Source organism: Quercus lobata, chromosome 3, assembly GCF_001633185.2.
Source record: "Quercus lobata isolate SW786 chromosome 3, ValleyOak3.0 Primary Assembly, whole genome shotgun sequence".
Lineage (NCBI taxonomy): Eukaryota > Viridiplantae > Streptophyta > Magnoliopsida > Fagales > Fagaceae > Quercus > Quercus lobata.
Genome location: NC_044906.1, coordinates 58,492,427 through 58,562,625, shown reverse-complemented (window position 1 = coordinate 58,562,625; position 70,199 = coordinate 58,492,427). Strand labels below are relative to the sequence as shown.

General features: G+C 34.1%; 7 protein-coding genes across 12 annotated transcripts; 3 read left to right on the top strand and 4 right to left on the bottom strand.

Moving 5' to 3' along the window:
• The first annotated feature begins 3,704 nt into the window (after positions 1-3,704).
• On the top strand, positions 3,705-4,901 carry LOC115981157 (peroxidase 5-like). The gene is made up of 3 exons (XM_031103332.1): positions 3,705-3,932; positions 4,080-4,599; positions 4,639-4,901. The coding sequence occupies exons 1-3, from the start codon at positions 3,705-3,707 to the stop codon at positions 4,899-4,901; spliced, it is 1,011 nt and encodes a 336-aa protein (XP_030959192.1).
• A 327-nt stretch (positions 4,902-5,228) lies between these two features.
• Positions 5,229-8,371, bottom strand: LOC115982619 (protein POOR HOMOLOGOUS SYNAPSIS 1). The gene is made up of 8 exons (XM_031105264.1): positions 7,984-8,371; positions 7,046-7,162; positions 6,655-6,720; positions 6,422-6,525; positions 6,108-6,310; positions 5,970-6,028; positions 5,739-5,766; positions 5,229-5,424 (listed from the first exon to the last, which is right to left on the bottom strand). The coding sequence occupies exons 1-8, from the start codon at positions 8,275-8,277 to the stop codon at positions 5,366-5,368; spliced, it is 930 nt and encodes a 309-aa protein (XP_030961124.1). The 5' UTR covers positions 8,278-8,371; the 3' UTR covers positions 5,229-5,365.
• A 4,621-nt stretch (positions 8,372-12,992) lies between these two features.
• LOC115982494 (uncharacterized protein ycf45-like) lies at positions 12,993-19,664 on the top strand. The gene is made up of 9 exons (XM_031105105.1): positions 12,993-13,890; positions 16,235-16,449; positions 16,933-17,083; positions 17,189-17,380; positions 17,626-17,788; positions 17,915-18,156; positions 18,485-18,661; positions 18,744-18,905; positions 19,192-19,664. Exons 1-9 carry the CDS (start codon positions 13,414-13,416, stop codon positions 19,447-19,449), a joined length of 2,037 nt encoding a protein of 678 aa, XP_030960965.1. The 5' UTR covers positions 12,993-13,413; the 3' UTR covers positions 19,450-19,664.
• Positions 19,665-20,852: 1,188 nt separating this feature from the next.
• LOC115982967 (4-hydroxybenzoate polyprenyltransferase, mitochondrial-like) lies at positions 20,853-27,612 on the bottom strand. Of its 5 annotated transcripts, none has more exons than XR_004089796.1 (10): positions 27,131-27,612; positions 26,899-27,034; positions 25,591-25,712; positions 24,156-24,225; positions 23,879-24,028; positions 22,601-22,736; positions 22,342-22,438; positions 22,118-22,189; positions 21,818-21,901; positions 20,853-21,198 (listed from the first exon to the last, which is right to left on the bottom strand). XR_004089796.1 is itself a non-coding variant. In XM_031105735.1 (9 exons), the coding sequence occupies exons 1-8, from the start codon at positions 27,550-27,552 to the stop codon at positions 22,120-22,122; spliced, it is 1,203 nt and encodes a 400-aa protein (XP_030961595.1). In that variant the 5' UTR covers positions 27,553-27,612; the 3' UTR covers positions 20,853-21,198; positions 22,118-22,119. The 5 variants fall into 5 exon arrangements, 1 of the variants encoding a protein (XP_030961595.1); XR_004089798.1 differs by having other exon boundaries at positions 20,853-21,179; XR_004089795.1 differs by having other exon boundaries at positions 21,818-21,877.
• Positions 27,613-38,156: 10,544 nt separating this feature from the next.
• LOC115982493 (anthranilate phosphoribosyltransferase) lies at positions 38,157-44,174 on the bottom strand. The gene is made up of 10 exons (XM_031105104.1): positions 43,651-44,174; positions 42,429-42,911; positions 42,159-42,316; positions 41,770-41,853; positions 41,634-41,686; positions 40,584-40,665; positions 40,121-40,228; positions 39,774-39,897; positions 39,517-39,602; positions 38,157-38,721 (listed from the first exon to the last, which is right to left on the bottom strand). Exons 1-10 carry the CDS (start codon positions 44,015-44,017, stop codon positions 38,500-38,502), a joined length of 1,767 nt encoding a protein of 588 aa, XP_030960964.1. The 5' UTR covers positions 44,018-44,174; the 3' UTR covers positions 38,157-38,499.
• Positions 44,175-46,225: 2,051 nt separating this feature from the next.
• LOC115982491 (ribose-phosphate pyrophosphokinase 4) lies at positions 46,226-52,395 on the bottom strand. Of its 2 annotated transcripts, XM_031105102.1 has the most exons (7): positions 51,701-52,395; positions 50,479-50,794; positions 49,860-49,955; positions 49,077-49,145; positions 47,922-48,050; positions 46,909-47,008; positions 46,226-46,711 (listed from the first exon to the last, which is right to left on the bottom strand). In XM_031105102.1, the coding sequence occupies exons 1-7, from the start codon at positions 52,084-52,086 to the stop codon at positions 46,578-46,580; spliced, it is 1,230 nt and encodes a 409-aa protein (XP_030960962.1). In that variant the 5' UTR covers positions 52,087-52,395; the 3' UTR covers positions 46,226-46,577. The 2 variants fall into 2 exon arrangements, with proteins under 2 accessions (XP_030960962.1, XP_030960963.1); XM_031105103.1 differs by lacking the exon at positions 49,860-49,955.
• An 8,847-nt stretch (positions 52,396-61,242) lies between these two features.
• On the top strand, positions 61,243-68,835 carry LOC115982489 (glutamate--glyoxylate aminotransferase 2). The gene is made up of 14 exons (XM_031105100.1): positions 61,243-61,636; positions 62,535-62,684; positions 64,738-64,803; positions 64,941-65,058; positions 65,363-65,444; positions 65,566-65,653; positions 65,852-66,010; positions 66,362-66,535; positions 66,632-66,763; positions 67,178-67,243; positions 67,359-67,423; positions 67,766-67,857; positions 67,955-68,111; positions 68,475-68,835. Exons 2-14 carry the CDS (start codon positions 62,568-62,570, stop codon positions 68,602-68,604), a joined length of 1,446 nt encoding a protein of 481 aa, XP_030960960.1. The 5' UTR covers positions 61,243-61,636; positions 62,535-62,567; the 3' UTR covers positions 68,605-68,835.
• Positions 68,836-70,199: the final 1,364 nt, after the last annotated feature.

Here is a 70,199-nt window from a genome sequence, read left to right as displayed (position 1 = left end):
TTCCTGGCCATCTAAAATAGGGCTCGTTCCTTACTTTCTCCAGCACCTGTTGTACTGGCTCCTTAAAGACGGCATTTACTGTCTGCGGGTTGCTCTGTCCAGCCTATCGCGAAAAATCTCTCCTCGGCTGGCTAGGGTTATATCGTTCCGATCTAAAATCATTTACTTTGGGGGGAACGACCTTCTCCTTTCCCCTTCCTTGCAGCTGATCTTCCTCCACCCTTTTGTACTTGTCGATCCTATCCCTCAACTGATGAACGTCGGCAACTGGTTTACCAGTGAGGGATTTCCTTAAGCCATGTTCGGTGGGGAGACCGCTTTTGAACATGCTGATAGCAACAGCATCATGGTTGTCATCTAGGTCGTTATACACCTCCCAATATCTGTCCGAGTATGCTTTCAAGGTCTCTCCTTCGTGCATGGATAAGGACAATAGCAAACTGAGGGGTCTGGGGACTCTGGTGTTGGTGATAAATCGGGAGCAGAAAGCCTGAGTGAGCTGCTTGTAAGAGCCTATGGAATTTGTCTTCAGGCTGTTGAATCACCTCATCGCCATTGATCCCAAGCTAGATGGGAATATTTTGCACATTAGGGCTTCATTTTGCAAGTAGATTGCCATTTTCTGGTTAAACTGACTCACATGCTCTACCGGGTCTGCTCGGCCGTTATAGATGGCGAACACCGGTTGATTGAAGCGTCTGGGCAGCTTAGCCCCTTCGATTCTATACGTGAAGGGTGACCTTGAAACCTGGTCCAGCGCCTTCTTCATAGCATCGTTCCCCGAACCCTTGCTGGATGGGCTCTCATACTTCCGTACAAGGCGTGGTTCCCTTTCGTAGGAAAAGGTCTCACTTGGGGGGGTCCTTGACCTCCGTCGGTAACTCGCATCCTCCGCATTAGAAGACTCGCCTGAGTCAGAGGGAGATCGTTTTCGCTGCACACGTCGTAACTTCCTTTTCAGGTCATCTATCTCTCGCTGCATGGCCTGGTGACTATTTCGCCTCTGGGACACGTGACTACCTATCTGAGTGTGACTCTGGCTCGTCCGGATAGTATGCACACTTCCCTCACGATTTCCCCTGCCGCCTGGGTTGGCGGGGTTATTTTGCCTCTGGGACTCGGCGGGTTGTGTCTGTTGGGAGTTAGCCTGGTGAGGATTCTCCTGGTGTGGACCTAGTTCTGCCATGCTCGACCGTTGGGCTAGCTGATGCCCTAATTCTCCCCACAGACGGCGCTAATTGTAGTTGCATGATTTTCCTGGCCCAAACCCTATTGATCAGGCCTTGGCCCAAGGCGCAACCCACAATAAATATTTGTAGAGGATGGGTCAAAGAACTTAGCCTCAGTGAGCTTATTCGGTCTGATGCATGGACAATATTGTTGTAGGAACAAGAACACTAGGATGAATATCTAACTGAATATTCTATTTCTTCAGTTCCAAAATACATTTTCACCCCCTCTTTTTGAGGGATTCTCTTACATTATATAGCTCTCTCCTTCTTATCTGAACCTTACACTTGTTGATCATCTAAGCCTCCACTTGAGCACCTGTCCCATCAGACACCTCTATCACTCCCCTGTGAGTTGTAGTGGCCAAGGTAGTACTGTTCAGGGGTCTTTTCCTCATTAATGCGGCCAAGAGGGTGGTTGTGGCACATTTAATGTGGTGGTGGCAGCTTTCCGTGAGATATTTTGGGTTTTATTCTTTTTATATGCTGGGAGGATGAACTGCAATGGTTGGGGCGGGATCTTTGATCGGACTTCGTAATGTCCGAGGAGGAGTTAGTCCTCGGACAGCTTTCTTTTACCGCAATTGGGCTTGAATAATGCTTTATCTGTGACTTCTCCTCAGATAGGATGCTTCTCGGACGGGCCTGTAGTTTAGTTTAGCCCATTATTTTGGGCCGGGCCCCACAGTTACTTTTTATTAAAAACATGTGGTCTTTGTGCATATCAAATGAAAAGCACAGGTATTAAGTATTAACACAGAGTCGCAGTAGGATCCAATAATTGCATATGAATATATACTATTTTCAAATCTCTTTCCTGCAAATTACTGGTATTTATCAAACAAACAGGTAGGTCATCTAACGAACTAATCCAATTTGATTTTTTTTTTTTTGGAGACATTACAATTGATGGAAAAGAAGAGATCAAGACATTGCTAATATGAAGACAAATGATTAGTCAACATAACAGGACCATTTAGAAGTTAGAACACAACTCAATTTTGCTGCCTTCTTATCCGAATTTGGAACTTTTTAAAAGCCACTAAATGTTGTAACTTGTAACACTTGCTTGAGGTCGTCAACATACTTGCTTAGATTAGGTTTTTTATTTTTTATTTTAAGATTGTTGCTTGGATTAGATTTTTTATATTATTTTTTAGATAGGCTGATGAACACTCAGAAGTATCCAAAACCCCTTGTCCATCAAATCATGCTAGTGTGTCGGTTTGGTAAGCATTTTCTCTATTTTTTTTCTTAATTATAACAAAACTAGGTTTTTTTGAAAATTATCTAATTTTTATATTTTTTTTCATATACTCCTATTTAATATGATAGCTAAAATTGGATTTTTTTGTCTTATCATATTTGTCTAATAAGCTTCCAAAAACTAGGGGCCTGTTTGGTAACTCTATTTTAGTAACATAGTTTATATATTTTTGGAAATATGTGTGGGTGAAAAAAATGTGTGGAAATACATGTAATATTGTTTAAAGACTGAAAACTATTTCTTAAAATACCATTCCAAACTGCCCATAGAGTACTACAAAATGGGTGAATTGGGCCCAATTGCCACACTTGGCCCGAAACTATTTGGGCCTACATATTTGAACTCAAGCCATGGGTTGAGCTCAATGAAAAGCTCCAGCGTCCTTGTCAATTGCCAATTGCCAGAGTCTCTTCATGTCTCTAGTAACAACCAACCAGCACAAAACAAAAACATAAAAGTAACCAAAAGCTCTAACACCTTTTTGCTTTTGAAGTGTTTCTAAAGGAGACAAGTAGCTTTAAAAAAAAAGAAAAAAAAAAAGAGAGACAAGTATGATTCAAATCCCCAAATTCATTCTAATTATTGAGGGAGAAAAAAACGTAATTTTGGTTAGACTTCCAAATTTATTTATTTTTGAGAAAATTCCAAATTTAATTTAAACTTTGTACAACTTTAAACAATACCTGCGTCCTTTTGTATTTCTAATTTTCTGTTATAGGAATGATTCAAACCTCAAGCTTGCTATGGAGGACCTCACCTTTCTTATCTGGCATAACCCTTCATAGTTCTTTCAAACAACAGCCTAACAAAATCCAGTTACCGGCTACTGTTGGCCATTGCCTCTTTGTGTTTCGTTTGGCAATGACCAAAAATGAAGAGGCCCTACGGTTTTTTCAAAGACTATTAAAATCTGATTATTTCTAGGAATATATTTATAGATTAAATTCTAGTTTTAAAGGGACATTTCAAAATTATTTTAGAAATTAAAAAAAATAATAATTTCAAAGACAAAAAATATAAGGGAACCAATTGTTTATTCACACCTTAATTCTATATAAAGACATGCAACAACTATAACCATCTTCCAGCATTAAAGCCAGTGAAAATGCTCAGGGTAACGCGGGTTTGGTTATAATATTTAAAAAAGAGCTTCAACTTGAAAATTTCTGGGGCATTTTCTAAACAACAACCACAATCTAACAATTAACATGGCATTGGGCTGTGTTACTATCGTGACAATCTTCATCTTTTGCTCCATGCTCCATGCCTCGGAGGTAACTATTGTTGGCGGAAACAGCTTACATGTTGGATTCTATGATAACACATGCCCCCAAGTGGAGAAAATTGTGGCTGATGTTGTTGACAATGCCATCAGTGAAGATAGAGGTCTCGCTGCTGGACTCATCCGCCTCTTTTTCCATGACTGCTTTGTGAATGTAAGAATTCCCCGCATTCTTTATCAATTATCAATTTATTATGAACTGTTTTTTGTGTATTAACGAAGAATGGTAGCCTCCCTGACATGCATTCATGTTTATTGGTTTGAGTTTTAACATGATTTTGGTTACATATGTATGGAACAGGGCTGCGATGCCTCAATTCTGTTGGACTCAACACCATCTGGTGAACCTGTTGAGAAAGAATCACCAGCCAATGGTAAAACTATCCGGGGCCTAGAAATAATTGATGAGATCAAGGACCAGATTGAGGAGCAATGCCCTGCAACTGTATCTTGTGCCGATATATTAGCATTTGCAACCCGGGATGCTGTAGTGCATTCTGGTCTATCCAACTATCCTGTCCCTGCAGGCCGCCGTGATGGTCTCTCTTCCCGTTCTGCTGATGTTTTGGGTAACATCTTTGGTCCAAAATCATCTGTTGATGAAATAGCAGAAGGCTTCATCAGGAAAGGGTTGACAGTAGAAGAAATGGTTGTCCTAACCGGTGCACACTCAATTGGAAAGTCCCACTGCAAATTCATTAAAGAAAGGCTCTATAATCACAGCTCAACTAACACCAAAGACCCTAACTTGGACGACGCACATGCTAATTATCTATCACGCAAATGCCCAGCCCGAGACTCATTACTTGCAGAATTCTTAGGTAAAATAGGCCTAGGTGGCTTTTTTGTTGATGAGTTAGGTAACTTGGTGGACCTTGATGAGGTAACACCAGTCATTCTGGACAATGCATTCTATATCAACCTGTTACATCGGAGGTCACTGCTTCAATCAGATCAGGCAATGGCTTTTCATCCTAGGACCAGTGAGATTGTGCAGAGAATGGCTGCTGATCAAAGAGGATGGTCTAAAAAGTTCACAATGGCTATGAATCAGCTTGGGAGGTTGGATGTACTCACTGGGGAACAAGGGGAGATAAGGAAGAACTGCCGAGCTGTTAACTAATATTAATATAGTTTTTCGTATGGGTTCTGGCCTGGACAGGTTCTGTAGTTGATTTTACAGTGGTTTTTTCTTTTCCTTTTCTGGTTGGATTTTATTACTACATTGAAATGACAATAGGCTGATCGTTGTGAGTGTAGAACAAAGAGAAATGATATGGAAGATATTTGCAGTCAAAGAAAAAATATGCAAACAAACTTTCAGAAAGCAAAAATACCCTAGTTACCAAGATTTTCAATTATTTGTGAAACCCACTTTCAGGCAACTTCATTATCTACAAATATCTTTGAGAAATTATAACCCCGGGGGGGGGGGGGGTGTGGTGGGTGTGGGTGGGTGGTGTGGTGTGGGGGAGAATATGAACATGGTTTAGCCTGTATGTATCAAATGCCATATACAACTTCCATTGCAGGGGAATGAATGAAAATGCATTCTGCTCCAGACTTCATTTGCAAAGCCATGTACAACTACAGTGTCAAATCACCGCCAATTTCGCTGATAACTTTCTCCACTTTAATCAACATGTCTGGCAAAAACAGGAAAAATAAAAACCCTTAACAAATGATCATCTTGAATAACAAAGTTGATGAAACAAAATTTCCCATTGACAGCAGAGCTTAATAGTCATATTTTAGCAGCTTGTGTGTTTCCTTTTGAATTGCATGTATATAAAGACTAAAAACTAAGTTCAAGACAGGGTTTATATAAAGCAATGAGCGGTATCCTCTATGAATGACTCCACATAGCTTCAAATCCAGTTATGCTCAGATCAAGCTCCCTTCAGTAGATCAGGCTAAAAAGTTTGTGATTAATTAAGGATTAAGTTTAAAATAGACTTACCTTGGAAGGAAGAATCTTCCATGTATCTCTGCAACAAACATCAAAATACGTCAATAAATCACAAGTACAATTAATCATAAATCTTGCATAGTAGGAAAAGTGCAATCTCGAAAGTGGTCTTTAATTTCCAAGCCACCCATGTAATAATAGGCAACATGTTACTGCTTATTTTGCTGGTTATCAAACAAACACATCTGTCCATAATATCAAACCAAAAATTCAGAAGGATACCACAATTTGGGATTTGAGATCAACTTCCTCACAGAGATTTGATTGGGCTGAACCTGAACCTACAGATTTCAATCAAGGAAATTGAGTCATCATGCAGAATCAGAAGTTTCTCCTGTTTCACTGGAGCAACATATCTACCTTGGTAGACCTCAGCGCAACAGTTGGTCAGTAATGCTGTGAAGCTGGGCGGCAATGATGCTTGAATTCCTTCAAACTCGTGAGTGAATGTAGTTTCCTTTTCCTGGTTAGATGAGTGTTGCTCAACTTCATTTTTCAAGCTTGGTGACATTTGAGGAGTATAAGTTTCAGGAGAAGTCATAAGATTCAAGTTCTCAAAAGCTCTGCATACACAGCAAACCTTGCTCAGTATTCTCTCACATTTATATATTGACATACACTCATATATATATATAGCAATGACCTAATAAATCGACAGCAGTCTTCTATTTTACCTATCCGGGTGTGTATTTGAAGACATAAACTCAGATTGCGATACAATTTCAGAGCCATAGTCACTATTCAGAGGTGGAATATCCCTCATATCCTTCAAGATCTCCTGACAGAGGAAAAAAAGCATGACACCATCAGTGCATGAGAAAGAGGAAAAGTATTGTAAACCTAGTGTGGCCATTGGCTTCAAGAAGTTATAATGATTATCTATATTATAAAGACCCATTGGTTTCACCTTCAAAGCATTTATGAATCCATCTGCTTCATAAATTGTTGAAAATCGCAAAGCAAACTTCTGGATCTGCAAAGACGCGGAAAATAATTAAACGGGCTTTGGAGAAATGAAGAACTATTCTAAATTACAATATTTTCTAATAAACTAGTTACGTCTGAAAAACCACTTGATTATAAGTAGTAATGCCAGAGGAAAGAAAAGTATACATATTACCAGTAACAGCTATGAAGCTATGTCAGTCAAAAACATTTCTTATTGAAGTCATAAAGAATCAATCATAAATCCATCATACAGTCAGTCTATCATGCCTTTACAACTTAGCACCCACAAAATCTAACATATTCAAAATTGAGTGACTATGGTACACAAATAGAGTAATTAAGCAACTTGCCTCGCCTACTTGATCTCTGTAGCTCACAAAAACTGCCCTTATACCCCTGGCAGGAAATCCAGCAACGCACGAGACCTGAGGCCATGAGAAGTGCAGCTTGGACACATAGTGCTGTTCCTGCAACATGTTTTAACCACAAAACTCAAGTTCTGTTCAAACATATCATTTGTGCTTTCTACAAATATGAACAAAATGGAATTTACAATTACAAAAAAATAAAAATCTGTTTGGCTGTTGCGATATAATCCATATCATTACTTTGCGGTAATCAACTAATCAGTACATGCCCTAAAGAATCTTGAAAAAGTTGCAATGTAAATAAAGAAATAATGCTTAAAACACAGAATGCTACTATTCTTAGACACCTGAATTTGAAAGATATTAGATTAGAATTGAAGAGAAGGCATCTCGAATTCTCATGAATTATATGGGAATGGAATTCATAAACCAAGAATTGAATATCCATATATTATATTAAAAAAACGGAAGCCTAAACAAAAACCGCAATCGTATAAGTTCTTATAGGCAGTGCTTCAAATAACGCAGGAAATTCGTGAAATGTTAAATCGTATAAACAAACACAGCATAATCCCCTAGATTTAAACGAAGTTTGGATGATCTAATTAAATAATTATTTGAATTTCGTAATTAATTGAAAAAAAAAAAATGGAGCAGAAGTTAGAGGTAGATCATCCAAAAAAGCGCGGGAAATTCCTGAAAAAATCAAATCAGAATTAATTGAAAAAAATGGAGCAGAAGTTATAGGAGCTAATTAAAAAATTAATTGAATTCACAATCCGCTGATTGAGTGTGATTATTAGCGTGCAAATGCAAATCAATAGAGATTAAACTAAAACGTGAGGTTTCAAAATAAGATAAGTTTAATTTTGAAAGTTGGAGCAGAAGAAAGTTGTAGAAGAAGAGAAGGGAGGAGTTACAAGGATCTTGGCTCTGAAAGAGACGGTGAGGATAAAGTCGGAGTTGGAAGGATCGTTGAGGAGGCGGAGGAAGGCGGAGGAGGCGGAGGAAGAGGAAGAGGAAGAGGAAGAGATCCAAGTGCCTTGAGGACGACGGTTACGGAGTTTGGGAGGGAGAGGAATGAGATCGGGAGAGGTGGAGGAGAGAGGAGGGTAGTTGAAGAAGCGAGAGAACTGAATCTCCCATTGCCACTGCTCAGACCTTTCTCTAATGGGGATCTCTACTTGTTCGCTCGGTATAGGGATCATTGCCATTGTTAGAGGGAGATCCTAATCCTCTCTCTCTCTCTCTCTATCTCTCTTTCTCTTTGCTTTGGTTGTTCTACTTGTGGAAACTGTTAGGACTTCGAAATTTTGAATTTTGGGAATGGTTTACAGTTACAGGTGCGAGAGATATTTATAGAATATGTTAATTTACTGATTTAACCTCCCTCAAGTCATAGACTAGTTACTGGCTAATGGAGAGTGGCCTGGTCCAGCCCGTTTTCAGCATTACATTTGCGCGCCCATTTTTGTTTCCATTTTTAGTCTACATTTTTTTACGAAAAAAAAAAAAAAAGCGTAAGTACACTTTTACATTTTATATCTTTTTTTTCATTTTGGTCTTTATATTTTTATTTCATCATTTTTAGTCCCTAAATTAATTAACACGTTCCATTTTGGTCCTTATCGTTACTCACTTAACAGAAATTACTGATGTGGCAAACGAAGTCCACTATTAGCACATTAAATGCTGACATAGCCAATAAAATAATATTAAAAAATTATTTAGTATTTAAAATATGTCACTTCAGCATTTTAATTTAAAATTTTAAAAACAAATAAAATTTAATTTTGCAATTCTAATTTAATTTTTTTATAAAAATGAACCTTTTTTCTTTTCAATTTTAAAGATTAAGAAAAAAAACTTGCAGTAACTATCTCAATTTTTCTTAAATTTTCTTGTCAACCAAACACAACATCATCAATAAACACAAAACTCAAACTCATTTTCATTTTCATTTTCCTATCACTTTCTCGGGTCAAACACTCAAACTCCGCTCTCTCCCTCTTTGCTTTCTCTCATTTCTTTTTCTCTTTAAGTTCAGGTTGTAGTTTTTGGGATATGGTTTTAATCTGGGTTTAGAGAAAGAGAAGCTGAGATGTGTTGGTTTGGATTTGGGTAGAGAGAGAGGGCCTAAGGTCGGCAGTGGTTTGGATTTGGGTTTAAAGAGAGAGGGGCTAAGATCAGCGGTGATTTGAAGCAGATTGGCAGGGAACCCGGCCCTTTCGCTCTTCCTAGCGATGTCTTCGGACATTGTGGTGGAAGATCAACCATGGTGAGCAACCCCTCGTTCATTTAGGCTATGCTTGCTCTTCTGTTGTTACAGGATTTGTAGAGAAATTTTTGGGAATATTCTGTTGAGGTTTTAGGTTTGTTTTTTTGGTTATTTGATGAGTTTACAGAGATATTTTTGGAGATTCGTCTAGGATTTTTTTCTGGTTTTTTCAATGGGTTTTTTTGTGGCTTTTCTATAGATTTTTCATGAGTATTTTTGGTTGGAAATTTAAGTGTTTTTCTATGGAGAGGTAGAGACGTGAGAGGGGAAATCTTAAGGACCAAGAAAATTTTTTTTTTTTCCTTTTTTCAGTGGAGTTATTGGGGATGTTTTTGCTGGTTTTGGTGGTGTTTGGTTGGATGTTTTTGCTAGTAATTTGTGTTTGGTTCTAAGTATAAGAAAATGCAAGAAAAGTTTATGTTAGTATCATGTTCTTGTCAGTAACTTTTTTTTTTTTTCTGGGTTTGTGTTATTGTGATTGAATTTTCTGGGTTTGAGTTTTTTATTGTTCATGTTTAAGATGAAACTAGATCTAAATTCATATGTATTTTGGGTTCTATTTTTTTTTTCATTTTTCATTTTGTTAAAATTGATAAATTAATTTTAAAAATCAAAGGTTGATGTGGATGCTAATGTCTTTTTTTAATTATTATTTTATGATGACATGGTATTTTTTAATATTATTTTATTGGCCATGTCAGCATTTAATGTGCCAATAGTGGACTTTGTTTGCCACATCAGCAATTTCTGTTAAGTGAGTAACGGTAAGGACCAAAATGGAACGCGTTAATTGATTTAGGGACTAAAAGTGGTGAAATGAAAATGTATGGACTAAAATGGAAAAGATGCAAAATATAGGGACTAAAAGTGCATTTACGCTAAAAAAAGACAAGTTCAATTTTCATAACATTTTCACAACAAATTATATGTGGTAAGTTGTTATTAGTTCTAATTTAAATTCACAGCTTAAATTTTACTTTTTTTGCCCATCTATGACAGGCAATAACAACTTATCACTTGAGATTTATTGTAAAAATATTATTGACATAGCATATATATATATATATATATATAGGTTTTTAGCGTGGATTCATTGACCCGATGGCAATGGGTGATTAGGGGTGTCAATTCGAGTTAGCGTGTCGGGTTCGTGTCGTATCGAGGTAAGGGTATTTAACTAAATGGCTCAACCTTAACCCAACTCATTTAATAATCATGTTATGATCCTTCAACCTTAACCCGACCTGTTAATGAGGCAAGTTAACCTAAACTAACCCACTTGACACGCTTAATAAACAGGTCTTGTTGGGTTGACAAGAATGTGACACAACCCATTTCAACTTGCTTAGTATTAAATATAATATCCATCTAGAAATAAATATTTTTTGCATTCCAAAAGTAGTGCATACACTTCAAGTCTTTAATTCACATTCAAAATAATATAGTTCAATTTCCAATTATATATATTAGGGTATGTAAAATTTGTAAAGTTTCAATTTCCAATTATACTTGTAAGTTTTTTGTTATTAATCACTTTTCATTTTAAGTTTAAAATATAAGTTGGATATAAAAGGTATTTTACAAATCTAAAATAAAATGAATATTTGTTTATTATACAAGTTAAACAAGTTGTGTTAAATAGATCATTTTAGGTTGATACAAATAAATTGGCATGTCAAATGTATTTATTGTGAGTCATGCGAGTTAACCCGTTTCTTATTGTGTTGCTTTCGGGTCAACCTGTTTATGACCCAAACCCACTAAGACCCAACCTTAACTTGCAAAAACCCGTATTGGGTTCGTGTCGTGTTCACGGGTTGGGTCCAACATTGACACCCCTATGGGTGATACCATGTTTATTAGTCTATATAAATGGAGAAAAAAAAAGGCTACTCTCTAATAAAACATACTTTTAAAAACAATTATTGAGGCATATTTTTATTTTTATTTTTATTTATCAAAATGATGTTTGTATTTTTTTCTAGCAGGCATAAAACTTGCTTACCAATATCAATCACAATATCATGCAATTTTCAAATTTGTAAACACATATAGTATGATCAAATAGCTCATGTCCTATAAATATGAGTAGTGGCCACTACCCACACACAAAAGCAAAATCCATAGCCAAACAACTCAAAAAAATGGTGCCTAAGAGTGTGGGAATGTTGAAAAGGAACATTCATTGGATTCTTAATGAAATCAATAAGTTGATCACTGATGCACCCCATGCAGTTGAAGAAGAAGATGAAGCAGTATCTGTAGTGCTTCGAGCTTGTGTTGGTAAGTTTTATAGTTTTCTTGTTTTCTCATTTTTTTATATACTGGGTTTTTTTTCTTTTTAAATTTTTAGTTCAGTGTCCACTGGGAGACAATACTGAGCAGATGGAGCAATATCTCCAGGAAATTCGTGAAACAATTGGTAAGTTTCTTTAACATTTTTTGATTTAATTTCTTTTTTTTATCAGTTGTTACAAGTAGTTCATTTAATTTCTAAATGAACTACTTGTAACAACTGATAAAAAAAGAAATTAAATCAAAAAATGTTAAAGAAACTTACCAATTGTTTCACGAATTTCCTGGAGATATTGCTCCATCTGCTCAGTATTGTCTCCCAGTGGACACTGAGCTAAAAATTTAAAAAGAAAAACAATCCAGTATATAAAAAACGAGAAAAGAAGAAAACTATAAAACTTACCAACACGAGCTCGAAGCGCTACAGATACTGCTTCATCTTCTTCTTCAACTGCATAGGGTGCATCAACGATCAACTTATTGATTTCATTAAAAGTCCAAGGTTAGATATGTGTCCTTGGTGCCTTCGCCAATTGTGGCTGTTCAACCTCTACGTGAGTTAGGTGAGCATTTTCCGAGAACATCTTGCCAATATTTTCCGAGGTTTACCTCCTTGGAAATGCCCTTACCCCTTTTATCAGCTGTCTTGGATCCTCGTCCCCCTACAAGAACTATTTGATAGTGAAATTTTAAATCGATTATGGTGTTATGTTATTTAATTATTTATTTATTTATGGAATGAGACTTTAAATGCGAGTATTATACACTATTTATGAAAAAGTAGATTTTTGCCATAAAATTTTTATTTCAAAATAAATGAAGAGATCCTTTCCATTTCAACACATAGCCATTAGTGTTGATCATAGCTTACATGTAAAATCCAATCTTTTCCAAACCATTTCTAAACCCAGCTTAAAAATTCCAAACCTTTATATTACTGTCATAGTTCGAGTGGGTTGGAAAGCCATTGAGCCCAGTCAATAGTCAACCTGACGTGTACTTGTTTATTATGTAATTAATTAGTATCAATTAATAAAGCTTCTTGTTTCATTACCAAAATATATATATATATATATATATATATATATTCAAACATATATAGAAAAAAGGAATTGGGGGAGCCAATAAAATTTGTTTTTCAGAGTTTATTTATTTTATTGAATTATTAAAAGAGAAAAAAATTGGAGAAAAAAAAAAGGAAAATTATTTGAGTAATGTTCGAACACATAAAAATGTATAATTTTGTGTCACAATTCGACACGTAATAAATTGTGAGTAGTGAGGTGTTAGGTGTGTTCCCACATAGCTCACGGACACACCCTCACTACTTACAACTCGTTACGTTACAAAATTGTATATTTGTGTGTTCCTACTTCCTAGCATTATTTAGAGAAACTGCGATTCTCTTTCTGAAAAAATTAAAGAAAATTATACGCCACGCCTAAACAGGGAAGTAGCTAACACGGCTCTTTCTCTTCAAACATGTGTGGTTCGAAGCCCCTGCCCCACGTGGTTCAACCTCCTTTGCTTCAACACTTCAACTTCAACGCTCAACCATTTATTGCCCAAACTAAACTGTTGGCTAACTTGTCTTCCCTCTCTCTATTGGCCCCCCCACCTTCCCTCCAATACCAGAGGAGACCCTTTCGAATCTTCTCTTCATCCAAATTCTCTGTACTGTTCCTTCTTCTCTTTATTATATTATATTGCCCAACAGTTCAATCCAAACTAACCAGGAAAAAAAAAAAAAAACAATTACACAAATTTTTTTAAAGGAATGAGAGCTTTGAATTCACATTTGGTGCTGATTGATCTGCACACATCATGGCACTCAGCGAACCAAATCCCAACTTCAACTTCGACTCTCACGTACCTCAAGAACTCCTCAAACTTCATCTCCGCTCTCTCTTCGTCATTTCGTCGAACACGTCGCGCGCGTCCCGGAATCGTTTCGTCGTCGAGATCGGCGGCCCCGGAGATCCGTAGACCGTCCGATCGTTTCTTTCCCGGAAATGGGTCACCGTCGATTTCACCGAATTCGGCCTCGACGTCGCGATCGTCGGAGCTCGAGCTGTTTCTCGAGTTGCTGCCACCGAGGATGAGGAGGGAGCTGTTTCAGCACGAGGAGATTGGGGAGCTTATTGAGGTTGTTATGGATTTGGGAAGGCAGCCTCTTGCGAGGTTTCCTTCGGGTGACTGGGTCATCTCGGAGCAACCTGTCAAGCATGAAGATTTAAAGCACGCGATATCTAAGGTGATCAATGTCATATGGTCATTTCCATTGTTAAATTGTTTCATTGCTATTGGAGATTTGAGTTCACTGGAATTCTTGCATGGCAATAAAACTGCTTCATTTGTAACGTGTTTCATTAAGTGCTTCTGCGTTTTAGACTTTTAGAGAGATGGTGACTTAGCTACTAATATTAGACTAGGGAGAAAGTATAGCGATAAAATTAGATCTGGTTCTAAGTTACGATCTTACTTAGTATCTTTTGAATGGTGGTGAATTTTGATAAATCCACAATTAGATTATATCTTTTTTTTTATATTTTTCTTCTCCTTGCAAAATTTCAAGAATTTTAAAGATTAATAACTATATCGTGAATAATTTTTTTCAATTGCAAGTTTTTATAATTTAAAATTATGTATAAAATATAAGTTTATAGATCATATAGTAAATAATATCCGATTGACATAAAATTTGACATGTATTAAGAGCGTAAAAAATATGTAATTCAACGGTTATATTTTTAAAATATGTAGTAATCATTTTATTGAGTGAGTTTGTAGTCTTAAATTACAACTAATTTTGTAGCCAAACTTTGTCCATAATGCTACATACACAAATTATTTTACAATATTTTTACAAATTGTTGCTGATGTGATTTTAGTAATTTTTAGATAATTATTGGTAAACATAAATGTGATGTTAGTAGCGACTCATATTATAACTAATAAGAATTTGTCACATCAATAGTTTGTAAAAATATTGTAAAATAGTTTGTGACGGTAGCATTACTCCTAATATTATACTTGGAGCACTTTTTATGTTATATTTATTATTTTTTGGGGGGAGAAACTTATGTTATATATGGTATAAGGACACAATTCTCTAGCGGCCCAATAAAGATGTAGGGCTCGCGCATGAAAGATCCCTCACAATATGATTTGTAGAGAGTGGGCTTGAAAAGCTAGCCGTTAGTCGCGGGGCGGTGCCCGGTCCTGGTTTTAGAGGAATTCGTGTAGAAAAATGATTTGGGCTTGAACGTTTAAGCCCTACGGCATCGCATCCTATGGGATGGGCCTCCTCGGACTTCATCCGAGGACCGTTGGGGTCTTACCCCGGTTACCCGACGATGGGTTTCTTCTGTAATCTCAGGAGTTGTTGAGATGTTCTCCCCCAGATCGTCTCCCTTTTTTGGAGGTGGGATCGAGCCTCCCTTTGGCGTTACTTACTTTCTTCTTTTATACTCGTCTACGTTAACTGTCCTTCGTCCACGTGTAGGGTCAATCTTTACAAGACTGATATTTGTCCCATCAGTCTAATCCCAGAATTGTTAGGGATGGTTGATAAGGCTGCAGAGTACGGCCCTGTCATGTGTTGGGTCTTATCTGGAAGGGTAGTAAGGATAACTTTCCCAAGATATTTTGGATCCCCTTACAAATTCGTCCCTATACCAGTTTTACCCCTTTATTTCGGTGGGATTCAGGATCTGCCGAGGACTGAACTGTCCTCGGCTGCCTTCCAAAATTGTTTTGTGCTCTGTATTGTAGAGTTTGGGCCACAGTTCTCCTCGGCTCGGGCCTTTGGACTCTCTAAGGGCAAATGGGCCTGGTCCATGAATTATTGGGCCCCACATATGGATTTAGATCTTCTAGATTTCCTTAAATCTTAACAATTTTTTAATGATTTAATGGTCTAAATTTTGTTATGTCAATATTTTACTAACAATAATCTTAATTGTTTTGTTTGCAACATTATTTTAAGAATATTGTTAATAGAATGCTAACATAGTAGAATTTAGGCCCTTAAATCATAAAAAAAGTTGTTAGGATTTAAGAAAATCTATTGGTAGAATACTTTAGGAAATCTAGAAGGTCTGAATTCCTACAACTTTTATTACATTACATTAATGTGATGTGTCAACTTTTAAAAACAAATCTAGAAAAGTGGTAATTAAAAGATTTTTTATTTATTTTATGGGTCCTGTTAACAGGTGCTATTAAGACATTTGTTAATTGATCAAGAAGGTTTTAATACCACTTTCATGAAAAATATAATAAAAAAAAATTATTAAATTTCTAAAAATATTTCTTAAACTAATACCTTTAGAGCATCCGTCAACTTTTTTCTTATTTTATTGATGTGACATTAATTATGTCCTTTGACATGTCAGATTATAGGTTTTTTTATATAATAAAATTGATAGCAATTTTGGCATTTTCCTTATGTGATTGGCTGTGCTGATTATTGATGAATAACTTCTTATAATAAAATATTATTTGGATTACATGAGTATGGTGTATTAGTTAGTTAGGATATTTGTAGAGAGGTGGATGTTTAGAGAGTTTAATGTAAAGTTACTTGATTCTATTAGGTTGGTGATTTTTCGGATGACAACCGTTCGGGTATTAATAATTCTTTACATCGTATAAGTGCTATTCGGAATCGGAAAATGCAAATTATTGGCCTCACTTGCCGGGTTGGTCGAGCTGTATCCGGAAGTGCCGGGATAATACATGACTTGGTTGAGGGCGGAGGTTCCATCTTACTCATAGGGCCTCCTGGGGTCGGCAAGACAACCTTGATCAGGTACTTACATTTCTGATGTGTAAAATGAAGCTATTGAGTTGATGATGATTTTGGTAACCGTTTAAAGAATTGATTTTTAATGTCAAACTTTTTGCGTGCAATTTCGGTTGATCCATTTTTCATCCTCACCAACAATGCACTCTATATCCTGTCCATGTTTATACTTGTTGTCAACTACAGTGCTTTTTTTAAACACATTTTGTTCTTTCTAATACTTTTGAAGAATAATTTCCCGCCATTGGCTTGCCATCATTGTGTTTCTTCATATCCTATTATAATTAGTTGGTGCATACTTTTTCATGATAATGATCTCTACTATATAGTGTTCAAGTTCTTCCATTGTAAGAAGAACACAAAAAGGATGAATTCAAACTTTAATGAGCATTTGAAATTTGACGCTTTATTCTATCGCGTTTCTTTTATTGTGGCTACAAGCATCAAGAATACCCTTGTTTAATATCTGAAGACACTTTGCTTGTGCAGAGAAACTGCTAGAATGTTGGCAGATGAACACAGGAAGCGTGTTGTTATTGTGGACACATCTAATGAGATTGGAGGTGACGGAGATGTTCCTCATGCAGGAATAGGTCGTGCAAGAAGGATGCAAGTTCCTAATGTTCATATGCAGCATAATGTAAGCTTTGAACTAAATCGTATGGTTTGTGTGTTTTCCAAATGGTATAGCTTTGACAAGTTCTCCTTTTCAGTGATGTTATTTTCCTGGTTGACTTCTATGCAGGTTATGATTGAAGCAGTTGAAAATCATATGCCTCAAACCATTATAATTGATGAAATTGGAACTGAGCTTGAAGCACTGGCAGCCAGTACTATTGCTCAAAGAGGAGTCCAACTTGTTGGAACTGCACATGGAATGGCTATAGACAGCATAATAAAAAACCCCTCTCTGCAGATCCTTGTTGGTGGCATAGAGGTGCAAAGTGATTCCTTTTGTTTTAATCTACATTCATTCATATGGATTTATAATTAGTAAGGTCAACCCGTCTGTTAATCTCATAAAGTGCAAGTTGATCCAGACTGTGGTATCATATCTGAATGGGAATCCATAAAATTAGAAATTTCCGCCACAATTTACTTTGTGTGGGAATCTTACCAACTTTAAGCCTTGCTGAGTAAGGAATTTTGATTGATCAAAACTAGTTCTTCATCTAAACACAGAGTGTAACTCTTGGAGATGAGGAAGCGAGGAAGAGGAAAGTGCAGAAGACAATTCTTGAAAGGAAGGGGCCTCCAACATTTACATGTGCTGTTGAGATGATATCTAAAACCGAGTGTCGTGTTCATCACAGATTGGATGCCACAGTAGATGCCATCTTAGCAGGTATTGTGCTTTTTCTATGGAATATTTGAATTGATTCTTGTGTAATATAATGTTCACATACTTGTATGAGGGTTGAAGTTTTTAGGCCAACAGTTAATCTGAAGTTGAATTTTTATTGGGTGATAGGAAAATCTCCTCTCTTTGAAATCCGTCACATGGATGCTGATGATAATGATTCTCTGAAGTTGACTCTGTTACCTGAAAAAAGCCATATAGAAGAATCGAATATGAATGATGGTAAAGATGTAAGTTCTGACATAGAGTCTGATGAGGAAGAAGTAGGTCATCCACCCAGTTGGTCTAAAAAACAGAGCACTAGTATATATGTGAAGAAGCGGAGCTCACCAGTGTGTGTCTATACTTCCAAGGTAAATTCCTCAAGTTTACATCTGCGTTCATTTTTCTCCTGGTTCTCCCACTATAAATTTCAGTCAATAATACATGGAGGAATATTGAATCTACATTCATTGAAGATGAGATTGTTGTAAAAATAATTCCCAATTTAGAAGTTATTGGTTTATTCCCTGTTTCAGAAGCTGCTTATGCTTAGTAAAAATGTTTGATATCATTTGGGACTTAAGATGTCATAAAGTCATTTTGAAGCTGCATAATTTTTTATACTTGAAAAACTATCTGAGGCAGAAGACTTGTTATGAAACTTCTCATTTTATTTTTGGTTGGTATGGATGTCTTCAGATCCTTGATGCTGATCTTCTACAAGTAGCGACAGTAATGGGGATTGAGGATGAAATAGATGTAACTGATGACATTGGAACTGCAGATGCAATTTTGGCGTCCAGTTCTGAAATGAAGCAGAACCCATGGATCCGTGGTATGGCAAAATTCCATCAGTTGCCTGTATTTGTTATCAAGGTAACTCTTTTGCTTTATCTATTTTGCAAATAAATTAGATTAAAGTTCCACCTAGCAGATAATTTAACATTTGTTGTTGCAGTCAAATACCATGGCACAAATGGTCAAGGCGGTTCGCATGATCTTCGAAATGGAATCATTTTCCTCAGTATCAAAGCAACCATTCAATAATTTGTTTGACATTGAAATTGAAGATGATGCCCCAAAAAGAAAACCATCCCTAGAAGAGATTGATGCATTGGAGGTGCAAATCCTTTCTCATTGCATATTTTCCATTTCGGTTTTCATCTGTTCAGAAACGTTTCAATTTAGCTGATCCTTTTAAAGTCTTAATGGAGTAACTGTTTGTTGGTCAAAATACATAATCTTAGAGTGAAGATGTATATATCCAATACATGAGACACACTCTTCACTTACACGGTCACTAAAAACAACAATTCCACTTTTAACTTTTAAAGTAATCTTACCATGTGTAAATTGTAATAGCTTGCAAATGTTTAATTGTTAGTACTCTCATTCTTTTCTGACAGGAGGTTCGACTTGCAATTGAGTATATTGTGATTCCTGGAGGAGAACCAGTGGAGCTTCTTCCTAGACGCTCTGAAATTATTGCCCGGCAGCTTGAGCTTGTGGAAAGCTATCAGTTGGCTGCTGAGAACTCAGGTACCGAGCTTAATCCAAGGCTGCAGATTCTCCCTCAAAGGTTAAGCAAGAAAAATTTACCCAAATCCCCTAAATCTCATTCAAGTTTTCGAAAAGAAGCAGATTCTACACGGCTACACCATTAACTCGCAGTGGCAGAGGTACAAGTGTTACTAGGCTGCCCCTTTTGCCCGAATAATATGACCATGTCTCCAATTGTAACACATTCAATCATTGGTTGACTAGTGTGTCATTTCACGTACACATGTAAATTATGTATCTCATACCATGTAATTATTTAACTGTCAAATATGTAATGCAATTTGTATTCATTTCCCAAATATGAAATGCGCTTTTTACCCTGCTTTGTGTCTTTCTTTCTTTCTTTTTTGACCCAGTGAAATGGGTGATTCATAAGCATATCTTTCCTTTACCCTTCTTTCCAAGGAAGAGGAATAAATACTGCTCCACTTTATTTAGATATGTTAAAAAATAAGATGTAAAAGAGAAAAAATGACAAAACAACATATAATTATCAAAATAAGACAGATCATTAAAACATATTAGACTCATCACACGCGCTTCGTATGTGACCTTTTTTTTAGATTTTTTTTTATTTAGGAACATGAGGAAGTTTTGGTTGTGTAGATGGGGTAGTGAGAAGTTTTATAAAACATGGGGTAGTTTATAGACATGGATAGATTTTTTGTTTTTAATTTTTGTCAATTTATAGTTTTAACCTCATTTTTGTTTTTAAGAATAAGGATAAGTTAATTAAATTAGGGGTATTTTTGGAAGTAAAAAAAACAATAACTAACTTTCTGAATCATTTTAATATGTAGAGGTAAAATTTTTCATAAAAATACATTTATAATGAATGGGACTATTTAAGCTGCATTAAAACAATATTAAATTTGGGTCACTTCCCCTATCAAAAAGAGGGGGAGTGATTTTCCAGACTTTGGAACTGGATGATAAAAATTTTCGGCTCAAACATGTTAAACAGAGACTAGAATCTAGAATATGCAAAGCTAGGAAAATGTTATTTGATTATATAACCTCCAGAAGGAACCTTTAATCTAATCACCATCCAATGAACCGTATTTATACCCATAACCAACAAATAGATGGACACATTTATTATGGAAATCTAAAATCGAATTCCGGTTAATTGAGCATTTCCACATTAATTTCTTGCACCAGAGAAATAGAGCCGGCTCTAGCATTGCAAGTCCACAATCTTCAATCTGGTGATAAAACTTCCGCAATTTATTGGAATGTGACCTTTGAAGAAAAGAAATGACTACCAAATGTGCCTCACATAATTGTGTGCCCTTAACAACTTCTACCGCATTCGTGATAGTCTTTTTATTTTTTTATAATCATAGTGATACAATCTAAACATATGCACTTTTTAAATTCCGGCTTGTTGTATTGGGATAACCCTCCTAAAGGCAAGTCACATTACTTTTAACCATATATTAGAAAAAATAATGTTGAAGTATACCATTTTCATCCCATCTACATATCTCCATAAGAATGAATCTTACATCAGTATCCATACAGCTCTCTAAAAAACAGAAAACAAATACAGTATCCATAAAAATGAATCTTACAGCAGTACACATACAGCTCTCTAAAAAATATGAATCTTACAACAGTATCCATAGATTCCATGCAACTCTCTAAAATATAATTTTACAATGACCACAAAATTTCCAAAGCTGGACTTTTTAGTCCACTTTAGAATCTCCCCCAATTTCTAATTAAAAGCAATTGGGCTTTACATACATACCACTCCTCTTCTCTTTCTCAATTTTCTGCCAAACTTTCCCAAAGATCCATCCCCCAACCATTTATCATCAACACCAAATGTCTGAAAAAGCAGCCCACAGCTGATTCAAATAAAAATAATAATCAATAATAAATCTGAAATATAATGGACTCAGAGCCAATCACTTGGACTAACAGAAGGCTTGTTGCAGCTCTGTCTTCCATCTTTGATATAGCTAAATGGTCCAAAGATTCGACAATGTTTAAAATTTTCAAATTTCTTGTAAACTGACTACTTTGAAATCTCATCCCAAAAACAAAACAAACAAAAAAACCATGGTTTTAAATACAAGAATGGTCAAAGAACCTGAAAAGGGATCGGTTCCTGGTTTTTACTAGACCGGTTTAGGGCTTAGTTCCCAGTTGAACCATCTGGTCTGGTTTAAACCTCAAGTAATTTTGTACTAAAAAGTCCACCTAAACCATGCATTTCAATGGAAGATAATTCTGAACACCATCCAAACAAGAATCAAGATTGGTTTTTTCTAACATGCAACCCAACCCAGTGATCCCATTGGGTGGGTGGTTTCACCATACCCATCGGTCAGTAGCGGGTCAATATGTGACCAACCTGAACTGACCCACGAACACCTATTCAAGTCTATCAATTCAGTGTATATTCATGTATGTGTGTGTGCACACGTGTGTCTTGGAGAGAGAGAGAGAGAGAGAGCAGCTTACTATTGTTTTAAATGAACTTAAACTGCTCAACCATTTATTCAATTTGGAAGCCTTCATTCCCTGCAAATCCAATATACAGTGTCCCTGTGAATCATTTGAAATTTAACATATTCAAACATCCGTGCTTTTTTATGCAGGATGAGGCTAAAAAAAAAAAAAAACCAGAGATGCATACACAAGTAATGCCCAAATGGGATATTTATCAATGGGATCATCATGTAATCAAGGTGACATGAGCAGGGAATACTTAGATTTGAAGTTTATATCAGGTATCATCTTTTATAGAAAAGGAAACCATACCACTATGATGAAATTCTTCCAAATAAGATCCCACTGAAAATAATAGCACCAAACCACTTGTTGGAAACAAATCTGAAAACAAGCAAAGACAATTCAATACAAAAGATGAGCTGGTAGTGGTCAAAGATCAACAAAGAAGAAAGAGAACTTCTTAAAACAAACTAAATTGAGACTCATTATTAATTATTTTTATAAGTAAATTGTCTTAAAATAAAATTACGCACTTCCTATTGCAATCAGCACGTGATGATAGGTCAACCGTCCATATCTGCCAAGCTAATTGTCCAGATGCAGCTGTCAGAAATGCATAATATGGCCACCCTGCTCCACAATTTTTTCCCCAAAATAAAAAAGACTTTAAGCCCAGTACATTTAAGAGGAAATTGCAAATACAGAAAAATAGAAATACCAATCCCAAAATTAAATCTATTATAAGCCCAATTGTTAACACAGAGTTGCAGGTACAGAAAATAGAGCACATACCAATACCAGCATTATATCCACAGAGGGCAAGACTACTGATGGATGCTATTCCAAACCCATTAATCCACTCCTTAGTCGAATCCCCAAATCTCAAAGCTGTAGATTTAACACCCACTTTCAAATCATCTTCTTTATCCTGAATGCATGTTAACAGCATTATTTATTAGCAAGTAAGGAGAAGTGCTATTACTCAACCCAGCAGATCTTGGAAACCACAAACCCTTAAATTATAATTATTTCTGATCAAGAAAGACACAACAGATTAAGTTTCTTCTTACCAATAAATTACACCATAAGATAAAAAACAATGAATAAAAAATTTAGATTTAATAATTAATTTGGTCCTCCAACTATTGGGTAAAGAGAAATTTGGTCCCTCAACTATTAATTCTTTGAATTTAGTCCCTCAACTTTCAAAATCAAGTCAATTTCATCCTTGGATCTCCTATCTGTTTAAATTTTAATGAAATAATAGTTGAAATTGATTGGAGTTCAAAATTTTTACACTTTCTATAATAACCTTTTAACTTGTGCTCCATTTTTCACATTAACTATATTCATTAAAATTTTGAAGGATAGTAAAATCAAGGATGAAATTGACTTAATTTTGAAAGTTTGAGGATTAAATTGGCACAATTAATAGCTGAGAGACTAATTTGAAACAATCAATGGTTGAGGGATCAAATTGAACCTTACCCTATAGTTGGGAGGACCACATTCGTTATTTAACCAAAAATTTAAAATTCAAACAAGTTTTTTCAAAACTAAAAAAACGAAATCTAGTTTTTTCAATGCCTTTCTCTTTTTAATGTTTAAAGGTTATATAACTAAAAGTATTATTAGCTGAGGATGTATAGTAGATACAACCAGAGCAACAAAAAAGGTGCATATGCATTAACCAAAAACAAACAATGGAACCCCCTTAAAACAATACATAAAAACTTTCTACTTCATAATAATAAAAAATATGGAAGTGCTGAATGCTAGATGAAGTCAAAATAATAATGGCTCTTATGCAAATATGCAAACTAAAATAGTCCACTTTCTTCAGCCTAGATGAGATTAAGGGAACACCAAGATACCAATTTATCTGTCAAAGAAAAGAGCAAAACATAAAGTAAAATAAACTACAACTGACAAAAACCATGAGAAAAGACTTTGTCCTAAGAAATCTTGTTCTAAATGGATCCTACAAGTCAATACAGTTACATGGAGCAATTGGAGTGAATGAGGCAAAAGGAAATGAGATTACAACCTCGAAAAGATATATAATAGTACCTGATGTGCATATATCGTATCATACACAAGAGTCCAAAATACTCCAGAAATGTACAATGGGAGCACTATAGCTGGATCCAGACTTCCTTTAACCGCAGCCCAGCCTAACAGAGCACCCCAGTTAAAGGTCAAACCTAGATAGGCTTGAGGCTGCAGTGACAAAGTTGTACTTAATCAGAATATTAGTTAAACTTCATGGAATTGATCATCAAATGAAAGAAAGAAACAAAGTTATACTTGCATATGTTAGCAGAAACAGACATGTAAACATCATTACCCAAAATGTAAACCTCTTCATAAGAGGATAGGAGAATACTAGCAACAAGGATGAAGCCCCCAAAATGCGGCTGGTAGAAATAGATGAGCCACATTAATTTGATTAGATTTACAAAGAAAATTTGCAAAAGAAAAATGAGAACAAGAAGAAGATTCACAAATTACACAACAAAACTGTTGTCCCTTTGCAGCATTGTTTAACTAGGTTTCACAAAGAGAGTAAAATAGTAGAACCAAGACCTTGAAAACAAACTTGAAATCATTCAGTTTATAAAGCTGATAAACTCATTGCTAGCTTCCACCCAGATCAATGGTCAGAGTAAATTATCATTGCAATGATTTTGATTTATTTCACAAAGTGCTTAAGCTTTAAAATTGCATCAATGCTCTCTTCCTTCACAAAATGCAACGAGAACACCCTTTTTCTGGAATTTGATGGTTCACCATTGAACACACTGTGGAGTGTGCATTCAACTATGTTCTGTTTTAGAATTCTTAGATTTATTGAATCTGAGATTGTAAATTTTTGGGAGTGGTTTGGTACACGATATATTTGAACAATCTCCTCTTTTGAACAAATTTACAACTTACCAAAACAAAGTATAATTCTAGTAGTGCAAACCTATCTCCCATATGGTGCTGAACACTAATGGCTCACATGGTCAGAAAACTACATTAGATTGTTGAAATAGAAATTTAATGTCTTAGATCAAATTGTATTTACGTGCATTATCAAAACAAAAAAGAAAGTCATTACATGCAAGCAAGCTAAAAGTTCACATGGCGGGTTGTTCACCATTGAACACACTGTGGAGTGTGCATTCAACTATGTTCTGTTTTAGAATTCTTAGATTTATTGAATATGAGATTGTAAATTTTTGGGAGTGGTTTGGTACACACAATATATTTGAACAATCTCCTCTTTTGAACAAATTTACAACTTACCAAAACAAAGTATAATTCTAGTAGTGCAAACCTATCTCCCATATGGTGCTGAACACTAATGGCTCACATGGTCAGAAAACTACATTAGATTGTTGAAATAGAAATTTAATGTCTTAGATCAAATTGTATTTACGTGCATTATCAAAACAAAAAAGAAAGTCATTACATGCAAGCAAGCTAAAAGTTCGCATGGCAGGCTGTACATGCTTAGTAAACCAAGTTAAATCTTGTTCTAACTTTTGAATTTGACTTGCCTAACCATGCTATCAATTGTCGCTCTACAGAAATAAGTCTAAAAGGTTAAAATAACAATTCATTTTTAGGAACATTTGTTGAAATGAAGCAACAAATCCCACTGATTGTTTTTGTGGGATCCTGCTCAAATGATGACTTGATAGCTCTCAATTCAGAAAACAAGATGGTCACAAATGTTGCAAAAGTTGGTGATTCATCAGAGTAACTCAAGTAAGGCAGATTAAAACAACACTAACCTATAATCATTCAATTGAAGGAGAATCCCAAGACCCAAAAGCAACTGAAACCCAAGAAAACAAAGCCCTTGAAATGGTGACAAAAGACCACTTGCAACTGGTCGCAACTTTGTACGTTCCACCTGCATTACAGAGAGTTCTTTTATAAAAATGCTCTAGCTGAAGGAAGAATGATCTATCAAGATTCAGATCAAAATATCCTTAGGTTTCATTTTGTTATCAATCATATAAAGATAAAGAACAGTTGTATGGATGGGAGAGTCTGATGCTGCAATTTAACTTTAAAACTAAATGAAATTAACAAGGACTAGAGAACTATAAAATAAAGGGAAAATTTAACAAATGCTCTAGGTGCATTGATTTAGGAAATAAATTTAGAAACTTTTAATGGGAAAAAGAAAAAAGTAATTGATTTTTTTTTTTTTTTAATACCTTTTTATGTTTCCCATAAAAGTTTCAAAATTTTCCTAAAATGGTCTATTAGCAAATGTCCTTAGGACACCCGTTAATTGGACCCTAAAATAAAATGTCAAAACCCAATATTTTTCTAAAATCCAATCATGTGGTTTGAATTTTCGAGGCACTGAATCACGTGCACAAAAAAATAAATAAGTAATGAAAGAGCACAAGTTCTACAAGTCCTCCAATGTTAAATAGATCTCAAGTACTTCGACTAGGTAAGTATTAAAAATTTTTAAGGTAGGTCATTGATGTTAAAACCATTGATAACATAGTCAAAGGCATCATAAAGATCTAGTCATCCTAGAGAAAATATTTGTTGATTCATGAAATTGAGTGCTATGGTATACCATATACATCAAGTAGCAACAATGGTACATGAACATAGGCCAACTACTGACTATAGAATGCATACAAATTAAAATTATAAATTAATTAGGAAAACGAAGATCGAGTTCAAAAGATCATTTAACCCTCCGTTAAACTCACTCTCTTGCCAAGAACCCATTGATACCATCTGGAAGCCATCCAATGGTGAAAGAATTCACTCTATCTCATGCCAAGAAACCCTCTTCCAGTTGTGTTGTTTTGGATGACTGGAATTTTTATTCCCCAAAAGGATTAGTGCTTTCACATAATAAAAGTGTGCCTATGTATTTCAGTCATTTCGCTAGGTATCTAGCCCTGATGATTTTTTTGATCTCTATTGCTCTCTGTTTGGTCTATATGTTATGTGGGTTTTCTCTACACTACTTGTACATGTGCTTACAAAATGACAATACTTAAAGCTCAAGCTCAGAACCAACCACCACAAACATAAAATGAAAAAATTGCATCATATGATACTACCTTTGTATCAATGTCGCGATCGATGAGGTCATTTACGGTACATCCAGCACCCCTGAGAAGCAAAGATCCACAACCAAACAGCAACATCATCTTAAAATCAGGCAAATGTCCTGGAATTGCCGCCAAGCTAATCGACCTGAACCGAACCAATTACACATGAAACGAATGCATATTTATCCAATTCATTGAATTGAAAGCAATCAAGCATTTTTTTTTTTTTTTGGTTAATTACCACATACAAGGCCAAGCAAGGAGCCAAGTCCCAATGGGCTTATCAAGGCGAGCGAGACGAGCATAAGGTTGAACATGTTTCGGCAAATACAAGTCAATCCAAGAAGTAGACACCACCGCCTTGGATCGATCACCATCATCATCATCATCATTGTTCTTTTCCTCGACGCTGCTTGTTGAAATGTGGGCAAAGGATCGAAAATCGCAACCGAATTTGAAAATTTCAGAGGTGGGAGTGAAGGTGTTGGAATAATTAGGGTTAGGGATTGGGATTTGGTAAAAGGTAGTAGTAGTAGGAGGAGGAGGAGGAGGAGAAGATAGGGGATTGAAGATGGAGCGAGCGAGATAGAAGGAAGAAGAAGAAAGAGAGGATTTCTGAAGCCTACGCATACGAAATGCTCCGCCCGCCAAATACCGCGCCATTTTTGCTCCTCTGCATCACTCCCGGACTTATATCAGTGGATTTCAACAGGTGGAGCTTGTTTGGCAAACATAGAGGGTGTTTGGTAAATTACTTTAAACCTTTGTAACGGTAATTATACACGAATACGAATAGGAGCTCAGTAAAAAGCACTGCTCTAAATTATAATTTGAGATTACTAAATGTTCAATCACACAAAAAAAAAACTTAAGAGGGTGATTAAATTAATTTTTTACAATAATTTTTTACATAATTATGTGAGGTTTGAATCATACAATAATTCTTGTAAAGTCTCTCACTCGAACATATCTAATATTTCATTCCAATATGCCCTATTATGCATACATCAACCTGAGAGAGAGATGAGTAATAGTTAAATATAAGTTTATTATTACTTTGAATAAACCAATATTTTAATTTTAAATTTTTTTTTTTAAAAAGAGCAAACTTTATAAATGTAAACATGTTGGTGCAAGGTGTATGTTTCCAATTCATTCTCTAACTCATATATAAATAAATAAGGGCCATTTTTTTTTTTTAGAGAAAAGATAGAATATATTGAATATCAAACAAAGAAAAATGTATAGAAAGTATGACCCCTGGCATAGCAAACACCTAGCTTGAGAGAAATAGAAAAAGAAATAACTTCTGAAATACAGTCAGAAGAACTAATAACTAGAAAACTACATCCCCGAAGCAGCAGCTTATGAATGTTTTTGGGAAGCAAGCCAAGAATGACTTTTTTTTTAATAATTTGATTATATAAAAAAATGCAAAGCAAAAACACAAAGCAAATATGAAATATCCCAAAATCAATTGAAACTATGAATTGAAACTTAAAACCAATAATAATCGAACAAATATGAAAATTGAAAGTTAGAACCAATAATAATCAAACCTGAACTAAAAGAGAACTCTCTAGGAATAAGTCTTTACCTCTTCGTGTGGCTTTTTCTCTGCTTTATAGGTTTTGGTTTTTTCGTGTGGCTTGAATTCTCCAAAGCCCAAGTAAAAGCACATAGTACACCCAAAATTTATGTGAAAACTTCACACCTTTATGGCCTGTTTGGAAGTTAAAAAAAAGGAGGGGAGTAGAGTAGAGGGAGAGAGAGTAATTCAATTACCTTGTTTAGAAGTTTTTTAAGGAATGAGGGGGAGGAGTTTGGAGGGGTTTCAACCACCTCTAACCCCTCATTTTTAATTCCTCCAAATTGGAGAGATTTGGAGGGAGAGTAGAGTAGATAAATTATTGACTAGATAAATTTCCCAATTTACCCTTTCTAAATTAATAATAGACCAATGTTGCAAGTTCATTTTCAAATAGGGGTAAATTTGTCTATTTTAATCATTTCCTCTCCTCTCCATCCTAATTTTTAAAAACATCCAAACAAGGTGGAGCGGAACCATTCCCCTCTACTCTCCTCCCCTCTACTCCCCTCTACTCTCCTCCCTCTCTAATGGCCTATTTAGAAGTTTTTAAATGTGTGAATAATGTCGTGGAATCCATTTTCAATAAAAAGTTGCTGAAAAAAAAAAGGTTTGTGAATCCTATGAACAGTGCACGGGACCCATTGGTGTGACATAAAGTCACAGAAACACACTTCAAAATAAGAAAGAAAAAAAGAAAAAAGTTGGAAGCATAGACGTAAGACGCAAGATTCAAGACGCAAGATGCAAATACAAGACGCAGACGCAATCCAAATGCGTACTCAAAATAATATAGTTCAATTTCCAATTATATATATTAGGATATGTAAAATTTGTAAAGTTTTAATTTCCAATTATACTTGTAAGTTTTTTGTTACTACTCACTTTTCATTTTAAGTTTAAAATATAGGTTGGATATAAAAGATATTTAATAAATCTAAAATAAAATGAATATTTGTTTATTATACAAGTTAAACTTTTTTTGGGGGGGGGGGGGAACAGTAATATTTATTATACAAGTTAAACTGATTGTGTTAAATGGGTCATTTTAGGTTGACACAAATAAATTGGCATGTCAAATGTGTCTATTGCGAGTCATACGGGTTGACCTGCTTATAATCCGTTTCTTATCGTGTTGTTTTCAAGTTAACCCGTTTATGGCCCAAACCCATTAAGACCCAACCTTAACCCTCAAAAACTCGTGTCGGCTTCATGTCGTGTTCACGGGTTGGGTCCAACAATGACACCCCTATGGGTAATACCATGTTTATTAGTCTATATAAATGAAAAAAAAAAAAAAAAGAAAAAAGAAGACTACTCTCTAATAAAACATACTTTTAAAAACAATTATTGAAGGCTATTTTTATTTTTATTTTTATTTATCAAAATGATGTTTGTATTTTTTTTAGCAGGCATAAAACTTGCTTACCTATATCAATCACAATATTATGCAATTTTCAAATTTGTAAACACATATAGTATGATCAAATTATTACACCACTCTTATTGCAATAGTATGACCTATCGCAACGAAATTTTTTATTGCAACAAACCTCAATTGCAACGAATTTTGTTGTTGCCCACTGATGCAATAAAGTCTATGGCAATAGACTATTGCAACAAATTTTTTCTTGTTTTTTATTAACTGAATTGATTTTCTTTTTAACTTTTTAGCACAATGTCCACTGGGAGACAATATAGAACAGATGGAGCAATATCTTGGGGAAATTCGTGAAACAATTGCTAAGTTTCTTTAACATTTTTTTATTTAATTTCTTTTTTTATCAGTTGTTACTAGTAGTTCATTTAATTATAGTAGTTAATTTATTTTATAATCTTTTTTATTCCATTCTCCATTTGTTACTATTTGCTGGAGTGATGAAATTTTTGAAGATGGAAGACAACTTTTTAATCAAGTGATTAATAACTACGATGCAAAGACGGCTCTTCTCATTCGAAGATGAAGCAGCCATTGGAGTTGAAGCACCACTTGAAGCTCGTTTTGGTAATAGGAACAAGTTTCACAGGTATTTTACTGAACTATCCGAACAAATTTTTTATTGCAATAAGTTTCATTTTGTTGCAATAAACTTCTATTGCAACGAAATTTTTTCGTTGCCCACTGATGCGATAAAATCTGTGACAATAGACTATTGCAATAAAAATTTTGTTGCAATAGTTTGTTGCAATAAAAGATTTTTATTATCATTAAAAATACTTTATTGCAACAAAAAATATTGTGACTATAAATATTTCATTGCAATAATTTTTGCAACTTTGACATCTTCCATCTCCAAAATTATGTTGCTTGCATCTCTGAGATAAGCAGCAATCGTTGCGCTCCATTTTACAAAGTGAGAGACTGCAACCAGAAAATCTTCCTTGGCTACTTCATGCAATTTCACATTCAATTTTCGAGTGTGTGATTCGTGACGTTCGCTCATCCTAACCAGAACAACCCTCTTTGCATTATAGTTATCAATCATTTGATTAAAAGATGGCCTTCTATCTTCAAAAATTCGATCATTCCAGAGAGTTGTGATAACTAGAGAATGGAGATAAACTACTATAATTAAAATGAACTAGTAACAACAGATAAAAAAAGAAATTAAATCAAAAAATGTTAAAGAAACTTACCAACTATTTCATGAATTTCTTGAAGATATTGCTCCATCTGCTCAATATTGTCTCCCAGTGGACATTGAGCTAAAAATTTAAAAAGAAAAACAATTTAGTAAATAAAAAATGAGGAAAAAAAAAAAACTATAAAACTTACCAATGCGGGCTCGAAGCGCTACAGGTACTGCTTCATCTTCTTCTTCAACTGCATGGGGTGCATCAGCGCTCAACTTATTGATTTCATTGAAAATCCAATGAATGTTCCTTTTCAACATTCCCACACTCTTAGGTACCATTTTTTTGAGTTGTTTGGCTATGGGTTTTGCTTTTGTGTGTGGGTAGTGGCCACTGCTCATATTTATAGGACATGAGCTATAGGTTTTAAGTGGGAAAAAGGGGTGAGATGTGGTGCCAAATACAGTTAAAGAATTAATTTGAAAATCAAGCATTTGTGTTTGGTAATTTGTCAAATAAAAACCATTTTAATCTAAAATATAAATTATAAATTGCTCATTTACATGATAGTTATTTTTTACTTTATTTTTTACATTGTGCTAAAAAGTTAAAAAGAAAATCAATTCAGCTAATAAAAAACAAGAAAAGAAGAAAACTATAAAACTTGTTCCTATTACGTACCAACATGAGTTTCAAGTGCTACAACTACTGCTTCATCTTCAACTCTAGGGGGTGCATCATCAATCAACTTATTGATTTCATTAAAAATATAATGAATGTTTCTTTTCAACATTCCCACACTCTTAAGCACCATCTTTTTGAGTTGTTTGGCTATGGATTTTGCTTTTGTGTGTGTGGATAGTGGGCATTAGGTACTGCTCATATTTATAGGCCATGGGCTATAGGTTTTAAGCGGGGAAAAGAGAGATGAGGTGTGCCAGATACGGTTAAAGCATTTGAAAATCAAGTATTTGAAAATAAAGTATAAACAAGCATAAAAATAAAAAAAAAACTATTGCAATAGCCTATTGCAACAAAAATTTTGTTGCAATAAGTTTCCAGAGGTACTTTATTACAACCAAAATTACTATTGCAGTAATCTATCATAACAAAAAATTTGTTGCAATAAATTATAGCAACAATTTTTTTTTTTTTGCAATAAAGTATTTTTAATAATAATAAAAATCTTATATTGCAACAAACTAATTGCAACAATATCAAAGCAAAAGGCACTCAAGCATAGCATCTGAGATAATTATTATTAGTGATGCTAAAAAGTCATATTGCCTTATGGACGTTGATTATAATCTCCACATCTTTGACATCCTCCATCTCCAAAATAATATTGTTTGCATCTCTGAGATAAGACGCAATTGATGCGCTCCATTTCACAAAATGAGAGACCGCAACCATAAAATCTTCCTTCACTACTTCTTGCAACTTCACATTCAACTTTCGAGTGGATGAATCGTGACGTTGGCTCATCCTAACGAGTATAGCTCTCTTCGCATTGTAATTATCAATTACTTCATTGAAAATTACTATTGCAATAAGTTTTTTTTTGCAATAAGTTTCCAGAGATACTTTATTATAACAAAAATTACTATTGCAGTAACCTATCATAACAAAAAAATTGTTGCAATAAATTATAGCAACAAATTTTTTTTTTTTTTTTTGCAATAAAGTATTTTTAATAACAATAAAAATCTTTTATTGCAACAAACTAATTGCAACAATATCAAAGCAAAAGGCAATCAAGCATAGCATTTAAGAGAATTATTATTAGTGATGCTAAAAAGCCATATTGCCTTATGGACATTGATTATAATCTCCGCATTTTTGACATCCTCCATCTCCAAAATAATATTGTTTGCATCTCTGAGATAAGACGCAATCGATGCGCTCCATTTCACAAAATGAGAGACCGCAACCATAAAATCTTCCTTCGCTGCTTCTTGCAACTTCACATTCAACTTTCGAGTGGATGAATTGTGACGTTGGCTCATCCTAATGAGAATAGCTCTCTTCGCATTGTAGTTATCAATTACTTCATTGAAAAATTTCTATCCATCTTCAAAGTTTTGATCCCTCTAGGGAGTAGGAAGAACTAGAAAATGGAGATAAACAACTACAATTAAAATGAACTAACTGATAAAAAAAGGAATTAAATAAAAAAAAATGTTAAAGAAACTCACCAATTCTCTCTCACGAACTTGGAGATAGTGCTCCATCTGTTCAGTGTTGACTCCCGTGGACATTGAGCTTAAAATTTAAAAAGAAAATCAACTAAGTTAATAAAAAATGAAAAAGGAAGAAAACTTCAAAACTTACTAACACGAGCTAGTACTGATTCATCTTCTTCAACTGCTTCATCAATCAACTTATTAATTTCCCTAAAAATCCAACGAAGGTTCCTTTTGATCATTCTCACACTCTTCTTAGGCGCCATTTTTTTTTGAGTTGTTTGGCTATGAATTGAATTTTGCTTTTGTGTGTGGGTAGTCTTAGTAGCCACTGCTCATATTTATAATACCTTAGCTATAGCTTTTAAGCGGGAAAAAGATACGGTTAAACAATTAATTTGAAAATCATGAATTAAGCTTTTACTTCATTAATGTGCAATTAATTAATATATACATAGACCTTTTCATACTAAATTTATTATTATTATTATTATTATTATTATTAGAAACAAATAAGCCCCTCTGCACAATTTAGAAACAAATATGAGGATAGTGGGTCACCTTGGTGTAACATACCTCATCATAACATCACCAAAATGGACCAAATGAACTGAAATAGATGGAATGAATTGAAGTGAACCAAAATGCTATATTAATGTGACTTAACATAAGTATAGTAATAATAAATACTATACTTCAATATTAAGAAATTATTATATTGATTGTAAAGAAAGATATGAAGTTGAATGCAACATATGTAATCAACGTCACACATAAGTATAGTAATAATAAATACTATACTTCAATATTAAGAAATTATTATATTGATTGTAAAGAAATATATGAAGTTGAATGCAACATATGTAATCAACGTCGCACATAAGTATAGTAATAATAAATACTATACTTCAATATTAAGAAATTATTATATTGATTGTAAAGAAATATATGAGGTTGAATGCAACATATGTAATCAACGTCGCACAGGAACTAGGGTGCTCCATTTTCTTGTTACCTGAGGATATTATAGGGGTAAGATTAACGTTGTAAAGTTGGATGTAAACTCAAATATTTTTTTAATATGGTTGACAAAATTAAGGAATAATTTTTGAAAGAGTTTCAAGCTAAGTCAATAACATTTAAAAAACTATTGATTAATCCTACAGTTGAAGATTAGGATTCTTAAGGATCCCATGTCCTATCTCTCTTTTGGGTTTTTACAAAATTCTTTAAATAAATAAGGTTTTTAATTTTCACATCCATAGTTGACCATTAGAACCACTAAGTGATATTGTAGTCATCTAAAAACCCAAAAAGAAACTGAGAGAGAAACATGAATACCTTAGGAGGCAACACTCTTGAGTTGCTAAGAGATGTACACAATTTTGTTCTATTAAGAATCCATGGCTGTGTGGTATAACCATCTTTGAATGAAAAATATAAATTTTGATTAGGAAAAGTTAACGAATGCCTTAATAACATATGTTAGTGAACCATTTTAGGAAATATTTATGGGAAAAGAAAAAGGAAAAAAAATTTGATAGTTTTTTCAATTTTCCATAAAAATTGAATAAAAACTTCCTTAAAATAGTTTATTAACAATTGTCTTAAGTTCATTGGTTAACATGACCCAATTTTATTTCATATTGCTTTCACAAAACTACCGGTTTTTTTTTTTTTTTTTTTTCTAAGCTATAGTTTGTAAATCCTATACTTTGATGATGTGCACGCTACAAGTCAGATGGTCCAAGATTTATTTATTTTTTTTAGAAAAGAGAGTGTTGTGTGTGTTTTGGGGGAGGAGAACACTATTTCGGGGCTGGGAGAGAGAGTAATAGTTAAAATGGCTCATCCCATTATGGCCCAAAAGAAAAGAAAAATAATAAAAGCTCATCTTCACATATCGTGTCCAGCCCATCTTTACCGGAGTACTCTATTCTGAGTTTGGCTCCGACTGTGACTTCGATCTGCCCCTCTCCCTCTTCTATCTTATTTTCTCTGTTGTGGGTGTGGTGGGTTTGTGTTTGTGTTGCTGGGTGTGGTGGGTCTGTGTTTGGCTGATTTGGGGTTGTTGGGTTTAGGGTTGCTGGGTTTGTGTTGTGGTTGAGTTGGGGTGGGGATGCTGGCTTTTTGGTTTCTCTTCCCGTAGGAGTTTCACATTGGTGGTCGTGGTCGTGGTGGTGCCGTGAGTGCTTGAAGATAGTGAAGAATAGAGAAAAAATAATCAATAAATGATTTGTTTATTGTAGGAGATATATTATTTTATTGTATTGTTAATGATATTTTATTGTGTTGGAAGCTAAAATAAAACCACTGATGTTGGATGTTTATAAAGTGAGAAGGTAAAATAGATAAAGTAGCTTTTGGTGGAATCAAATAGCTAAAATTATGGATGCTCTAACCACTAATGTGGATGCTCTAACAGTGAATAACAACTTGTCACTTAGGATTTGTTGTGAAAGTATGTAAAAATAACATTTTTAGAATATTTATCCTTGATTGGGGGGCCAAAAGCATATCTAGTCCTTGTAAATTGTTAAATTAGTCGGCATAATTCATATATTAATATTATCTACTAATTGTTTTTCAAATATTTTGGGGGCCAAGGCCCCCTTCAGCCCCAATGTGGCTTCGTCATTAAGAGTTTTGTGTGATAGTAAAATGCCTATTAAGTTAAAATGGAAAATTTTATAAGATTGAATGCTTGAGATGATTTGGCCATGTTCAAGGAGAAAGATTAATGCATTGTAAGAACGAGTGACCAAGTTAAGGGGAAAAAATGTAGAGGACCAAAAATTACATTAGTAGAAGTAATAAAAAAAAAACATATCATTTAAAGAAGTAACAGAGAGTATGACTTCAGATAAAATAAAATGGAGTAAAGAATATATGTGGCTGATCCTAGCTAATCTGTCAATGATCAATAACCAACCCAAAATTTTAGGACCAAGGCTTTATTGTTGTTGTATGAATTTTTGGTAACAACTGTTTCTTTTGAATTGGACAGTTCTTATGGAGTTGGTTACCCTTGAGTATTTTTTCTCTTAAAGAGTTTTTCTAAAGTTTTCCACTTCATCATTAGAAAGTTCTTGTGGAGTTGGTTACCCTTGAGTATTTTTTCTCTTAAAGAGTTTTTCTAAAGTTTTCCACTTCATCATCAAAAAGTTCTTGTGGGGTTGGTTATGCTTGAGTATTTTTTTCTCTTAAAGAGTTTTTCTAAAGTTTTCCACTTCATCATTAGAATCCATATATTCTTTTTATTTTTTATTTTTATTGCTTCGTTTGTTCTTTTTAATTTGTATTTGTATTGTTTTGGATTGTGGTGATTATAACTATGGTTATGTCCTTTGTTAAATTGCTAATTTTGGGTATAAATAACAATTAATCCATTACCTTGCTTTGCTGGGGTCAATCTAGATATTCTCACATATGTTAAAAACTTATTTGTATTTCTAATATCATTTCATATCCTAATATCTACATTAGGTTTATCTAGCATGCCTGTCAATATTGTATATGTAGCTTTAATTTGAAATTAGAATCCAGTAGGTTTTGGCTGTATGTGCACTTGCATATAATTATAACACAACTGTACTAGAGAAAAAATAATAAGTAGCTCAATTTTTGTATCGAATGATACCACGTCATCCGTATCAAAATTCAGAACTCAATAAAATAGAGACATATGTGTAAAAATAACTACCCACTAAGAGCATCTACAACAATGGTGCTAAAAAGCCATATTGGTATTTTTAGTACCTCAAATACTAAAAAACATTCTGCAATGGTGGAGCTATAGGTAAATTTTTACCTCTTCAGCTACAGTGCACAACCATCTATAGCTGTGTACTGTAGCTTCAAAGCTAAATATATATATATATATATATTATTTAACTTCTCTCTCTTCCCATTAAAATATTCTTTTTCTCTCTCTCTTCCTTCTCTAACTTTTCTCTCTTCTTTTCCTCTGACTCAAAGTCCTAGCCCTCTTTCTTCTTCTCCTCTGACCAGCGAGAGTAGTGAGATCGGTGAGCGTAGTGAATTTGGCAAGCATGGTGAGATTGGCATGGTGGGTCGATGGGTTAAGATTAGCGATGGCATGGTCGGTTTCATGGTGGGTCGGTTTCACGTGATCGGCGATGGTGTGGTGGGTTTTGGCCTGTGGGTCAATGGTTTTCGTGGATGTGGGTCGGTGGGTTGTGGCTTGTGGGTCAGTGGTGGTGGGTTGTTGATCTGTGGGTTGCTGTGATGTGTTGGTGTGATTGTCGTGGGTGTGGTTTGATTGGATTGTGGCATGTGGGTCAGTGGGTTTTGTGGATGTGGGTCGGTAGGTTGTGGCCTGTGGGTCGGTGGTGGTGGGTTGTTGATCCGTGGGTTGCTGTGATGTGTTGGTGTGATTGTTGTGGGTGTGGTTGGTGGGTTACGACGTAGGAGTGGTTGGGTTGATGGGTCACGGCGTGGGTTGTGAGTGTGATGGGTTGCTCTTTGCTAGTTTGATGTTTTGTAGGTTTGCTTGCTCTATATCAGAGAAGAGAGAGATGAAAAGGAAGAAAGAGATAGAGATAGAGATGATGATAAATAAAAAATAATATTTAAATGAAGTAGTTAAAAAAATAGATCCATTGATGTTGGGTGTGTTGTGAAATGGTAAGTTAAAATAAATAAAGTGACTTTTTGTGATGTTAAAAATTTGCCTCCACTGCTATGGATGCTCTAATGCATGTATTTTATTTATTAGTAAGGTAGTTTTTTTTGCTGACATGTCTCACACTTATTGAATTTTGATACTGCTAACGTAGCATCATTTGATACCAAATAGCACCCCCGGAGGGTTCAAATACCTAAGTAACAATCATCAAGATAGATACAAGTAAAAAGATATGTAAACATAATAAAGAAACTCCAAAATCAACCTTTTTGACACTGCCATTTTAATATTTGGGAGATACTCTTGTACTGTTGACAACGACAGACGAAGAATGATAACTGTGGAGAAATAAATGAAACTATGAGGCCGGCAGCTGAGCTAGTTTTACAAATAAAGGGGCCAAAAGGGGGAAAAAAAGGAAGAAATGCTCTAGTTCTCTTTCTTTCTTTATCAATATCCACTAATGTGTAAAAAAATACAAAATTATAATTCTAACCTACAAAAGACAAGCCAAAAAATGCAAGCACCAATATCCACTAATGTGTAAAAAATACAAAATTACAATTCTAACCTACAAAAGACAAGCCAAAAAGATACAAGCACCGGTTGGACCTAATTTAGCTCAATTTGTGAGAGATTTTAATGTAATTTAAAAGCCTTTTTAAAGCCTTGCCACTGTCAATGGCTTCTCTGGCTCTATCTAGGGCTGCGGATATGTCCTCTGCACCATCACATCCCAGCAAGTGATCTACTATTCCGGCATTTAAGACGATCCGATCATAAGCAGGCCCTTTTTCACCATGAAGAGCTGCTAGACCCAATTCTATATTCTTTGAGACCTGTACTTGCAGAAAATATAATTACTTGTCATAAAAAGTTAAAAATGCCAAAGGTAACAAATGAATTTAAGTAGAACTACAAAAATGGATTCAATGCTAACTAGGTTACACCTGCACAATACCAAGGCCAGAAATTTTTCTCGCACGGGTTGTAGAAAAAATTGCTAATACTTGTGTGAGTATATGTATCAACTACCAAGTATGCCTTTTAATATGACATGTGTTATTGTCTTATATAGTAAAATTTATATCAAAATAATTTTTCCAATGCTCATAACAAATATTTTCTTTCAGAAATTAGCTTTTACTTACATATTTGTGCTTTTGTGCTCTACGTTCTTTAATTATTCTAAAATCATTTGTAAATGATTCTATACTAAATTTCCTGGCAATCTCTCCTTCTACAAACATAGTTAAAAAAAACACTCAAAAACCCATTTTTCATCTTGTTTTGAAGTTTTGTTTTAAAAATCTTAATGGCTGAAATTCGTGGTCTCAATCTAAGATCACGTTAGAATGAGGCAATATAATCTTATGGTAATAGGAGGGAGGAATTTTAAAAATCAAGGGCCTCCCCTCCCCCCTCCATCTGCCTTAGTGCCACTGCAACTGAATTCCTTTTCCTTGACTGCCCAAATGACAACTTCATGGAAATACTTTGGAGGTAGAAGACAACATTTAGATAATTTATTATCAGGAATGTGGCTGCCGACTGCCGAGTGTATTTTCATCAAAAGAAAGGTCAGATGATAATCAATGCAGAAAAGAGAATAGAAGAGAACTCAGAAACTCTACCGATCTATCAGTTCTTGGAGTATTAGTAGGTTCAAAACCATAGTCCATGGCATTGACCTCGAGATTGAAATTCTGACGTGATACACCTGCAACAGTAAATTGTAAGGTTTCAGTATTACTGATAAAAGAATGGTGCCAGAATCTCAATCAACTGAACTGATCGACAAAAGTGAAGAACATACTCTCAACTAAATACATAGATAAAGACATGAATACAAGGGAACACAATGAAGATAAGGTAGCAAAATGATACAAACCATCAACTTCGAAAGCAGACGCCATACTTAGTGAACGGAAACCTGAGCAGTAGTTTACAGGAAATCCTTTTGAAATGCTAGCTGACCGCAATCTTGTTGTCATTGAGAGGGCCCCTTCCTCACCCTACATTAACAGCATAATCAGATTATATCAAGTGGTTAGCTTGGAATACCTTGTGGATACTTGAATTACTGAATGACATTATACCAGACCATCTTGACATTAAATGAGAGCAAGCACACCCCTTTTTCTTAATTAGCAGATCCCCTTTCAATGCAAAGTTGTTGAAAGTTAAATTTACAAAAATCCAACATAGCAATAGAATTTATAAAAGCAAAGTTCTGACCTTCACTACCAAGCCAGAATGAACACCTCTTCTCTTCATAAGCATCAACAGTGGTTCCTCATAACCATTATGATAAAATCCAGCAACCATTGCTTCCTTCCCTCGAGCCTGTGCAGAAAATGAAACTTTTTACATTCTGGACAACCAAGCTCTTCAGACTTACAAGGGTGGTTGACAAATTTTCATCCTAAAAAAAAGTTTTATGTACACACGCATAAACATGCATGTGATGTTCATGACTGATAATTTACTTTAAAGTAGGTACATCAATTGCAGATTAAGTAAATAAAAACAATTTAGAAACATTTTAACTTGCTGTAGATTCTGATGTATGGAAGAATCGAGATTTTTATATGCTAAAAGGCCATTTGAGCTTTTTCACTCCACAAAGTATTCATCAAGAAGCAGCAATGGCCAACAGTAAAAGGTAATAATACAGTAGTTAAATAATGACAGGTCTCACCTTCACAAATTGCTGAATCTTTTCAGCTGTTGCCACAGGGGGGCGCTTTTTTATATGCTCCCTCACACCAATCAATGAATATCTGCAACAATAATCTTTTTATAAGTATGAGCATCAACTGAAATCACAAAAATCTTGTTATTAGCTTCAACCTGTTTAGTGTCAGTAAATATGACATGTTAAACCTAGAGCACACACAAGGTGTGCCAAAAGATGTATAATTTTCTAGGGGCTTCCTCCTACCCCTGATTTTTCTTTTAAAGCATAATATTAGGAATCAAGGAATCTCAGTACCAATATACTTTAGAAGATGAAATCCATAACTTAAATAACAGAGCACCAAGCGATTGAGTGCATCCATAATTTCATTTGAAATTCAAACGAGAAGAAGAAAAAGAAAATGTTAGAACTAGAGCCTAAGAAACATGTAATTGGAAAATCACTTCTATTTTTATTTAAATCTCTTCTAGTTATCATGTCAAATGCATTAGACCGGAAAAGGGATGAACAACATAGGTGTTTGTGTATTCTCATCTTCAAACTAGTGTAAAATTTCAAAGAAGACACAATTATCTGGACAAAAAATAAAAAAGCATTCATTCAATAAAGGTGATCCATTAAGACGAGTAAAAAGCATCTTTAGTTGATTTCTCATATGAGATGATAGAAGCAAGTGCTTTCTATGACAAACTTGACTTGAACCTTGATGCACTTTGGTTTTATCAGAGACTAATAGGGAAAAAGCATCTGTAACTCTCTATCCATGTTAGCAGGAAGTAAATTAAAGATAGAGTAACTAGTATAACATAAAGTCAGGGGAAACACATTCAAACTGAGATGGCAAAATAATGTTATCTTTAATATAAAGGACTTAATCATTTATTTTTCAAAAAACAAATCCAACTAAATTCAGTTTTAACTTTTTCTCTTTTCGGTGCACTGAAAACAAATATTCCTTCACAGAAATAAGGGGATTAATGGGATACGTTTTGCCACCAAAAAAAAAAAAAAAAAGGCTTGGAATAGTACTATTTGGTTAGATTTTCATACAGAGATGTGTGAGCTTCACGTTGACTTACGTAAGCAAAACCAACCTCCTCATCCTGAAATAATAATAACAAAAGTTAAAAAAAAAAAATAAGAGAAAAAATGTCCCAATGGAATGCAAAATGCAAATTACAGAGACCTCAAGAAGATCTTTTGCATGCAATGGGGATAAGCTTGTATTTGCTCCCATAAACTTCAACATTTGTTCTTCAGTTATGCCCCCCTGAATTCAAATTCACAGCCCAAGTAGGACAAGTTTCAGAAAAAATGTCACTATAGAATTAGATATTATCAAGAAACATTTAAACATCATGAGAAAATTTACATGGAAGGCTACATTTTTATTGCAGCGGGAAAAAAGGTCAAAGACAGTAAAATCATGGGATGCTTTTACTTTCTTTTTTACTTTCACGTGGAATTTTTATTTAAAAACTGAGATGCATCACTGGCAACACCAACACTCTATATTAAATAGATTCTTTTTGGAATCAAGAAGAATTAGTTAATTCATGTAAGCTGAAGGCTGACCTTTGGTGGCATCCATTCGACACCATGAAGCAAGCAAGATTCACCATAACAGGATCTAACTGCAGCGACAAACAATGTGCTTCTGAAGTAACGTGTGTTTCCATCATAAGGCTCACCATAATGAGTCAATGATCTAATGTCAGCAACTGGAGGAGGACCTGAATATAATTAGATGAATAAATCAACCAAAAGAAATTACATATTTCGAATTATATTGCAGAATTACTCATAAGCAAATTAAGCTGACAAATGAAAGTAAAAAATATATACCAAGTTCATCATCGAATGCAAGGCAGTATGCCTTTAACTCACGATCTGTTTCCCTGTTCATACGTTGACCTATTAAAAAGGCTGAAAGCAATGACTCACTTACACCTGACGATTCCTCATCATCTACTTTCAGTGGAAGAACATCTCTTAAAATGCCTTGGACCTCCTCATATCCAAGATGACCACCGGCCAAAACTTCCCTAAGGGCACCAACCAATCTCATCTCAGTAGCGCAATTGCCAACATATTGGGGCCCAATAGAACTCCCTAATCCCATTATGGAGCCTTCAGGATCCGCAATGAAGATTATATCAGGAGGAAGCACACGAACCAAGAGCGGCCAGAACGTGTTAATTGCAAGCTTTTCCCCTTCACTCCATTGGGTTGCTTCCGGAAAGGCATTGGCACGGATTGTCATTGCCGCAAAAAAAGCCCCCAGCTGTGCTCTTGAAACTTTATATTCATCTTTAAGTTCTCCCTTAGCTAACACATTAAACACAAAACATAAAACACCTTTTATGTCTAATAAATAGCTAAGTCACAACATGAGTACACATAATTTAAAGCAATCCTAGAAAAATTCTAGCACATATGTAAATTAAAGGCTATAGAATAATTAAGTTCTCCACATTTCTTGAGGATAAAATTTCCTGATAAATTACCCATTGTCCCAAAAACTTAAAGATATTAGCATACAATAAATTTAATCATTTATCCAATATTATAATACTCATTCTCATGTGTGGACCCAGACTCTCCCTTAATAAATGAAATCCCAAAGACACCTGCTCTGATATCATGATTAATTAACAACTGTCCCAAAATCTTTATCTCCTAGAAAATGGTAAATTTAGTCATTTTACCATTATTCTAATATTTTCCAAAAAAGGCGAAAAAATAAAAATATATTAATAATCTAATAAAATGAGAATATGATGGTAAAACTTAGGTATAGTACACTATATTTCCAATTAAGTATTGAATTTAATTGTCCTCAAAAAAAAAAAAAAAAAAAAAAAAAAAAAACAACAACAACATTATTTGTGTTTTTATTGGTCAATTCAAGTATGCAACCAATGTAATTGAGGAATCTAATGTATTGCTCTTATGAATCTAATTTGTTTAGCTTTTACGCTAATTATGAACTGCTTGAAAGAAATATTGGCTGAACAAAAAGACAAAACATCAACAAAAAATAAAAATAAAAATAAAAATTTCCAACCTGATCTTAAGATGGTATCGAAAACCTTAAAAGCTTGTTCCTCACTAAGCGGCCTAGTCTGCGTGGGGCCAGTGCAAACCCTAGCTTGCGCATCATGCAGAGTCTGATTCGGCTTCGGCAACTTGGAGCTCCGATACGAAGTCGAAACGGACGGGTTCCGAATATCGGACTCGGAGAGCCCCAACTGGTCTATAATAGCCGAGTCCAGCGCAGCTTTCACAACCAAACAAGCGCCTTTGCCAATCCGATACTTCGAGGGAAATCGGAGAGAGGTCTGGTTAGGCGAATGCGTGGAATTACGAAGCTTATTGGTGTGGAATTGAGATATGGATGAGAAAGAAAGCTCTGGATTGAGAAGAGCTTTCATGGCGATTTACTCACTACTTTCTCTCTCTCTATCTCTATCTCTATCTGTGTGTCTTGTTTCGGAGAGCTCGATGAGGGAAGTGGGAGCAAATGGGTTTGGGAGAAGAATGGCGGGTATATGCTTTGTATGCTGCTGATTAGGTGCTGCAGTGTGCAGACCATTTTTTTTTTATAAATTAATCAACAGTACTACTGCCAGGTGGCGCCTGTGTCTTATAAAAATTTAAAAAGTCTAATTTCTGACTAGGTTGTACGAGAAATTGAAGGCAATGTTGGAGAAAAATTATAATTAAAATTGAGAGAGGGTTTAAGGGTTACTTAAAGTAGTTTTGTAACTCATTGTATATGTATAGATACACTGCTTTTCAAAAAAAAAAGATACACCTAAAAATAATATATTCTTTTATATATATATATATATATAATTTAAATACTATTGATAGTCATTTTTTATATTTTGTTAACTCGTAATCCATGTATATGTATAAATACACTTAAAAATATATAAAAATATGCATAATATATTCTTATATATAATTTAAATACAATTAATAGTCATTTTTATATTTTGTTAACTTTTTAAAAAATTTTGTAAGAATATTATTTGTTATAAAATGTAAATTATTCATTTTTTTAAAATTATTATGAAGCACTTTTTTTTTATTCATTTATTTTAGATTCTTTAGTTTTTGTACTTAATAACTCACTTAGATGAATATTTATAATGTGATCTCACATTTGATTCTAAAATTAATAAATAAAATTCTTTAAGAATAAATAATTTAGGACACATGGTGCAAAATTAGAACTATAATTTAGAATTCTAATTTGAGTTTTTTTCAACTTGGCCTATTATTATATACTAGTGTATAACTCGTGCATATGCATGGTACAATTAAAAAAATAATAAAAATTACACACATATATCGATTCAAATTATACTTTCTCTCTCTTTTATTTTTTTATTTTAATTTCTTTTGGATATACATGTGAGTTTACTTTTTTTTTCTTTTTTTTTTGTTTATTGAGTTTTTGATGATTTATTTATATTAGAACCTTTGTTTTTTGCACCTCATTAACTCACCTAGAACAAAAATAAAAAATAAAAAAAATTAAATAGGACACGAAGCGCAAAATTAGATAATAATTGGAATCTAATTTAAAACCTAATTGCATTTTCTCTTAACTTTACCTATTAATATATATATATATATATATATATATATTAATATTAATATTAATCGCTTAATCAAATAAATAAGATAATATTAACACCACATTGGATGTGTAGGAGAGATAGGAATGTCAACTAAATTGATCAGAAGTCAGAACTGTATTGTTTTGATTTTTTGAAATTATTGTTATGCCATTAAATTTTAAAATTAGAACGAAATCCTCCCTATTTTACAAAAATTGTTCAAACAGATGTGTCTTTTCTTTTTTTATTACAAGAAAGTTGGAAGAGGAGATTTGAATTAAAAATACCAAATAGAGTGTCCGTCAATTGAGTTACAAAACTCTTGACAAATTGATGTCTCTATTGAAAACACAAAAAAAGTATCTATTGACTTAGAGATCATGGACAAGTCGAGATTAAGTAGAGAAGCATGTTTATTGGGTAAGACCGTAAGAGAGAGAGATTAAAAGTACAGTTTCATTAGTTTCAATTCAAACATAAAATTTAATATTGTATCAATTTAAACCCTTACTCAATTGAACACCTTAATCAAACCATACAATTTAATTAACCATAGACTTTTAAAATCATATCAATTTAAGCCCCCAACTCAATCAAACCCTTAAAATAAATTGATACAATTTTAAAAATCCAAAGTTTAATTTAAAATAAACAAAACTATAAAATTTTTAATTATGTGATTTAATTTGAAACCATACAAAACATAGAGTTAAAATGTATTTTATTCTATTATTTTCTATTCCTTATTTATTTTAATTTTTCCAGACATTTTAATATTTTATTTCTTTTCATTCTTATATAAAACTTCAAACCCAAGTACTGTTTATTTCTTTTTCATTCTTATACAAAACTCCTAACCCAAATCTAAGTATTTATTTGGAATTGGGATGCCTCTTTTTCTTTTTTTCTTTTTTCTTTTTTTTAACGCATCACTGAACACTAATACAATAAACAACTTTTTCCACTATTTGTTAAGGCAACAATTGCAATTATTTCAACACCACTTTCACATGAGACCACCTCTTACGTCATTTTTCTTATACACCAATCACAATAGGTCAACACAACAATTTTGAAAAATGTTGTAAAAGTTTGTTTCATTAGGCTTCTTGTACAACAAATTGGTCCATCCAAAAAGATTGCCATTGTATTGGAATTATGGTGGTTCTTGTATTACCCTTCTTTATAGGGTGCCTATTGATTGCAATCATATTGAGGCAAATGTAGGGCATCAAACCACAAACGCAAAATAACATCCCCCCCAAGCACCAATACAATAACTTGATTTTGACAGTGACAATGACGCACTAACTTTTCCCGCAAGACCATTATTTTGCCAGTGACTAATGCTTCCAAGACTCGCTTATATTTGAAGGGTAGCAGCTATGGAACCAGCGAGGCTAAGAACTTCAAATGGTGGCTTGTTCTTCACTGCCCTAACTGTTATTGGACATGAGTCTGTTATCCAAAAGTAGGTCAGCCCATTATCAGGATTACCTGTATAGAACATGGAAATAACAGAGAAAATGGATTAGACTATCATACTCTAGAGACAATATAATTGCCATCATATCCATTTCAAAGGAAACTTTATATATATGCAAAGGAGTGGAAACACAAGAATCCCTGTCAGTTACTTTTTGTAATAAACTGTGTCTGAAAGACTGAAAATGTAAGAGCAGAGCATGCAATACCTCCATTATCGTATTCAAAGCGTTCCCACGACCTATTAGGGAATATTCCATGTGTCACATAAGCACTGATTTTTGTTGCTCCATGGGCAGCCAATACTCTCTAAAAGAAGCAAGAGTGTAAGTATGCACTTCAGAAAGACTAACCAATAAACATGGAAAAAAAAATGGAGTGGTATTTTTCAGTGCAAAGGTCTAAAAGCAGGGGCACAAAAGATGAATTTAGTGAAGTGAGTTTTCATTTTCCAACCCTGTGAACAAGGTTTCCATGTATCCCCACTTACTCTATCTTCACAAACAGTACAGTTTAGAATGGCCAAAATCATGTGACCAACTTCAAAATTGAGAGCAATGTAGCCAAATCATACACCCACATTGGTCCAGGAGCTGGCTATAACGCATAAGCCTTGGTTGATGTATAGAGAAACTACATGGGGCAGCAAGCAAGAACTGTACTTTAAGGTTGTACTTACAATTTTTTTTATATGTTACCACTTTTAAAAATTAAGAAAATCAGCAATAACAACCCAAAACTTTCTTCCAAGCAGTTTTAGACATATATCAGTAAACCAGTAGGTATCAGTGTATCACCCCTTAAGAAGCTTTAGTTGTTAGGAGTTCGACCAAACATAATAATGGTATTTATCTGTCCCCAAGTTGTTTAACTCAAATCTGTAAGATCTTATTCCAAATCCACGGCCATCTAAGGTAGTCTATTTTTTTAGCAATAGCCAGGGAACTCAATATTAATGCCTCATACCACAACCCTTTGACAAAATGATCAATTCAATTCATCAGCTGTTTGTCCTAACCATACAATGGATATGATACGATGCACAATCATGATATGTGTTGGTATAACTACTATTGTGCAGGTCTAAATGGTGGGATTACTAAAAGTCAAACTTGATGCCTCAACATTTGTGCATGTTCTCCAGATTGCAAATATAAATCCAGATTGAGAAACTACATAAGAACTAACATAGTAAGAACAAAATGTGCATGAATTTGTGTACCTGGCATTCAATAAGAGTGCCACCTGATTGGACCAAATCATCAACAATCACAACATGCCGTCCTGCAGGATCTCCCTCCTTAATTCGAACTATTCGCTTGTCTCCTTCCCGAACTTTTGCACAAACAATCTGTAAATCAATTGTGCGATGCAGGCAACCAGGGACAAGATTAGTTGTACAGTCAGAATGTAAACCAAATGCAAGCATCTCTGTGAATATATTATGAAAAGTTATAGTTGAGCAGATAGCATCTAGATCTATGGCTGAAGCAGAATTCAAAAAGGTCATTTCATTTCATAGGATATAAGGGAGAGAAATAATCAGCTGAGATCAATTAAGAGGATCGAGAAATGTCATTTCCTCCATACAAATTAAATTGCATCCAATATCACCACAAACACTAAAATAAAATTCCCACTTGGAGATTTCCCTTTCTCCCCCTAACCAAACAGACAAACTGCATGATCATATCCATCCTTTTTTCTTAAGTGCACATTAGATTCAGAAAAACACAGCTTTTATGAACATACCCAATTTACCTTTGCAGTATTAGACTCTTAAACTTTAACCTAAGGCCACTAGGGAAACCTGCAGGATACAAACTGAGCTGCAGCCCATTGGTATATCCCATCCATCATAAACATTCGCATACATTGTAAAAGAAGGTTTCCTACCAGCAAATGTTTGCTGGGGACACAAGCCCCCAAGTAGACACTACAGCCAGCCAAAAGATATATTTAATTAATAAAACAAGAGATCCAATGTATTTCCCTGGTTCACTCCAGAAAAAGATCAGATATTAGGCCCTAAACTCTTGGTTAGAAATAATTCACTCACATCGTCTCATCCTAGATAGATCCTCAATCCATGTATCCAGAAGGACTAGATGTGGGGGTAATGGTGCGTGCAGTATAATGATCATATCCCCAGAGTTGACACAAACGAATATATATTTTAACATAAACATAATCTACTTTGTGGTTTTTTAAAATAAAAAGAGCAGATTGTTTAATTTAGTGCAAAACATCAAATTAACTGGAGTAAAAATTGCATCAAATTTACACAAGAAAAAGCACAAAAAGTAGTTATATATGCCTATGCATGAGTATAAGTGAAACACAGGATTCTTGTTAAACAGAAAAATTTATATAATACCGTTGGGAAATGCTGCAGTTGTGTATGAAATCGTTTCCATGCACCATCATCCGGAAAGGCAACAGATATCTGAAAAAATGAAGAACACCAGCATTCATTGTCACAGGTGAGAAATTGCTCCAAGTTAATAACTCTTATCAACATCTAATCTCCAGGTTTCCATAATTTCCAAGAGCGACTTCACAGTCACTGATTACGATCAATCATTTTTACTCTCACTGCTACAAATTCTTTGATAATCTTCTCCATCTTGTCTAAGTGCTGAGACATGCTCTTCCCCTCTTGCATCTTAGCATTTCAATTTTGAGGTACAAAATTAACCTAGACCCTGGATTCCAGACTCAAAAAATGAAAAAAGTGAACTGTATTGCTAAAGAATACATGCTTACTAATTAGAAAAGCATCCCAATTGGTTTTTTCAGAAAAAGGAACATCAAATAAAAAACATATATAATATAGCTTGGCCACTAGTCTGAATACAGGTAATTAGGTTGAAACCATTAGAAGCAAATAACCATATTCGGGGGATCTTTCAAGTATAGGAACAATCAAAGTTTCTGGTTTTACAGTTCCCATATCCTAACTAAGGAATTTAAACTATTTATTGTGCAGGTTACCCAGAAGCCCTTGTCTCTTGTCTCTGGGGTTTCAAACATGAGTAGCCTTCACCATATTAGTGAATTCTTAAACAACAACCCCATAAACTGGGAAAAAAAACACCTCTACAAATATGAAGCTCAACATGTATCTTACATGCCCAAAAAGAAAAGAAAAGAATCTTACATTGTCAGAATCAGGGAGCTGTTGGAGCCTATTTTTAAGTAAAGGTATCCCACTATCAAAGCATGGTAGAATATTATCACCAAAGTAGAACCTCTCCTAAGATACAGCATGATAAAGAAAGCAGATGGTCAAAAATTTTCGAAACAACAAATTGTATACGCTAAAAAAAATGCGCCCCAAAAAAATCTCACATATTAACCAACAAAATAAATTGTATACACTAATATCTGCAAATATAATCGATAATGACCTTTAATTCAAATGCTGCCAATAGCTTTGTAGCTCAATGGCATTACTTGGTCTCCTTTATTAGGGGTACCAAAGTTTGAATCCCCTCTTGCCCACTTGTAACATTTTTTGATAATCTGATAGTTACAATGAGGAAGAGGGGGATTTCAACCCTGAATGTATCCATTGGAAACACCAGGATGTCCAATTGAACCACAAGGCTCTTGGCACCCACTTGTTATAACAATTGAATGATCAAAAACCTCAAATGTCACCTCCTTCTGTTCTAAAAACAAGGTGAGTGTAAAGTTTCAAGATCCACTCGATACGTCTAAAATTTACCCAAAAAGGCCAAAACATAAAAACAATTCTACAAATACAAAGTAGAAACCTGCAAAGCATGGATATCGAAGGTCACTAGGCTAGTAGGCCCTCCCCTCGAAATCGGTATGTTTGACAAAATCCTAGCAAGAGTAAAAGCTGTTGCAACATCTCCTTCATCCTCCATACGCTCAGAAGTGCCCGTGGGGAAAAACGGAAGTACTAGTGTGAATGAGGAGATGAATAGTTTCGGCAACGCATATATCACAGACAGCTGCTCAAATATTACTCCAGGGGAACTAAATGAGGCAAGAAACGCTACATGCTGTCCACGAATGCCTTGTGCATTAGGTATGAACAAGTTGGGGAATCCATCATCAAATGTCCTAAACCATAAATTACCCAAAAAAAATGTCATACACAAAATGAGAGAAACTAAATCCAAGTTCAACTCCACCACTTTAACGTAAATCAATCACACTTGTAATAGCACATTTCTAGTGATCAAACATCCTCCAAGGTTTTTTTCTATTTTTCCTTAACGAATATTATAATTTAACATTTCTAGTTGCGATATGATAATCATTAAATCTAGTACACGTCTAATTTCACAATATGCTAAATTGGTTGACAATAGGGGAAAATGACTATTTGGCCTTAAATTTTTAACCATATGACCAAACAGTTCTTTTTTCAAACTATATAACAAAATACCCCTGTTTTGAAACTTGAAATTGCTGATGTTAAATTCTACTTTGAACTCGATGTTGCTAGTGTCAAGTTATGCTTATGTCATAAATATCGAATTCCAAAACAGGGTATTTTACTACATAATTTGAAAAGGAGACTGTTATGCTACATAGTTAAAAAAATTAAGCCTAAATAGCCATTTTTCCCCGACTTTTTCTGCCACTACCTTTATAACAGAGCCATCATTTTTGAACAATGCTACGGACACCAAAAATTTCACAAACATTCAAGTTAACAATACCCACCACTAACGTTACTTTTTTTTATTTACGGTATGAAATTTTTTATCACATTTTTTTGCCCACCAAACCATGCACTTGAAATTGGGTGTAATTTAACCAAAAAAGAAAAAAAGAAAAAAAAGAAATTGGGTGTAATTATAATTTCGGTTATCACTGTTCTGTGGGACCCATGAAAGCTAAATTTGTTTCGTGGGTCCCAAAGCCGGTAATGGAGTAATAATGTGGTATTCCAAAAGGGATTTTTTTTAATTCCAAATTGTTGCGAAACAGAAACAGAAATCATGGAAATGATAAACTGACCTCCAGTTGATGGAACGGAGCTCAATTGCATCGGACTCAGCGGCGACTCTCTCGGCCAGAGCCTTGGTGTCATCGCAGTAAAAAAGGCAGACCCTCTTCACATTCTTGGTAGGCGAATCCATGGAAGAAGCAGAAGCAGCAGCCATTGAGTTGGAGATAGGAGAAAAGGGTTGGATAATTCGAACTGGATCGGACCAATTCTTGGGCTTGTCGAACTCGAAGCTCGTGATCTCGCACCTCGAATTGATACACTGCCTCCTGATCTTGTTCGAGGATTCGAGACTCGGGAATTTGAGAAGGGATTGAGAAATGGAAATGGGTTTGAGGGGTTTGAATGCGTGAGAGTTGGGGTTTTGGGAAGGAATGTTGGGTCGAGTGGCCGCCATGTGGCGGACACTGCTGTTGCACTGTAATGTTACGGTGGAGCCTTGTAGGTGCGTGTAAAGTGTAAACAGTAAAACAAAACAAAAGGCGCAATTTCTGATAGTTTGGTTGGTGGGCTCTCTGGTCTTTTTGAGAGTTGAGACTGAGATTGAGTCTGACTGTCTGAGAGAGATGACTATATAGCCTTTAGTTATAACTCCTTACCGTGGAAATGACACGTTTTTTGCGTTACTGTAGTACACTTGCGTTCAAACTTCAAAAGGACACGCCTCTTCCTCTTGTGGAGTAGTTAGATTAGAGCTATTCATGAAAGTCCAACAAGGCAACACTCCTATTAAAAAAAAAAAAAAAAAAAAAAATTCCAACACCACTTGTGTACGTGAAAAAGTATAGTAACACATTTTTTTCATTTTCAAATCTGCAACATGAGAGAGTGTGATTACTGATTAGTGAGAAAAGGACACCCCTCTTCCTCTTGTAGAGTAGTTAGATTGGAGCTATTCATGAAAGTCCAACACCCCTATTAAAAAAAAAAAAAAAAAAAAATCCAGCACCACTTATGTACGTGAAAAAGTATAGTAACACTTTTTTTTCATTTTCACATTTGCAACGTGAGAGAGTGTGATTAGTGAAGAAAAAATGATTGGTCTATATGTAAGTGATGGTTAGTTATTTATAGTCTACCATGTCAAAATTTTGGGAGATTCTAGCCTTTTGCCCTTAATTTTTTTTAAAATTTAGCAATATGCCCCCATTTCGAAACTATATAGGGATATGTCCCTGTTTCAATACTCGATTATCTTAAAATCGAGTTCCAATGAAATACTCGATTTGTAGAAAATCGAATTATGCCCAATAAAACTAAAAAAAAAGCATGCAACTCGATTTTAGAGAAGTCGAGTTTCAAAACGCCGCTATAGGGATTTAAAACATCACTATAGGGCTCCTTGAACCTGGTATGGGGACTTGTAAAAATTTTTTGCAGGAAAACGCCGCTATAGGGCTTTAAAATGTCACTATAAGGCTTAAAAACGCCACTATAGGGCTACCTGAACGGGGCAATCACACTAATAAAAAAAATTTGCAGGAAAACGCCGCTATAGAGCTTTAAAACGTCACTATAGAGCTTAAAAACGTCACTATAGATCACCCTGAATATGGGGCAATCACACTTATAAATTTTTTTTTTTCCATGGAACTCGATTTCCTGAAACTCGAGTTCGATGTAAATTTTTTTTTTTTTGAAGTTTGATCGGGCATAACTCGATTTTCTACAAATCGAGTATTTAATTGAACTCGATTTTAGGGTAATCGAGTATCGAAACAGGGGCACGCCCCTATATAGTTTGCAAATAGGGGTATATTGCCAATTTTTTTAAAAATTAAGGGTAAAATGCCAGAATCTCCCAAAATTTTGACAAAAAAGTTAAGGAATAATTTGTGATCCTAAAGCTACTCTAAATAGATTGTACAATAAACCAACAAATTATAAATATTCTCCAAGTTTTGATTTTAGAAATTTATCTCATGATTTGGGTTTTGATAAGCATCCAATATTGAAGAAGCATTAGACGGCAACAAAATTTTACAACTCTTAGAGCATTCAATACATGTATAATAGAAAAATGTGTAAAATTTACATAATTTTACCTTAAAATGCCTTACGTCAATTAATGTATAATTTTGTAAATTTACAAGTTTGATATAATAATTGTGTAAATTTATACTAGCATTATTCATTTTGCATTTCATTTTTTACTTTTTTTCTTATCTCAAGAATAAAGAAAGAAAATGGATGGTAGTTGTTGTGTGTAAATAAAGAAAAATAATTTTTTTTTAAAAAAAAATCAAGAAAAATTGATATTTTAATGAAATGTAATGTAAAATAGGCTTGTTCAGGATCCAACTGGCACCAATGAAATTGGCCAACGCCGAACCGATCCAACCCCTTCCAAGCCCACCATAGGTGTCTGACGTGATGGTCAGCGGCGATCTGGACAAACCAAAAACATCTGGTGCGGCGAGTAGTGGCTATTTTGCACTCCAATGAGAAACCGCACCTCACCAGCATATATATATATACACACACTATAATTTAACATATATGTATCAATGTTTACAATTTTATATTTTTATGTTTCAGTAGATTGAAGAAAACCCAGAGAAGACATGAAAGCAAATGGAAGGAAGAGCGGATTATATATATATATATATAATCCGGCACTAAAACTACATTGTTTTAGGACCTGATATCAAATTTTAATATCAACTCCAAAACAACATAGTTTTATCATCATATTTATGAAAAAAAAATAAAGTTTTTTCGCCTTCTAATTTAAAACCCTAGGTTTATTTAACCACCCTTCTCCATATCTCTCACTCTCATCTGTCTGCCTCTTCCAATCCTAGCAAGTCAACAACAAAAGTCTTCATCTCTCCTCTCTCTCTCTTTCTCTCTCTTCCCTCAACCTCCGCCACTTACTACCATTGCAATCTAGTGTTCGATGCTACGTTTTTTGGAGTTTCACCCTCTCTCCTCTTTGTCACAATATTCTCAAGAGTTTCTAGTGATGATTCTGACTTTAGATACACTTCCTTGCAAATGTAATGCTTTCTACCAGGTTTGTTTATGTAATTTATTTTCAATGGTTTTGTTTGATCTTTTATAGGTTTGGTTTAGTTTTTTTTATTTGGGTTTTTGTAATTTGAAATGGGTATGTTTGAGAGAAAGATTGTGAATTTGTTTTCTTTTGATTTTTTTTTTTTTGGAATATTTGGGTTATTTATTTATTTATTTATTTTTTTATGAGTTTGATGTGGTTTGGGTTGTTAATTGCATTGTGTTTGGTTCCTGAGAAAATGAGTAATTAACCAAACTAACCGCACAGAACCGGTATTTTGCACTACACCTTGTGTAGACCAGTTCCCACCCCTCCACAGGTGAGGTGCAGTTAGGGATGAGAGAAAACCGCCCCTATAGGTGCGGTGCAAAAATGCCCCAAAAAATCAGCCGTACCGCACTGTGAAATAAATAATTTGATATGGATAGTTTTAAAAGTATGCAAAATCAAAAAAGAAAAAAAAAATTCTTATACTAAAATAGACAATAATTTTTGCTTGAGTTAATGCAATGACATATTATAATTAATGTAATATTATTTTCACACATCATTCCTATTATGTCACCATATTGTGTTTTTAAACTTATGGTTCAATAATTGAAGAACGTCACATCAACTATTTTTATGTGTGCAATGACTAATCGTAAGAAGTTTTGGTTACGTTAAACATAATTTACAGGCAAGATGCACTTTTGGTGCTTCAAGGGCCAGTTTCAATTTAGTTTATCTTTAACTGCATCAATTTAGTTTTAAATTGAAATTCAATTTAGATCTCTTGGTGTTTCCTCCACTCCCAAGTCCCAACTATTGATGACAAAAACTGGGGATAAGGTTTGACAACAAATAATTTTTTTTTTTTTATAAACGTTTGACAACAAAGTTAGTTACAACTAACAATAAAAAAATAATATGTATTCCTCTCACATGCAATGCATATGATTTGTTTAAAATAATTATATAAAATGTGGTTTAGTAAGGTCACAATTAAGTTTGGAATCAAACTCTGTATAAAAATAAATAAATATATAAGAAGGACAAAACCAATGGGACAAAGTTTGGCTACAACTCTCACTTAAAAATTAAAATGGTTGCATATTTTGAAAATCTAATTATTAAATTACATGTTCTTTATGTTTTTAACACGCATATCAAATTTTGTACCAATTGAATGATATTTACTATTTGATCCATAAATTTATTTTTAATACACAATTTTAAAATACAAAAACTTGAAATTTAAATATTTGATTGATAACATAGTTATTGATATTTGATCTTGAAAATTTTGTGAGTATAGAGGATATAAAAATAAAATGTAATTGAATTCACATCCAATAAAAACAAATTGAATGGAGTTGTGGCCATTGGCTATAAACTAAACTAGTTTGTAGCCAAACTTTATCCAAACCAAAGTGGCTGAAAATTAGTTGCAATTTAATTTTGACAAAGTTTAGCTTCAAACTATCTTTTCCAATTTACCATGTGCCAATTTATAATATTATTCACATATATTATTTAAACAAGTTACATGACTCATTAAAAAAAATTCATGTGACTAAAAACTATATATTAATGGCCTTATTAATTGTCACATAATGAGTTAGAGGAAGGTAACTCAAAACCCGTTTGACACTAAACTTTTTTTCATACATTAATAGCTGGATTCAGAAGCTATGTGCAAGAGAACTTCAACTTTCAACTCGAACAGTTGGCACACAAGGTGAGAGAACGGAAACAAATGGCTTCATGTTTCTAATTTATATGATTCATGACAATAGGACCATAAAAGCAACATTGTTGTCGCTCTTTATTCTCAAGTTTAGTTTAGGGTTCCATTTGACATGTAAATTAAATGATATAATCAAACTAAGATAAAATATTTATAATTATCATATTTGTTGCTCAATATTCTTAAATTTTGAAACTCATGATCTTATGGGTTTCGGTTTGCTCAACTGATAAAGCATTTTGTTATCAAATAAGATATTTGAGGTTTGGTCCTTACCTACATTAAAAATTAATTGATTTCTTGATTGGATAATAAAGAAAACTATTAAGACTAGATGTCATAAGCTCAAACTCTATTTAAAAAATAAAAAACCAAACAAATAAACAAACTCACGAATCCCATGTCTGAGGATCCTATCATACGTATAGTCCATAGAGTTACAATTTTGCTGATGATAGAACTACTTGATGCATAGGCCCACCAAATATAAATGACCCTTGCAGCCCAGATAAGGGATGAAGGTCTCACAGTCACATTGTAATCATTTTATTAGTGTTACACTGTAGTTGACCTTGTGTTAGTAATTTCATTGTCAAAGCTTTTGTTGTTATTGCATATTTTTGTGTATTCAAATTTATATTTTTATTTCAATTGTAATGACACCTATAAGAACAAAATTAAAACCTTTAAAAATCAATGAACGACTAAGAGTCTCCCAAAACCCTTGAGAGAGAAACTTGTGTAGTCTTTATTCCTTCACCCTCTCCATAGTGTCATACTTTTGATAGGAGAATTAATCCAAACACTCTTGATCAACCCTAAGTGCAGAGGATTATTGCTAGAAACCATAAAGGCAATCACAAATCTTCAAGTAGTCTTGGAGTATCCAAAAATTAGGATTTGCAGTCGACAATTGACTTGCATAATCAGATTGCTGAGAAGAAATACGACCAGTACAACCTATTGCTGGTGCGAGTAAGGAGCTTGGATACTAGAACCAATTACTTATGCTGGAGGTTGTGTAAGCTGTTTCATATTGCAATTATGTTCTTAGTGGATTTAGTGAATTGGGCATGACCCTGTTTTAGTGTTTTCAAGCAAAGTGTGCGATGCCTTGATTATCAAACCAAGGAAACTCCCCAAAATGGGGACTTCTTGATTTTGTACTTAAATAAATCTTATTGTATTTATTTAAAAAAAAGAAAAAAAAAAGGGAGAGAATAATCACTTAATATTTTTTGATTGATTAATTGTTTTGTCAATTATTTTTTGGAGAATAGTGTGACTGTGTTGTCAAAATCTACTATCAAAGATGCTGACATAAAGATGACGACATGGGTCAAATTAGTTTTCTTCGCAATAATCAGTTCTCTTGTTGGATGCACTGTATTTTCGTGCTTGTTTTTCACCACTCCTATAGTCCTATATCTCATATTATTGTATTGATACTTTTCACTAAACCCCTGTGTCACATGGGTCCGCAGATAGCAGATAGTTTTTGATAATTTTACATTATCAAACCAATAAGAAGAACAATAAAAATAAAAATAAAATAAAACACACCAAATTGAGAGAGAGAGAGAGAGTCCTGAACAAACAAACATGGACCATTACATTCAAAGAGAATGAAGGATGTGGTGCAATGTGTCAAAAGAGATTGGATCTGTGGATTATAAATCTAATCATTAGATAATATGTTCTTTATATTCTTAATACATATTAAATTTTTTTGCCAATTGAAAATTATTTACTAATTGATCCATAAACTTATTTTTAATACACAAGGTTAGGCTACAAAAAGCTTGAAATTTAAATATTTGATTGATGACATAACTATTGATCTTGACTTTCTGAAAATTTTGCAAACATAGAGGATATAAAAGAAAAATATAATTCAATGATATATTTATCAAAATTCATATTTAATAAAAATATACTAAGTAGAGTATAAACATTGGCTATAAACTAGTTTGTAGCCAAACTTTGTCTAAATCAAAGTGGCAAATGAAAATTAGTATAGATTTAATTTGGACAAAGTTTAGCTCCAAACTATCTCTTCCAACCTACTAGGTGATGATATATAAGATTATTTATGTGTATTATTTAAACAATTCACATGACTTATTAAAAAAAAAATTACATAACTAAAACTATATATTAATGGTCTCTTCAATAGTTACATAATTAAGGTAACTCCAAACCGGTCTTTCATCAACCCAAAAAAAAAAAAAAAAAAAACTCCAAGCCAGTGTGAAATTAAATTTTTTTTTTATATATATTTATTTATATATTCATTAATTAGTTGGATTCAGGAGTTAAGTGCATGAGAATTTCAACTTTCAACTCAGAACCATTGGCAGGCAAAGTGAGAGAATGGAAACAAATGGCTCCAGATTCCAAATTGATATGATTCATGACATGATGTTGAATGCTCTTTATTCTCAAGTTTAGCTTAGGATTCAATTTGACATGTAAATTAAACGATGAAATCAACCTATAGATAAAATACCTATCCTAATCATATTTGCTGCTTGATATACTTGAATTTAAAACTCATGATTCGTAGATTTCAGTTAGTTCAATTGATAATTTTTTTTTTTATTGAATAAGAGATTTGGTGTTTGATCCTTGTCTATATTAAAAATCAATTGATGTCTTAATTTGATGATAAACAACAATTATCAAGAGCACACGTCATAGATTAAAACTTTATAATAATTTTTTTTTTTTTTTACAAACTCACAATCTTATATTTAAGAGAAGTGTTACAACAAATCATAGCTAGTAAATTATTATTGGTTATAATTTAAACATACTACTAAAATTATTTTTTTGTTTAAAAATAACAACCTGTCACTTTTATAAGTGTTGTGGATATAACATTTTTCCGTGTCTAAGGATCCTATCATGCCTATAGCAGACATAGTTGCAATTTTGCTGGTGATAGAACTACTTGATTCTTAGGCCCACCGAATATATATATTGCCCTTACAGCCCAGATAAGGGATGAAGGTCTCATATGCTTGTGCATGTTTTTTTTTTATGAGAACATACTTGTGCATGTTGGATTGCCACTGAACTGTTAACAACAATGAGCCCTCTATGGAACACAGATGGGCCGCTTTTCCAATTTTGCTGATGCATTTGATGTTCTCCAATGGGTCAGGGACCTTGGGCCTCAGAGTTTTCAGGATGTCTCTCCATTGTTTAATTTCGTACCAATCCGCTTGACTACAAAAGGAAACCACAAGCCTTTTTACCAAAAAAAAAAAAAAAAAAAAGTTTAGGAATAAAGAGCTAGATTTTTGCCAATATATATGCCTTTTTCTATGATCCATTTATGTCTTAATTTTTTATTTTATAATTTATATCATTCATTAATTGGATTTAAATTACATCTCATGTAATCATTTTTATTACTGTTTTTTTATTAGTTTTTTTTTTTTTTAAATTTTTATAGAGTTTCAACTTATGGGAGTTTTCGATATTTTTTTTTTTAATCATCAGACCAAGAAAATAATTTTTCTTAAAAAAATAAAAACCAATCGGGTTTTGGTGTAGAGGGATTAATCCTCAGGTTTTTTTATTCTATCATTAGAGATTTTACTAGTTGAGCTAATTGGAACACACATTTTATTAGTGTTACATTGTAGTTGGCTTTGTGTTGGTGATTAATTTCTTTATCAATAGTTCTTGTTGTAATTGCATATTTTTGTGTATTTAAATTTCTGTCTATATTTCAATTATAATTGTATGACACCTATGAGAACAAAATTGAAACTCTTAAAAATCAATGAACGAATGAGAGTCGACCAATCCTTGAGAGAGAAACTTGTGTAGTCTCTATACCTTCACCCACTTCACAGTGTCACACCTTTGAGAGGAGAATTAATCCAAACACTTTTGATCAACCTTGAGTGTAGAGGATTGTTGCTAGAAACCATAAAGGCAATCACAAATCTTCAAGTAGCCTTGGAGTATTCGAGAGATTGGATTTGCAGTTGGCAATGAATTTGCATTATCAGGTTGCTGAGAAGGAAAAATGACTAGTACAACCTATTGCTAGCAAGAGTAAGGTGCTTGGATACTAGAACAATTACTTACATTAGAGGTTGTCTAACTTGTTTTTTATAGCAATTGTCATTTTAGTAAAATTAGTGAATTTGGCATGGCCCTGATTTGGTGTTTTCAAGCAAAGTGTGGGATGCCTTGTTTGTCAAACCAAGGCACCTTTTTAAGAAGGGACGTCCTTGATTGCATACTCAAATAAATCTTATTGTATTTATTAAAATAAAAAAAGAATAATCACTATTTTTTATTGATCAAGTGTTTTGTCAATTATCTTTGGGTGAATAGTGTTTTGTCCAAATCTACTACTATCAAAGATGCCGACATAAAGATGAAGACATGGGTCAGATTAGTTTTCTTCGCAATAATCAATTCTCTTGTTGGATGCACTGTATTTTTGTGCTTATTTTTCACCCCCCACTCCTATATCTCATATTATTGTATTAATACTTTTACATTATCCTGGTTGATTCGATCATGAATTAATAATAATATAATTAGCATTATCATCATCAAATAATGCTAATAAACCAAACTTGGTTAAGTCTAACCTAACCAAAGTCCTGCCGCGTATATAGAAAATGTGAAAGTGAATGAAACATGACAAAATATGACTGAACACTCTGAATTGAATTGCTCTTTCACGACCACACTACCCAGAAGAAGTACAAAAATAAAAATAAAATAAAACACACCAAATTGAGAGAGAGAGACAGAGACAAAGACTTGGCAAACAAACATGAACCATTACATTCAAAGAGAGTGAAGGATGTGGTGCAATAATGTATCAAAAGAGATTGGACCCCGTGGATTTTAAACCAAGAACTCATAGTTTGAAGCTAGGCCACTCTTCTTGCATGAACTTTATCCGTTTGGCTTTAAAATATATACAGAATCCAAATAATCCACACTAATTTTCAGTGGCTCTCTTGGTATATGCGTTCCCATAGTGCCACGTGATATATGATATATCTTTTGGCTAAGACGAAAAAAAAAAGAAAAAGAAAACTCCGGATTTTTGTCAGGAACACATAAAACGGTCACAACTTGGGCGTGCGTATCTCTGTGCTTAACACATGAACTGAGCTAGCTATAGCCTCTCGTGCGGATAAAAACTCCAAACCCAGTTCACAGGTACCTATTTCAATCTCAATAATCACCGTTTGAAACCCAGCTGAAACATAAAATATATATATAATCTATTTTGTTGTTTATGATAATAAATTGTGTTTTGTTTCTGAGATTAGGACTGTTTATTGGGTAGATATTTATTTTATTCTCTCTTTGATTTTCTTTTTTCATGGTTATGAATATGGGCATTTATGTTCTAAATGGGCTTTTTGGATCCACGCATGCTCAGTTTTAACTATGATTCTGTTTGATAGAGATTGTTGTTCACTGGCCTTACTGTTTTGTTAACCATGAATATTATCATTATTCTTTCAGTCTTATTTAGTCAATTTTTTTTTTTGTTCAGTCTTAAACATCCATTCTGCGTTAATTGTGGATTTATTATTATTTTTCCCCTGTTTGATTGTCAAATAAGAGTTAAATATTTTGAAACTGATTTTAATGTCTGTTAATTATTTGGTTTTGAAGTATTGAGAGTGACTTTTAATTGCCGAAGCCTAATGAATGACCTCTGCCATCTTTGCTTTAGCAGAAGATTGTTATTCAAATTTATCAGTTGCATGAAATCTGGGTTTGTCTACACATCTGTCGTTTAATTGGCACTTCCGGGTGTTTTCAATGGAGACCTCCAAGTTTCAAAAGAATCAAACCCCCTTTACTAACTGTTGAATTATCACCCCCAAAAAAAAAATGTTAAGAGTGTATAGGCATCTTCATATTTCTTAATTCAAACAATTAAAATGAAAAATATTTTATTTAGTATTTACCATGTAGTTATTCTTCATGGCATTTCTTGGCTTGGCTTGGCTTGTTACTAGCACATGTTCTTTTTTTATTTATTTATAAATTCATGTTAGGGAACTGAGTTCATAGGTTTGTGTTTCACCTTCTTTCTGGATAGGGGTAACATCTGTGAGAAGGTTACTACTTCATCATGTCTCCCAGGGCATTAGACTATGAGTCGCTGAATGAAAACGTGAAGAGGGCCCAATATGCTGTTAGAGGGGAACTGTATCTTCGTGCTTCTGAGCTTCAGAAAGAAGGGAAGAAGGTATACATACTTACTCTCTTCGGCTGTTATGTAGTAATAGATTTTGTGTTGCTTAAGCCTTGTTGTAGAGATTTGATTAGTGCTGCTGTTTATAAGCTTTTTGTTCAATTTGTTTCATTTGGCAGTGAACTTGTTATGTAATCTCTTATAGATTTATTGGAGTGGTATGGATTTTAACTAAATTAACCTTCTCTTTGTTCATGGAAATTCCTGAAGAGAGTTCTGATTTGAAATGTCAAATTGTTTGGATCTAGGTTTAAGTTGGCAAATTCCAGTCCCAAAAATGTGATGTGGTGAGGGTTGTATACATTGTAAGTTTGTTATGTATTGGTCAATTGCTTCCTTGAAGACTGTGAGTTCATGAAGACTTGCTCAAGCTATTTTAGGGCTCGTTTGAGCAATGATTTAAATCAGGCAAAAACTTGACATGCATGTTTTATGAGAGAGATCACTTTAAGACTATATTGAGAGAGCGTTAAATTCCCATGAGCCTAAACTATCAGAAAATCTCTCATCGAGAATTTCCCTCAAATCACATATAACTTTCATGTCTCTTCCTGTTTGGTAGTATCCCTCTAGATAGATCTTTTGAGCATGGGGTTCCAAATTGAAGTGAGTGAGTTCGTTTGTGGAGGAGGTTCTATAGAAGAAGGCCAGAGTTTTGGAACTGCTGAGGCAGGAAGCAAACAGGTTGTTTGCTGGGCTTACAAGTCATGTCTAGAGTTCAAAAATTTTGTGAGTATAGATTGTTTGTAACTTTAGAATCTAAAGGTTTTCAATTAAGTAGGACTAAAACGGAGTTTAAGGAATGTAAATTTAGTAAAAGTAGAAACAAAGACGAAAGGGTAGGAAGACCGGATGGTCAAGAGAAGGGTGGATGAAGTGGAAAAGCGCATTGGAAGTTTTGTGTGATTGTAAAATGCCTATTAAGTTAAGGGGAAATTTTTTTTTTTTTTTTTAAGAATGCTATACAACCAGCTATGCTCTATGGTACTGAGTGTTGGGCTGTTAAGAAGCAATATATTCATAAAATCATAAAATGAGTGTAGTTGAAATGAAAATATTAAGATGGATAAGTGGAATACATGGAAAGATAGGATTTGAAATGAGGAAATCCGCTTGAAGATTGGGGTAGCCCCTATTGATGAAAAGACAAGGGAGAGTCGTTTAAGATGGTTTGGTCATGTTCAGAGGAGAGCAATTAATGCACCGTAACAAAGAGTGAGTTGATCCAAGTTAAGAGAACAATAAAATGTAGAGGAAGACCAAAACTTACATTTGTAGAAGTAATGAAAAATAACATGTCAATTAAAGAAGTAACAAAGAGTATAACTTTTGATAAAATTGACTGAAGGAAAGAATACATGTAGCTGATTCTAACTAATCTGTTGAGGAACCATAACCAACCCAAAATTTTGGGACCAAGGTTTTGTTGTTGTTGTATAGATTTTTTGTAACTACTGTTTCTTCTACATTGGAAAGTTCTTGGGGGTTGGTTACAAGAGGTTTTTTTTTTTTTTCTTAAAGAGTTTTTCAAAAGTTTTCCACTTTGTCAGCAGAATTCATATGTTCTTTTTACTTTTAATTTTTATTGCTTTGGACTGTGGTGATTATTATTGTTGTTGTGTCCTTTGTTAAACTGCTAATTTTGGGTATAAGTAACAATTAATCCATTACTTAGTTTTGCTGGGGTCAATCTAATATCATTTCGTATCCTAACATCTGTATTAGGTTTATCCGGCAAGCCTGTCAGTACTGTATATGTAGCTTTAATTTGAAATTAGAATCCAATAGGTTTTGGCCGTGTGTGCACTTGCATATGATTATAGCACAACTGTATTGTACGTTGTATTGTACAGTATCATTAGGCTCTTCTATTCTGGGAAAGAGTTTGATTTAGTAGTACTAGTACCTATCTAAAATGCTATTTTAGTCCAATAAAGCATGATAAATATGGTGCTATCTTTGAAGATAATACAAACTTCTTTTTAAATGCCACTCTCCTCTGTGTGTGTGTGTTTGTTATCTCATTATTTTATTTTTATGTCAACAGATTATTTTCACAAATGTTGGTAATCCTCATGCATTAGGACAGAAGCCGCTGACCTTTCCTCGCCAGGTTGATCACAATTGCCATATATTTTGATTCAGTATTTTTTTTAAAAAACTTTTTATATTCACTTCTGGTCAAATCGAATTGTTTTGGAGTTCTTTACAGTATGGTTTGTATTGAACCAAAGAATTGCACTATTGCAGGTGGTTGCTCTTTGCCAAGCTCCGTTTCTACTAGATGATCCGAATGTTGGGCTGCTTTTTCCTGCTGATGCAATTGCAAAAGCAAAACATTATCTTTCATTGACTACGGGTGGCCTTGGTAATCTTTTGACCTGTCTTTAATGTTTTGTTCTTATAAAAAAGGGATTGAAATATCTAAGATAAGAATGTATTATACTTTCTAGGTATCTTAGGTTTTATCTCATTGTTAAAAGCTACATTTTCAGTTGAGCTATCAAAACCTTTTTCTTTCCTAGTATTATGCTCCTGTTAGTCTTTCTTCTTCTTGTCATAAATTTCCACTTCTCCTCATTGATTTACATCTTATTGCTGGTTTAAATGTTGTTCATTTGGCTTCTTGATGAATTACTAAAAGTTTTATAATTCCTTCATTATATATCTAGGTGCTTACAGCGACTCCCGAGGACTTCCAGGAGTAAGGAAGGAAGTGGCAGAGTTCATTGAAAGGCGTGATGGTTATCCAAGGTACTATTGGCGCTTATAAATCTTCGTATAAGTCTGATTTTTCATTTTGACAACAGAGCTTTCAATTTCTGTCACCAAGGTGTTAGCTGAAGGGGTTCATTATTTTGTACTCTAATAACAGTGACCCAGAACTCATATATCTCACGGATGGTGCCAGCAAAGGTGTGATGCAGATCTTGAATACTGTCATCCGTGGTGAAGGGGATGGGGTAATAAATTGTTTTGAAATGAGTCTGTATATAGTTGTCCTCTTGTATCAAGCATGGTTTCTTCTTTGAAGTTCTCTTTTCTTTTCTTTTTTTCTAAATTGTTTTTCCATTTTCTCTTGTTGGTTACTTCAGGGGGCTTTCTGCATTCCCAATTGTTTTGCCAGATAATTCCTTTCATTAATATTTGAGTCTTGCTAGGTTTTGGTTCCAGTACCCCAATACCCACTTTACTCAGCTGCAATCTCTCTATTTGGTGGTTCTCTTGTCCCATATTTCCTAGAGGAGACAGAAAATTGGGGCCTTGATGTCAATAACCTTCGCCAGTCAGTTGCTGAGGCTCGCTTTAAAGGAATAACTGTGAGTATCCGATTGTGAAACTAAGGTGAAACTTGAGAACTTATTAAGAATGGATGGACCGTTGGGTTCTGAATATGAATTGGCATTTAAGTGAACCAGATGTAAGTCAGCTGGTTGACTTCCAGTTGCCCTATTCAAACTTATATTATGGTTCTTGGGAGAATTTTCCCTGCAATATGCATCTATTTTTGTCATGAAGATTTGTTTATTGTCTTCTTCCATTTTGTATATAATATTACAATGCCTTATTTTCTTCTGGTATGGGCTTTTCAATAAGTAAATCTCGAACTATCATTTCTTGTAGTGCTTATAACTAACAACTAAATCTCATATACATTGGAATATAATCAGGTAAGGGCTATGGTGATTATAAATCCTGGGAACCCCACTGGTCAGTGTCTTAGTGAAGCTAATTTGAGAGAAATACTGAAGTACTGTAACCAGGAAAACTTAGTTTTGCTTGGAGATGAGGTTTATCAGCAGAACATATACCAGGATGAGCGCCCTTTTATTAGTGCTAAAAAGGTATATATCCTTGTTCTGTTAGATCTATCTGTGTCTGAGTTTTTGCATGGACTATCAAATTGCTTATATACTCTAGTTTTCTTTAACAATTGGAAGGTTTTGATGGATATGGGGCCGCCTATAAGCAAGGAGCTCCAGCTTGTCTCTTTCCATACTGTGTCCAAAGGATATTGGGGTGAATGTGGACAGCGGGGTGGTTACTTTGAGATGACTAACATTCCTCCCAAGGTTAGTCTTTCTATAAGGTTTTTACTTGTATATATATATCCCATAAGTTGCAAACCTAGCATTTTTTGCATATTTAGGATTTTGTAAAGATATGGATACATCTTACATATATTTCTATCTGAAGTTGCTTGATCAAAATGCACTAAGATGAAGCTAAACCATGTTAAGATGTTAGACCTCATCTTAACATGGTTTAGCTTCATCTTAGTTATTGTTAGCTTCATACAAGCCTCTGAAATTTTCAGTTATTGTTAGCAAATACCAATTCATGACATTTACAAACATAAGGAGCTGTTTTTCTATCATGTTGATTTAATAAGGTAGTTCTGACTTATGTAGAGTGAATTTCAAATACAATTAAGCAACCAATACTCATTCTCCTTTTTGAAATGATATCATGACTTAATCTTGCAGACAGTTGATGAGATCTATAAAGTTGCATCCATATCACTCAGTCCAAATGTCCCTGCACAGATATTTGTGAGTTGAACTCAAATTTTTGTGATGTAATATTCTCCATTGAACTGGGCACCACCAGTTCTTTATTCAAACTAGTTATCTCACAGAGAAAATTACTTACTTTTTTCATTTGCAGATGGGCCTGATGGTGAACCCACCCAAACCTGGAGATATTTCATATGATCAGTTTGTTAGGGAAAGGTATGGCCACTAAGATTCAAGTCTATGCTTTTGCTCCTATTGTTCACATGGATATGAACCTAAAAATCTTTCTGCCTTTTGTGGTTACTCATGGTCATGATTGATGAATGGTCTCACTATTACCTTCATTTTGAAGGAGCAGTATTCAATAAATTAATAAAACAGTTGCCTTAAATACATGGCAGTTAGAAGGAAATTTTTTTTTTTCCTTATAATTGGATAAAAAAGAATTGAATGATGATTCAAATTTTGGGATGTTGATGTTATTTGTGGTATTTAGAGATGGCCTCTTGTTTGTTTGAGTGATGAATAATAGTATTTTATGAACCATGAAACATGCAGCAAAGGAATTATTGAATCGCTTAGGAGAAGAGCAAGAATAATGACTGATGGATTTAATAGCTGCAGAAATGTGGTTTGTAATTTCACTGAAGGTAAAATTTTTGTTTAAAAAGATACATGTGATGTTTTTTTTTTCTTTATTTATTAATTGGTTATTATTTTTGAGTATTCACAAAATTGGCTTTATAGGTGCCATGTATTCATTCCCTCAAATACGCTTGCCACCAAGAGCAATAGAGGCTGCCAAAAGGGCTGGAAAAGTTCCTGATGTTTTCTACTGTCTCAAGCTTTTGGAAGCCACTGGCATTTCAACCGTCCCTGGCTCCGGATTTGGACAAAAAGAAGGGTAACTACTTATATGTTTTTTGTGGGGCTGAATTCTTCTTTAGCTATATTCCCAAAGCATCTTCCTTTTTCTTTTTGAGGCTAGAATAAAGGCCATCTTCCTATTGCTTTCTTTTCAATGCTTCTACTGCCATTTCTGACTAACCATAATTTAAATAAAAAAAATGATAAGGGTAGTTCTTAGAAAATTTGCACAAATTATTTCCCCTACTCTCCGCCCCTATGGTTTTTCACACAATAATTATTTTGTAAAGTGTGATTATGTATTTTTGTATTGTACTTAAATAAGCTAGGCAACTTTATAGTTCTATTTTCCACAGCTACTTAAATACAACTGTACCTAATTGATTACTATTCCATATAGGGTCTTCCACTTGAGGACAACCATCTTACCAGCTGAAGAGGAAATGCCTGAAATCATGAACAGTTACAAGAAATTTAATGATGAGTTTATGGAGCAATATGAAGATCATAGAGGTTACTCAAGGATGTAAAGGGATGCTTCAAATGTCTAAATTTGTATCATATTTTTGGCTATCACAAGCCATTTGATGTATACTCCCCAAACTTTAATAATTTTCTCTCTACTTGGGCTATAAACTTCATGCTGTTGAAGATAATTCTTTGCACTTACTAGATTCCTGTGTAAACTTACATACAATCTCTCTTATGAATCTTGTTCCTTTTGAACCCTAATAAAATGTCATAAAATAGTGCTTCTTTAACTTAAAAGCTAATACTAAATTTGATTTCATATTACCTTGTTCAGCCAAAAAAAAAAAAAAAAATTAATATTGCTAAGAATTCCCATATAGGTTCCTTTACTGTCCTGTATTGTTTCTTCTTTCTCCTAGTTTATTTTTAATGGTTGCCATTATGAAAATGAAACATAAAACTTATTATTAGTTTTCTCTAATATTTCAATAAGTTTACAATGAATCTTGTAGCTTAAATGCTTAATTAGTTGATACCTCAATTTCCAATAGAGACATTTATGATTCAGATCCTCCAACTATCGTTGTATAAAAAAAATTTTTGAATAAATTTCCTTGTGAAAAATTTTAATTTTTAGTTATCTTATAGACAAAACAGAAATCACACTATATATAAGTGCTCACAAATTGAAAATTGTATGATATAGTGATTTTTTTTTTGGTAAAATACGGGGCTAATAAGATTAATCAAAAGCAGTTGGAGCCCAAATTAAACAGGTACAAGGAACAACATTACAATCAAAGGAAAGAGCCTCCATAACAACAAAAGGAGGCGTTACATAAGAAATAAAAGGTTCAGATTGGCCACGGCCAAGTTTTGCAAGAAGATCAGCAACTTTGTTAGTTTCCCTGAAGCAGTGCTGCATGTGGTATTCCTGGAAAACTTGGAGCATGTTCCTGCAATCATCCACGATAGGCTGAGTTAGCCGATTATTACTACTTGGTTTAGAGAAAAGGAAAATGACCTCAGCAGCATCGACATTAATAACAAGCTTGGTAATGTTGAGGTTTTTGGCCATAGTGATGCATCTCGCAAAGCCCAAATCTCAGCAAGAAGGCAGTTTGAGGCACCAATGAGTCTAGAAAAACCTCTAATCCAAGAGCCATAAGAGTCCCTTATAAGCCCACCCCCACCTGCACAGTTTGAGGATAGCAGAACAGATGCATCCGTGTTTAGTTTATACCATCCTAGGTCCGGCTTGGTCCAAGAGACGGGGTGCTGAATTTTTTTGTTTTGTGCGTTAGCTCCTTGGATGAGAAAGTGAAATTCAGCAGCTTTTGCAATACAGATCTTGGCAATAGAGGGGTTGGGCTGCTTTCCTTGGAAAGCCACAGAATTTCTGTTTAGCCATAAGGTCCATAGCCCAAAAATGAAGAGAGTTTTCCAAGGAATGTGGAGGTGTCTTGAAGTGAAGCTGCAAGTGCTATTGATATGCAGCCAATCCAAAAGGGGGAGACCAAAGGATTGAATAGCTTTTGTAGGAACTCCAAGCTGATTCCAAAAACTAACCGAGGCCTGGCATTCCCTAAGAAGATGGTCAATAGTTTCCACGTGGTTGTTGCAAAGAGGGCATGATATGGTGATTAATATAGCA

Excerpts from the sequence above, each read along its gene's own strand:
- LOC115982491 (XM_031105102.1), bottom strand. The coding sequence starts at position 52,086 with ATGGCGGCCACTCGACCCAACATTCCTTCCCAAAACCCCAACTCTCAC. Across the intron at positions 49,956-50,478 it reads TCGATATCCATGCTTTGCAG|GAGAGGTTCTACTTTGGTGA; the intron begins GTTTCTACTTTG and ends GCTGTATCTTAG. Across the intron at positions 49,146-49,859 it reads AGCTCCCTGATTCTGACAAT|ATATCTGTTGCCTTTCCGGA; the intron begins GTAAGATTCTTT and ends TCATTTTTTCAG.
- LOC115982494 (XM_031105105.1), top strand. The coding sequence starts at position 13,414 with ATGAGAGCTTTGAATTCACATTTGGTGCTGATTGATCTGCACACATCA. Across the intron at positions 16,450-16,932 it reads GGCAAGACAACCTTGATCAG|AGAAACTGCTAGAATGTTGG; the intron begins GTACTTACATTT and ends TTGCTTGTGCAG. Across the intron at positions 18,157-18,484 it reads TGTGTGTCTATACTTCCAAG|ATCCTTGATGCTGATCTTCT; the intron begins GTAAATTCCTCA and ends GGATGTCTTCAG.
- LOC115982619 (XM_031105264.1), bottom strand. The coding sequence starts at position 8,277 with ATGGCAATGATCCCTATACCGAGCGAACAAGTAGAGATCCCCATTAGA. Across the intron at positions 6,721-7,045 it reads ACAGAGATCAAGTAGGCGAG|ATCCAGAAGTTTGCTTTGCG; the intron begins GCAAGTTGCTTA and ends GCGTCTTTGCAG. Across the intron at positions 5,767-5,969 it reads ATCTCAAATCCCAAATTGTG|AGATACATGGAAGATTCTTC; the intron begins GTATCCTTCTGA and ends TGTTTGTTGCAG.
- LOC115981157 (XM_031103332.1), top strand. The coding sequence starts at position 3,705 with ATGGCATTGGGCTGTGTTACTATCGTGACAATCTTCATCTTTTGCTCC. Across the intron at positions 3,933-4,079 it reads TCCATGACTGCTTTGTGAAT|GGCTGCGATGCCTCAATTCT; the intron begins GTAAGAATTCCC and ends TGTATGGAACAG. Across the intron at positions 4,600-4,638 it reads ATTACTTGCAGAATTCTTAG|GTAACTTGGTGGACCTTGAT; the intron begins GTAAAATAGGCC and ends TTGATGAGTTAG.
- LOC115982967 (XM_031105735.1), bottom strand. The coding sequence starts at position 27,552 with ATGGCGCGGTATTTGGCGGGCGGAGCATTTCGTATGCGTAGGCTTCAG. Across the intron at positions 24,029-24,155 it reads TGAAGAGGTTTACATTTTGG|CCTCAAGCCTATCTAGGTTT; the intron begins GTAATGATGTTT and ends TTGTCACTGCAG. Across the intron at positions 22,737-23,878 it reads ATACGATATATGCACATCAG|GATAAAGAAGATGATTTGAA; the intron begins GTACTATTATAT and ends ACATGCATTCAG.
- LOC115982493 (XM_031105104.1), bottom strand. The coding sequence starts at position 44,017 with ATGAAAGCTCTTCTCAATCCAGAGCTTTCTTTCTCATCCATATCTCAA. Across the intron at positions 42,317-42,428 it reads TGCATTCGATGATGAACTTG|GTCCTCCTCCAGTTGCTGAC; the intron begins GTATATATTTTT and ends AATTATATTCAG. Across the intron at positions 40,229-40,583 it reads AGATTCAGCAATTTGTGAAG|GCTCGAGGGAAGGAAGCAAT; the intron begins GTGAGACCTGTC and ends TTTTCTGCACAG.
- LOC115982489 (XM_031105100.1), top strand. The coding sequence starts at position 62,568 with ATGTCTCCCAGGGCATTAGACTATGAGTCGCTGAATGAAAACGTGAAG. Across the intron at positions 66,536-66,631 it reads CTTTTATTAGTGCTAAAAAG|GTTTTGATGGATATGGGGCC; the intron begins GTATATATCCTT and ends AACAATTGGAAG. Across the intron at positions 67,858-67,954 it reads GGTTTGTAATTTCACTGAAG|GTGCCATGTATTCATTCCCT; the intron begins GTAAAATTTTTG and ends TTGGCTTTATAG.